Source organism: Podarcis vaucheri, assembly GCF_965113315.1.
Source record: "Podarcis vaucheri genome assembly, chromosome: 8".
Taxonomy (NCBI): domain Eukaryota; kingdom Metazoa; phylum Chordata; class Lepidosauria; order Squamata; family Lacertidae; genus Podarcis; species Podarcis vaucheri.
In genome coordinates this window covers 57,040,990-57,112,328 of record NC_138766.1, presented here as the reverse complement: position 1 = coordinate 57,112,328, position 71,339 = coordinate 57,040,990, and the positions used below count along the sequence as shown (strand labels likewise).

General features: G+C 43.4%; 2 protein-coding genes across 6 annotated transcripts; one reads left to right on the top strand and one right to left on the bottom strand.

Annotated features, from left to right (window-relative positions):
* The first annotated feature begins 13,511 nt into the window (after nt 1-13,511).
* NSMAF (neutral sphingomyelinase activation associated factor) lies at nt 13,512-56,731 on the top strand. Of its 4 annotated transcripts, none has more exons than XM_082233775.1 (31): nt 13,512-13,659; nt 22,984-23,073; nt 23,175-23,253; nt 23,346-23,413; nt 23,515-23,551; nt 24,686-24,736; nt 26,429-26,500; nt 27,628-27,675; nt 27,769-27,821; nt 28,505-28,634; nt 30,274-30,345; nt 30,934-31,042; nt 32,186-32,362; nt 33,628-33,707; nt 34,318-34,408; nt 34,496-34,559; nt 34,754-34,805; nt 35,959-36,079; nt 36,805-36,936; nt 37,272-37,314; nt 45,718-45,881; nt 46,516-46,615; nt 47,431-47,495; nt 48,850-48,917; nt 50,214-50,281; nt 50,530-50,653; nt 51,660-51,740; nt 52,761-52,911; nt 53,926-54,028; nt 54,908-55,017; nt 56,381-56,731. In XM_082233775.1, exons 1-31 carry the CDS (start codon nt 13,604-13,606, stop codon nt 56,473-56,475), a joined length of 2,754 nt encoding a protein of 917 aa, XP_082089901.1. In that variant the 5' UTR covers nt 13,512-13,603; the 3' UTR covers nt 56,476-56,731. The 4 variants fall into 4 exon arrangements, with proteins under 4 accessions (XP_082089901.1, XP_082089900.1, XP_082089899.1 ...); XM_082233774.1 differs by having other exon boundaries at nt 46,507-46,615; XM_082233773.1 differs by lacking the exon at nt 13,512-13,659 and adding an exon at nt 13,756-14,141.
* Nucleotides 56,732-57,447: 716 nt separating this feature from the next.
* SDCBP (syndecan binding protein) lies at nt 57,448-70,774 on the bottom strand. Of its 2 annotated transcripts, none has more exons than XM_082234001.1 (9): nt 70,617-70,774; nt 65,131-65,196; nt 64,190-64,268; nt 63,147-63,256; nt 62,008-62,166; nt 60,949-61,124; nt 59,586-59,757; nt 58,622-58,713; nt 57,448-58,107 (listed from the first exon to the last, which is right to left on the bottom strand). In XM_082234001.1, exons 2-9 carry the CDS (start codon nt 65,179-65,181, stop codon nt 58,053-58,055), a joined length of 894 nt encoding a protein of 297 aa, XP_082090127.1. In that variant the 5' UTR covers nt 65,182-65,196; nt 70,617-70,774; the 3' UTR covers nt 57,448-58,052. The 2 variants fall into 2 exon arrangements, with proteins under 2 accessions (XP_082090127.1, XP_082090128.1); XM_082234002.1 differs by lacking the exon at nt 70,617-70,774 and adding an exon at nt 69,915-69,997.
* Between the last annotated feature and the right edge of the window lie 565 nt (nt 70,775-71,339).

The window sequence follows — 71,339 nt, the reverse complement described above, 5'->3', positions numbered from 1 at the left end:
GGAGGAGCCAAGCAGCTGTGATTTTTGCTCTGAGCACTTCCATGCTTGCTTGTTCATGCTTAGCCATGGTTTGACTTGCATGTGAACAGAGCCCCTGAGCCGGAACTTGGGTCTAGCTCAGTATTGTGTACATTGAGTGGCTGTGGCTCTCTTTAGAAAGGGTTCTTTCCTGGCCCTATCTGAAAATGTTGGGGGTTGAACCCTGGAAATTTAGAATGTAAAGCAGGTGCTCTACCACTCACCTATGGCATCTATAACTACTTAAAGCATGAAATCAAAGTTTTGTTTGGTAAATTCCAGTAAAGATATGGAGTCCAGTCATCTCTAGCTGCAGTAGACCTCTTCAGTTTCCCTGGTTCCAACTCCAAAAATATCAAAAAGTAAGCCACAAAGCTATGTAATATTCCTTTCTGAGCAAAAATTATCACTGGAATTTATCTAAATTATCTGGTTTTTCAACCTGGCAAATAATCCATCTTGTGGCTATAACATCTAACACAGTTTGCTGCACTGCACAAATGTCTGGGCTTGTATGGTTTGGAGGACTTATTGAGGACAGCTGGATGCAGTGTAAAGAATGCCCAAATAATAATTATCTCCTACAGGTTGGGGGGGTGTTATTATTTTCATTTATGAATTTCTTCCTAAGAAGCACCTTGAAGTGATTTCAAAATACTATAAAACGGTTAAAACAACTGCAGGCATAACCCCCCCCCCCCAGCAATAGAAATTCTGAGGTATCTATTTAAAAAAAACAAAAAACTCCACTCAGAAGGCTTGGTGAAAGAGGACAATCTTCATTAGATGCCAAAATGACAACAAAGATGGCACCAGCTTGATATGTAACGTGAGTGAGTTCCAAAGGGACATGGATTACTTGCCACCTGGAGGCCTTTAGCAGTTCTCTTCCATACTGAACTGCACAACATGGGCCAGTTATGGCATTTCTTGATTTAAGTTTAGAGACTCTTAACAAAGCAGAATGTGGAGATTTAATTGTCTCACTGCACAGAGAAATCTTCTGGAAACTCTGAAAACCAGGGTTCAAATCAAATCAAAGTGGACAATTCTCTAGAACCACCTGCCATTTTCATAGTATTCCAGTTCATTTGCTCTCCCAGTTTCTTGAGTATTATCCTGTTAAGTAAAAGAAGATAATGCCTGCTGTTTTCAGATAGCTGTTACTTCTCTTGAACGTTTCATATCATATTGGGTTCCTTCCCCACCCCCTTCCAATTCAAGCCACACTTCTTCTCAGAAATTATCAGAGAATTGGCCCTTGTTTCATCTTGCTCAGCATCTATTAATAGAACTTCTTTTGATCATTAAGAAAAAGAGCATTTTATGTCCTTTTTATTGCCTCATAATATTGATGAATTCGACCCACATTGTGATTCATCGCTTCAGTTGGTTTGATGTACTATAAGATGGTTTTAACAGGCCTGTTGACTAGAAGGTGCCTTGGGTTTTTTTGTTTTATTTTTATATTCTTTATTAAAAATAAAAAGAATTATAAGACAGAAGAAGACAGTAAAGAATATAAAGATTCCCCCCCCCTTAACAATAGAGATCCCTTGGTTTTTTAAGCTTTTAAAGCTTTCCTGTGGACAGTCTCTGGCTGAGAAAGATAAGAAGTAGTTATCCCAAATATGTAATTGTCTCTCTAATATTAAGGACCTCTCTTTCCACCTTAATTTCCAAACAGGCTCTTTTTCCACAGCCCGCCTTAACTCTCCTGGGCCTCCCTCCCTCCCAAACATCAAGACTGCTGGTAGCTGCATAGATCACAAGTTATAGAGATCTTTATTTGTTAATCTGCCAATTTATAGCACTCTAGTCTGCAGGATTGGGACAGGTCAAAACAATACATTAAAATATAACAGACTGAATGCTCATAAATGTCAAACGGGACCGAAATCTAAACTACAGTTCTCCAATAACACTTGAATCCTGTCTACTCAACAATGTTTCTGGCATGTGGTCAGGTTGAGCTGATTTGAGAAACACATTCCAAAAGAATAGCCATGTTTAGTTTCTTAAAGAAGAAAAAGGTGCCCTTTGATACCATGAAGATAAAGAAATGCATTTGGGGTGAGCTTTCAGACACAAACACAAGAATAGCCACAATCAAAATTTACCCTCTGAATACAATTTCTTCTTTACAAAATTAGAAGGCCATGAGATTGTGTTATATACATTTGTGTGTTAGGTTAGCAAGATAGTGCATGGCAAAGGTTTGAGGATTCAATAGCACCCTAGACACATCCATGCAAGATGCAGGCCAGAGGTGCCATAAGAAAAAAAGGACAAGAGTTGTTTCAGCAGCAGTCAACCTCAGACAGAGTCTTTGATAGGATCTGTAGCTGTAACTTAGCTAGCTAGCTATGCCTTTAGTGACAGCAGCTTCCTCAGCCTGTTTTAGCAATTGGCTCTGAAAGACATGGAGAGACTGGTTTTTACTGGTGTTCTGCACTAGCAGCCTTGCACCCAACCTTGCTTGAGAATTCTAAGAAGCCAAGAAATCAGTGCAGTTTTGAAATCAGCAATGAAAATCAGTGCATATTTGAAAGATTCAGTTCTCCATCTTGATTCAGAATAGCATTCACTGTTACGATGGCAGGGAGGAGGAAGAGGATTCCAGCAAAGGGTGTAACCAGGACTGGGACACATTGGGGCGAGGAGATGGGGGAGGAAATACTCACAGGGTGATGGAGGATGGCATGGGGATGGAGTTCAGTGCACAGGAACCAGAGCAGCAGGACCCATCACCAGAGGACACCACAGACTCCAAGGCATAGGGAGCAGCAGGAGAAGCACTCTAGGAGGCTGAGACAAGCAGGGGCCCACAGCCCAGCTCTCTAGCTGGCCAGGTGGGGCTCATTAGCTCTGGGAGGAGGTATGTGATTCCTCAGCTGGAATTGGCTAGGAACAGGTGAGGGTCAGATGTCTCATCAAGCCCAGGTGCTGCAATCAGCATGCAGAGTACAGAAGGGGCACAGAGCTGAGGTGCTGTATCTGCTCAACTGCCTATGTTGATGAACCTTAACTCAGATGCCCCTGCACCTCTATGGGACTCTTCTTTAGGTTTGACTCTGGACTGTATCTTGACTGGGGGACTTCAGACTTAGCTACTTGGATTGACCCTGGACTGCATTTCCTGGCCTTTGCTTGTGTGGATTGACACTCAGACTTTGAACTTTGGACTTGCTGCCAGGTAGGCCAGGGGTTCAGGACATCCATTTACTTCCAAACATAGATGAAGAACTTCTCCTTGGTCTTCGGAAACATCATGTAAAATTTGGTTGTGATATCTTAAGCGGTGCAAATGTGATGTCTTAAGTCCAAATGCAGAGCAGACAAATAACTTCGTAAAATAGATAGTACAGTAGATTGTTCTGCTTCATATCTGTATTATTAAAGCAAACTTGCATAGTGGGTATATCTTTGTTTATAAGAGGCAGCGAACCTCACTTCCTGGTGGACAGTAATGCTAAGCCTTCATGGGTGAGAGACCTGATTCTATGGCTACAATCCTATCCACACTTACTTGGTAGTATTCCCATTGACCTCAATGGAGCTTACTACGATGTAAACATGTATGAGATTGGACTGTTGGGTTCTTCCCCACCCGTACAATAACTATTGGAAACTTCAATTAAATCCAGATGATTACCTTTGCAGGGGAATAACATCACTTGGTCAGAGAAGACTTCACCAAATGTCATTGATACATGTCGAGTCCCACCCCCCCAAACCTGAGAATGGCTTTGCTAAGCAGCTTTTATCTCTTCATCCCATTTCTAGGTTATATAATTTAGAAGGCATTGCAAAGAAATGAAATGTAGCAATGTCCCTAGAGATCAATTATAGGATGCTACAGATGTCTGCATTCCACTGCTCTGACTTCAAAAATACTAATGATTATGAGAAGAGGGAGTAGAAATTGTGTGTAAAACATTTTACCAGCATTGCACCATTGCTATACCAGCTTTTTGTATAGGACGGACACTTTGCTTTCAGCCAGGGGATCATGGGACCATAGGAAAGTTGTGCCTACCTGGAAAAGCATCATGGCAAGGAAAAGGTCAACCTGGCCCCAAGCAGAGAACAAACAGCCGCAGGAAGCTCCATTCTCCCCATCCTAGCAAGAACAGCTCTGGCTCCCCCTGCCAGGGGTAGACTTTGGTCTTCCATATTTCAGCTGTGCCCAGTTTGAGGCCTTCTGTTCTGCTCAATTCACAATGAATACTTATGAATATGTCATAGTTACGGTACCCTGCAACACCCCCTATGCTCGGTACCCCTTGTGACGGGACTGGTTGTGCTGTCCTAAATCTGCCTCTGGCCCTGAGACCACAGAAGCAATGGGAAGATAACCCTAGCCTGTGGCAATGGCCAGAGGAACTAGGGCTCTTACGGCATTTGTTTGTTGTTGTTGTTGATATGGTTGTAATTTGTTGTATTCTGCCTTGGAGATAATTTGATCAAAAGGCAGGGCATGCATTTATAAAATAAACTCAATACATATAATCTGTTCTTCTCTATCACACCAGGGCCTTTTTTCCTACCACTGATTTCATCACAGAGGTGGGGAGGATTATTTTCCTGGAGACTGCAGCTGGGGAGGGAAGGGTAAAACATTCCACCCCCTTGTGCTGTGGTCCTGATAAAAATCTCCTCCCTACACTTACTGTTTCCGAAGGGGTAGTCATCTTAGTCTGCTGCAGAAAATGCAACATGGACTCTAGTGAGTGGTAGCTCGAAGACTAACCAATTTTATTGTGGCATAGGTTTTCATGGACTAAAGTTCACCACTTCATCAATAAGCAGAAACACCTGATATGGTTCATAGTGATACATTAAGCAACAACATACCCACAACAATGCTACAATTAATACACTAACACAGCTTCTCCCAAACTGTGGTCCATGATCTTCATTCAGGGGATCCATGGTGTGTCAGTGGATTTGTGGTTGAAGATGGGAGATGGCAGGTCCATTGCATTAAATACTCATGTTGATTTTAATTGTATTTTACTGCTTTTTTAATTCCCTATATTGCATTTTATTGTATTACAATTTGATAATTAAATCTAGCAAAGCACATTACAATTGCTATAACAGGAAGTCATTAAGTAGTCCTTTTCTGGTTAGCAATTTTCAGGTGGCCTGGAGCGAGGGTGGGAGCGAGAACCAGTGCACTAGTAAAATTAGCACCAAGACCACTTGATAGGGGGGTTTTTAATGGCCAAATACATATCGGTTATTTTGGACCAGGGATCAGCTCTGGATATTACATGTGAAACCTTAGCAAACAGTGTGCCTGTGAGCATCAGCAGTATGTTATTGCTTCATCACTGAGTAACCACTGAGTAACAGAGACAGTTTTGTGCCCTGGCAACTCTCCTTATAAATTAAACACTACAGACATGTAAACATTATGCACCACTCTTGCCAGACTCGGTTTCTTGACAGAGCTCCAAGTTTCAAGAGAGCAGCATTTCTCTAAAAGTTGAGATAGCTTAGCAAAAGAAAAAAGACGCTTTAGAGGTGTGTGTGTGTGTGTGTGTGTTTCTCTAAAAGGGAAACACGCACAATCTCTAAAGCTTCATTTTTCCTTTTTGCTAAGCCATCTCAACTAAAGCTTGCCAGCAGAGTTAGCCCAGCTTGGGTTCCGTTTCAGTCACTTTCCCAAACCCCATTACTGCTGAGTTGTGGATTATCCTTTTCTTACAAACTTGAGCCACCTTTGCATGAAGGTGAAACTTATAAATTATCAAAAGAACCACAAACAGTGCATAAATTAGGGACAATGTAAATTGAGAGGTTAAGGTGCATAACAGCTGGTCATTGTGCACATTCACCAGGCCTTATGAACAACGTGCATGAAATCTGTCCAAGAAATTGTGTATATCACCTGATCTGTATACATGCTCTCCAACAGCTCTTGGTGAATGTGCATGTGTCAACTGAATTTTGTAGGTTATGCAACCATTATGAATAATCCTCAATAGGCTTTGGGTAATCTCAAGAAAGCCTTGGGGGGGGGTTGCATATGTCAACTGCATTTTGTACATTCTCCAAGCATCTTATCTAGTCAGTATGCACAGTCTCCAGGAAACATGCCCTTGTTTTCTACCTCTAGTCCAGAAGTGTGCAATCTGCACCACTTGGATTGCTTCTAACCTACTGCTTGACCTTGCCTGGGGCACAACAAACCCTCCCACTGATCAGCTGGGCAGTGAGAAGAATGGGGGAGGCTCCAGTACACCTGAAGCAGTCGAGCTTCATATTTCACCATAGTGAACAAGAGAGAGAGAAAAAACAAGTGCATGTTCTGGAGTGGAGCAGAGCTGGGGAACGTGATCCTCCAGTTGTTGTTGGGCTACAACTTCTAATATCCCTCCCCATTGACCATGCTGGCTGAGGCTGATGCCACAAGTTCTCTATCCCTGTTCTGGAAGTTGCACTTTTGAATTGGAGTGAGGTTTTCAATACCATTGCCTTCCCAAAGAAAGAAAAACTGGCCAAGCTAGTTGTTAGAAGAAGAAACAACCCAATCGTTTTCTCTCCCACTGGAACAGCACCAGCTTTGAGTCTTCTTGCTCCCATTCTCTGATGTAGTGCCACTTTGGAGCATTTGTGGAAAAATGAAACAGTAGCTTCGATCTGCTCAAGTGTTCACTACAGCACAAAAAAGGAGTCCAGAATATATGGGGGTGGAGGGAGAGCTGTCAAAGCTCAGGAGTGCAAGCAGTTTCCTGAAGAAAACCAAAATATACACAGAGCCACCACTGAAAAGGCCCTTTCTTGGGTACCTGCAGTTTCTCTCTCATCCAATGCAGGGATCATTAGGGAGGGCCTCATTTGCTGATCTAAGGTTTTTCACACTTTATTGGCTGCCCCTTTGGGGGATGATTTCACAAGTTTTTACTTAGACATTACTGAGGAAAAGCAAGAGGAAGAAGGAGGAATTCATGTTTTTGTCACACTCTGTTCCGCCTTGTAATTCCCATGATTTATTTAACAAGATTTATATAACACTTAATTTAGAAAGCCTCTAAATAGTTACATAATGTAATATATAATCATAAAAATACCAGCCATATCAACATACTTAAAAAATATGTAGGCATAACAAAATTATTAAAATACTGATGAAACCAACTGTTTTAAAAACAAATATAGAGATAATTTTTTTTAATGTATCTTTCATTTTTCAACAACAAATCTTATTGCTAGATTCTTAGTTATCTCCCATTTGGAATGTCAAAATGCTCACAAATACTTGTGGAAAGATGCTATGGTGTTTGAAATTCCTGCCTAGTACAAATGAATATGCAATAACATTATCAGCGTATTGTGATTGTCTTTCATGTTCAGTTTAGTGCAGACCATTCTAACCAGACTGACTCATATTGGGGAAAACATGTGCATTTTGTCAAGTTTTTCACAAAACTGTTTGAGAGTTGAAGTTGGAACAGAAAGTTATGGGCTAATAAAAACCAGCTTTCTTATCCCATTCACTTGTCCAGTCCTTTTCAAAGGAAAACCACCCATGCAGATAGAAGGTAGTTTAATATTCAGTTGGTGGAGCTCATGTTTCCAGGTTCTTCCAAATAAATACTTCTTACTCCTGAATAAAGGAGCTTGATATTTAATCTGGATGCAGGAATGTTCATGCTAATGTAAAAGTTCCATCACAAGAGGATTTAAACACTTCCTAGCAAAATGGGGGGTGGGGGGCATAGCTGTCAACTTTTCCCTTTTCTTGCGAGGAATCCTATTCGGAATAAGGGGATTTCCCTTTTAAAAAGGGAAACGTTGACAGCTATGGTGGGGGAAAATAACTGCATGGTTTCATTTCAACTTAGACCAGACTCAATTTAGCCTATGATCGATTCACCCTCCTTATAGCCACGTAAGCATTGAGATAATTACAGTCAGTTATCAATCATTATCATGCAAAGAATAGAGCTACCATACACGAAGTCAAGCCCATTAAGGAGTGTGTCTTAATATTAGGCATGACATACCTTCAGAAAAAGTTTCCAGATATCCTCATTGTGTAATTGTGTTGTCCAATTCTACCAAGTCAAATAAGACATTAATGATTTCTGATGGCTTCATAAAGCATGGTAAAAGCACAGCTCCTGTGTTACGCTGCTTCCCTGGAGAACGAGGGGCGGGGGTGGGGCTAAAATGATCCCCAAACTGCCTATTTTCTTCCTTCCTTTCCCAGTTTTTTGATTGGACCTTCTTGCTTCCTATGGCAAGGCAGTAAAGGAAAGGGAATAAACATATTATAGGAAGCAGCAAGGTAGGAGGGGAAAAGAGCTTGTTTTGAGCAAATAGAACCTTGCTCATAATCTACTGGGACTCCAAAAACAACGATACTAAAAGACCTTTCTTTCCTTTTGTACAAAATATTTCCTCCCCTTTTTTTTCTTTTCTTTTCTTTGACAATACTGGAATCTTCCCATGAGATTTTTCATATTAAACAAATCTTGCTTTCCCGATAAACACTTAGCTTTAGATTTTCTTCTTCTTCTTCTTTTCATTAACATGATCAGACAGTTCTCTAGAGATTGATGCTGAATTAACATCATCATCGCAGAAGCTGAGAGGGGAAAGCAGTTTAAGAATAAACTGGCCATAGACAACCTAAAGTCACACTGAAGCATGATCAAATAAAACAATAAAGGATGCCAGATTGTTGATGTTTCTATTGCCTGCTCTTGATGGGATTGCACTTGATAGGTATGTAAAAAGGTAAAGGGACCCCTGACTGTTAGGTCCAGTCGCGAATGACTCTGGGGTTGCGGTGCTCATCTCGCTCAATAGGGCGAGGGAGCCGGCGTTTGTCTGCAGACAGTTTCTGGGTCATGTGGCCAGCATGACTAAGCCACTTCTGGTGAACCAGAGCAGCGCACGGAAACGCCATTTACCTTCCCGCCTATTTATCTACTTGCACTTTGACGCGCTTTCAAACTGCTAGGTTGGCAGGAGCAGGGACAGAGCAACGGGAGTTCACCCCATCTCGGGGATTCGAACCGCCAACCTTCTGATCGGCAAGCCCTAGGCTCTGTGGTTTAGACCACAGCGCCACCTGTGTCCGTTGATAGGTATGTAGTTTATGGGTATTTCTGGATCCAATACTGTTGCTTGAGGCTCAGGTGGCCTTCCATTAGATTCAGCTGGATAGGGATAGCCTAACTTCTGTTGTCTATGCTCTGGTAACCTGTAAATGAGATTACTGCAACATGTTATATGTTTTGAAAGCTTCAGCTGGCGCAAAATTTGGCAACCAGGTTGCTCACTGGGCAAGATGGTTTGAGCATATTACACCGATCCTGGTCTGACTGCACTGGCTGCCAATTAGTGTCCAGGCCCAATTCAAATTCCTGGTTTTGACCGATAAAGCCTTAAATTGCTCAGGACCACAATGCCTCAAGGACCACCTCTCCCTTTATGAAGCAACCCAGACTCTGAGATTGTCATCTGAGGCCCTTCTTCATGTGTCTTCTTCACAAGAGGTCCAGAGGGTGGCAACATGAGAACGGGCCTTTTCTGCACTGGCTCCTTGCTTGTCAAATGCTCTCCCCAGGGGGGCTTCAGAGGCAGATCTATGGAAGCATGGCCAGTTCACCTGCACTGGGCACCAAGCCAAGAGGGCCCTGCAGGGCCACTGGAACAATGGCCTAGAACAAAAGGTGAGGGGAAAATAAATTTTGGTGTTGCACAGGGTGCTTCTGAAATTTTAAAGCCCAAAATCCGCCACCAGAGGCTTGCCTGGTGCCACCATTATATATCTTTAGACAGAAATGTTGTTAAATGGGATTGAGGGGAAATGGCAGCACAAGAATTGTGCTCTGTCTTCAGTTTTGCCAGAGAAGCCTAGCAGGACACTGGAAATGGCTGTTGCTTAGAGTCTTCACAGAATTTTGTACGAGGGAGTTAAAAAGAAACGAGGCTGGAAACAAGATGAGGCTTCACCAGATTAACAATACAAAAACTGAGCAAATAGGTTTTTTAAGCATGTCGATATCAAGGGGTTGGTGGAGGTTTTGTAATTTGTTCATTCATTTCCGATTAGGACTTGCCTGCTGTATTTTGATGAATTTTTAAGTATATTCTTCCATTGCCAAAATCTAGCCCCAAAGAACACGAAACACAAACATTAACATTACCAGTTTACATTATGGCATAGCATGTTCAAATGTTGTATTAAGATGTATATTGTGTTAGTTTAGTGCCATCAAGTGTCCAGAAATGAGAAAAGGCTCTGAATATTTCTTTGTAAAACACCATGCCTGTGGAGGCATTGATCTCTCAGCCTCCTTCCAACAGAAGCTGCAAGCTTGCCCTTATTCCCATGGACATCCCTGGTGACCCTGACGCCACATTGATTCTGGTCCTGCTATGACGCTAACTCATCCTCAGCTACTTTACCAGCCAATATCAGCATGTGTGCAAATAAATATTTTTCCACTGATGTAGTTTAACCAGCGTGTGGCTATGGAAACTTGTGTGCTTGTTTGTATGCCTCCACAAAACTGTACTGATCATGGGGAACAGGTGTAGCTCAGTGTCACTGCATGCAGATTGGCACATTGCAAAGGTTGCAAGGTTTTTAGCTGCGGCAATCAGTATAAGGTCCACTATTCAGGACCCTAAAGTGTGTTTTATATAATCGACTTTTTATTTCTGTTCTTTGTATATTGCATTGCTGTTTTGTTGCTATGGCTGATGGCTGACACAAATACTGTAAAGATTCATTCACTGCATGCAGGAGGTCACAGATTCAGTTCCCTGCACATACAGGCAGGACTGGGACAGAACTCTGCCCGAAATCCTGGAGAGACACACCCAAGTCAGCGTAATCAATAATGACCTACAGTAGATGAGGGATCTTCAACCTTTTCCAACCCAAACATGCATTTGGGAACCCATTTCTTCATTTTTTACCTTATCGTTGCATGGTGGAAGTGCTCCTGCTGCGACCCAAAGCTATTTATGCCTTTCAAGTGTTTTGGTTCCAATGGCTGCATCCAGTCAAAATGTAGCTCAGATGTTTGGGTGTCTTCAGCATGTACTACTTCACAACAATTCATTGTTTCCTCCATTGAAATGTTAGATAGCTAACATTATAAGGATAGCATATATATCTAGAAAAATCAGTATGTTATAGTGTGCTGTGCAGTTGCCATCTTAAGCATGGTTACTCAAAAACAAATTTTACCAACTCCCTTGTGATTGTGTTCAGGATTGTGGTCTTAGGCTGCAGTCCTGGGCAGACTTACCTGGGAGTAAATCTCATGGAATTTGCTTCCCAGTGAATGTATATGTGCACATGTGATTGCACTGTTAGTATAGCAAAACAAACCAAAACATCACTTTAAAATGGTTACAGTCTGGATTTGTCTTGTGGTCTTGTTCCAACGAGACATTTGGTTTTCACCAATGCTTCCCTTTTGAAAGTGATTCCATGCAGAACCACACATGGAAATCTTCTTCAAAGATTGGTCATTCACATAACTTTTTAATCAGCAGAGTCTTGTGGCGTCTTCAGGGCCGTCTTTAGCATATAGGCTGCCGGGGTGCAAAGATCTGCCCAGCGCCCCCAAATTTAGTTTTACCCCCCAAATAAACTTTTATTATGCTTATGCCACTATTATCATTTGATAAATAGTGCTCGTGCCTGCACAGCTCCAAAAGGAGGGGGTTTGTTTGTTTGTTTGTTTAAAACCAGCTTTTCTAAAGAAGACATAGAACACATTGGGAGTTGGTATAAAGACTCCACTTTACGGTTGTAGGGAGGTGCCTGAAAGATGGGACAAGCGGGCATTGTGCGCATGCGTGGGAGAGCCATCTCAGGCAGCCTTTCAGTGGCAGGCAGTCAGAGCGAGATCAGTCACGTCAAAGGTGCCTCTGACCCCGCTGCCACATAGCAGCTCAATACAATACGCTTAGGCTGCTTCAGCAGTGGGCACCTGTCACCCCCCAAAATTTGGCACCCGGGTGCCCCACACCCCTTGCACCCCCAGGTAAAGATGGCCCTGGGCATCTTAGACTAAAAATAAATTATGGCATCTTCTTACATTCATAAGATTGTTTAACATGTGATTCCTCCATCACCAAAGGTTAAAAAGGGAACTGAACTAAAGCCAACAGCAACCCATGATCTCATGGTAATGGATTATGACTGTAAAGAAAAACAAGTAATCTCTGTTTGCAAGGAGACATTTGTCTTCAATTAGCCACTAAGCTAACCAATTTTAATTGCTTAAGAGAACTTGTTTCTGCGGCAGTCAATCCTTAATGAAGTGCTTTTATTGAACTAACTTTCTAATTAACTAACTTCAAGATGAAGTACCTGCTCTGTGTTTAAGGACGTTATGTGTTGTAACCATACATGACCACAAGGAGGAGCTCTAAATCTGGGTTTTTCGTGTGTATTCAACATGCTAACATGTTTTCTTGTAACAGAAGTTATTCTACATTAAAAGCAAACCAACAAACCGTTGTTGGTTCAAAAGTATGGGTAGTTTAATTATGGTCCATGACTGCATGCAACCCACATACCATACTATAGAATAACAACTTTCCTTCTACCAGAGTAAATGATTTATGCTCTAGAACAGCGTTTTATGAGTTGTTGATGAAGAAACTAGAGGTCACATTTTCCTTCAGGCTGGTTTGTAGCCAGAGCTCTGGAAAAGACACCTGTCTGTGAACACACGCCTAGCACACAGGGCACCTGTGGCTCTCCGGATGTTGTTGGGCCCCAACCATTGGAAATGCAGTCGCACCACAGACTTGTGTATGGGCAAAATAAAAAAAAATTCCTTCCAGTAGCACCTTAAAGACCATGCACACGAAAGCTCATACCAAGAACTAACTTAGTTGGTCTTTAAGGTGCTACTGGAAGGAATTTTTTTTATTTTGACTATGGCAGACCAACACGGCTACCTATCTACTACTTGTGTATGGGCAGTATGACATCAGCCATTTTATTTTCAAGTCCTTTACGAACACCCGCTAGCCTGGAATTTCGGCTTTTCACAGCTGCAGCACATTGGGTCAGCAGCCTCCTTGCGCCATCCACTGCGACCCCGATACTCAGCCAGTGCCATTTCAGCACCTCATCAACCTGTATGCGAAACAGGTGTTCTTTTTTGCCCCGACGGGCCTCCCTTTGCGCTCGCAGGGTCACTCCCTGCCTCTCCCCAATTGCTCTGGAGAGCGCAGCGCTTGGGCCAGGGCGGAGGGGGAAGACGAGGGCGCAGCAGCGACAGCGTAACGCCGAGACACCTCCGGCCTCTCCCCACCGGAGGGCTCTGGGTTTCCGAGGGCCAAGAGGAAGCGCAACGCTGTGGCTGCCTTGAAATCCCCGCGCGCGGCCCAGGAGGCGGAGAGGCCCGCTACGGCCGAGAGAGGGCAGGCGACGCTTGGCAGCAGCCCAGCCCGAGCCGAGCGCCTGGGACGGCGGCCTCTGCAGTATAAATGGCCGGCGCTGGCGCTGCGCGGGCCCCTGGCGGTGAGCGCGCGGCGTGCGCGCTACAAAGGAGCTGCCCAGCGGAAGCGGCGCCGACTCGCCTCCATGGCCTTCATTCGGAAGCGGCGGCAGGAGCAGCAGCAGCTCTACTCCAAGGAGAGGTGCGTGAAGCGCCCCGGCGGGGCGAGCTTCCTCCCCCGGCCCGTTGTCAGGGAGCGGGGCCGCCCTTCGCAAGCCTGGAAGGGGGAAGCTCGGGGGGCGGCTCGGGCGTAATGCGCGCACCGGTCGGCTGCTCAGAAGCGCCTCGGAGTCCCAGTAAAGCTCAAGCCGGGCTGGCGAGGGTAGGACGCCTGCGACAAAAGAGCTACCTCGGTCCTTGCCCCGCGGTTAGGCCTCGCCCTCCCGGCCGCTCAGATGGGGGGCGACCAAGATGCGAGGGGGCGGCGAGGAGGGCTGCCTCCTTTGGGGCGAGCGAAAGCGGCCCGCTTGGCCAGAGCTGCGAGGGGCGCGTCGCGCCCGCTGGTCCTGCATCGCTGCGAAGGCGGCCCTGCGACGCGGAAGTCGAGCGGGGCTGCTTTTCTTGGGGCACCGCAGTGCCTGCTCACTGCCGGCTCGGCTCCGAGAGCTGCAAAGGATGCGCAAGGTGCGGCGAAAGCAAGGGGGGGGGGAGCGTTTGCAAGGGCATCGGATGGCGCGGCGTCTTTGGAATAGGCTTCCCTTCTCGCGCGCAAACCCCGGCCGCGTAAAATTCCGCCCACTCGCCTTCGCTTTTTTTCTGCTTACGAAAAAAGAGCAACTTTCTCACTTTCCATTTTTTTTGGACGGGTGTTCCAGGCGGTGCTATGAGTAGAAAGTGACAGGCCAATAAACTTTCGGTTGTATTTACTGGTGTAGCTTTTGAGTGTTTGTATTGCTCCAGGTGTGATCAATTTGTTCCCCGGCTTTAGTTTGTGCGGGACCTGACTTCCGTAACCGGGACTGTCATGCAAGGAATGTGAAGCATTTGAGCATGTGCAGAATGCATTTCCCCTCGTCACTGAGTAGCTGCTGCAACTTGTGTTATAAACTTAGGATCACGGCTCACAGGCAGGCATTTTGGGGGTGAGGGGCATGAGAGGATCGGATACATTTCCATAGCTGAAATATACAGTAGATTGAAACATTAGGCTTAGGACATTTAGTTGTATTGGATATTACCTTTTTCATAAGTGTGAAAATATTTGAGCCAATGCTTATCGGCTATTCTAGGACCTGACTGCACATACTGGCCAAAACATTGGCACTGATTGTACCCTCTCAACATTTCATGGATGAATAGAGGAAACAATTATTCCCATAGCCGAGAACTTGGGTAGGGCTTTGGTACCGTCTGGTAAGGTCAGGGAGATGGGTCCATAGTGTGCCCTAGTTGGAGAATGGAGAGTTAGATCCAGGCACAGGCCAGGCACAACTGGGCATTTAGGGTTCATGTTGTTGTTGTTTAGTCGTGTCCGACTCTTCGTGACCCCATAGACCAGAGCACACCAGGCACTCCTGTCTTCTTAGGGTTCATACATAGTGTCATTTAACGGGGATGGTAAACTTTCTGTACCTCCATTAATTCTCCATTCACCTCCAGATCACTGCCTTCCTGCACTTCCCGCACCCTCAGTCTGAGTTTTCTCATACCTGAGATACTATGACAAAAAAAAAAAAAAGAATCTTAGAATTGTAGAGCTGGAAGGGACCCCAAGGGTCATCACGTCCAACCCCCTGCAATGCAAGAATCCTGCCCACAGCCGTCCCTGGGTGGGCTTGAAGCACCAGCCTTCTAGTTAACAGCCAGGCACACCCCCTTCAACCCAGGAGGATAGGGCATTTTCTCTTGGATTTAAACCGTATTTTAGAATGATCTTATGTTTATCGTGTTAATATTTATATGCTATATTAATATTTAAAGTTTAGACTCTTGTGTTAATGTTTGTGAACCACCCACAGGGCATGGCTAATGGGCAATCAGTAGATAGCTAAATAAATGTCGGCTGACATGGTGGTGGGACCCTAAACAGGAGCACTCCATACTGCAACTCTTTGTTGCAGGTCCCGCTTGCATAATTGGCAGCATATGGTATAATGATAGAGGTTTGCAGCTGTTTGGAAGTTTAATGGGACTTCGAAATCTGCACGCAGTTGCAGTCTTAACTGTGTGTCTTTTTCACTATGCAACATTGTTCTGTTCCCAGCGCCTGGTATGTGATTCTGCCTGCAAGTACGTAAGTCCCACTAACTTCCATGGGCCTTATAAACATGCTTTGGTTATTTAAGATGCAAGGCTTCCAGAGCAGATAGTGTAATTCCAAGTCAGGCTTAATCTATGATATTTTTCTAAAGAAAATAATAATAAAAAAATGGTACAATGGAATAATTTATTCCCTTACCGCACTTTCTTCTTCTCCACTTTCTTTTTAAAAAGCAAGCTTAGTATGTTTCATACTTCTGTACAAACTTCAGGTTACCCCCAAAGTACGAACATATATCTTAGCTCCTTAACTGCAAACACATCCTCCATATTTGTATCTTGCATCATGCCTTACTGTATTTTCAATATGACTTTTTGGTTCCTGAAATTCATTTTGATTGTGCAGATAAAATATAGACTTCTACAAGGTATGTAGCTAGTGTGTGAAAATAGTCAAGATCTAAGGATCCTCAGGCGTGCACCTCCAGACGATGGAGACCCCAGGTGCCATCCTGGCGCCCAGGCATATTCACTTGGTTGCAAATGGCCGATAGGTGCAAAATACATCTGGCGCCTGGCGAATTTCAAACATTCCTTCTATGGTTCAGTGCTTAAGGTAAGAAGCACTGTGTGATGCAGTGGGCTATCAAGGATGGGATTTAGAAAGCCCCTTCTGTCCCAGGTGAAATTGGAACCATTGGAGCAAGTCCTGAGAAGGGCCATTCCTGAGAGACTCTTGTCTGAAACTCTGCAAAGCTACTGCTTAAAGTAAATGCTTAGGTAGATAAATCAATTGTCTGACTCTGTAATCAGCTTCCTAGGACCACATTTACTTCTTACTGACTACTTGAATAGACTGCTGCCTAAACTCTCTTCCATGAATCTATGCAGACTAAAAGGAAAATCTGTACTCTGGCTGAAGCCTGCATTTTCGTGTTTTGTTTGTGGGTAATCCCATAGTTGTACTAAAGGGGGATTTTTTCACTGCAGATTGCAGTTTGTAGCTTGGGCCTCACTGTTTGTGGTTTCCCCACCTACGCGGGGGAATGCCTTTGTGTGAAGACTCCAATACACCCTGCAATTCCTTTCTGAGCAATCATGCTGGAGGAGGCGACGGCACTGGTCACATGCAAATGTTTCACAGATGAAGTTTCTGATGCAAAAGCATCTCTGCATTCTTAGCGTTAACACAGAGGTCACCAGCTGCTCAACCTTAGAAGAAATATCACATGGGTATGAGACAGTGGAAATGGTTGAGGAAGAAAAGGATAGGTAGGCTGAAGCTAGAACATTATGAAAAGTAAGTTAGCTGTCTGCTTTGGGGGTGGGCTATCCTTTTATATGTGTTTAATTTTCTGCACCCAACTCCATAAGAAAACACTCTATGGGGTGGGGTGGGATTAAGGGTTAGTAGATCTCTTCTGGAAAGAGCCATAAGTTATTGACAGTTGTGGGTTTTTTAAATGAAAGTTTTTAGGACTGAAGAAAATTTCTTTCTCTTGAAATCTTACATATCTTAGAGTATAGAAAGTAAAATGCTCTGAGTAGAGTTTAATTGCATTTTCTGCAATGTATTTCAAGTGTTTGTTACATTTACGATCTTACAACAGCTCCCTGCATTACTATCTTCCTATTGCAAGGGTTGTGGGTTGCCTAAGGTCACCAAGTGCCTAAGATGGATTGGGCATTGGCACTGTCCGGCCAGCTGTATATCTTTCATACATATGCGACCTGCAGCAGCCTGTTGCATTGGGGCTAACCAGTTGTGCCCTTTTCCAGAAAGCTCCCTTCTATTCCCTACCATCCATCGTTTTTCATTTCCTCCCCTTTAATATGACCACTGAACATGCTTAACCCTCTTTATCATGTGTGTGTGTGTGTGTGTGTGTGTGTGTGTGTGTCCCTCCTTAGAAAAACCACTCCAACATATTTTTGTACTTCTTCAAACCTAGGGGTTCCCCAAACCACGGCATGTACCCTACTATTGTGTGGATGATGCCCACTCAGCGAATTAGTCCGCTCTCAGTACGTCCATAACCTAACCTATAATATCTAGTGAAGAACTTTCAAATCATAATCATCAAATAGAGAGCATGAGGCCATGCAGCAACATTTCAGACCTGTGTAAGAATCGTGCCCTTGGAAGTAATGGAGTCTGTGTAGCCACAAATGCCTAGAGGGCTGTCCTTTTAATTCTTACTTGGCAAGCTAAATCCGATATTTGAGATTTTCAGACGCCTTATATACACACTGTTAAAATGTATTTGTTTAGGTGGTTTTCTGTATTGCTTTATGCCCCAAAGAAGTCTGAATGTGGTTTACAGTATTATAAAACATGCCAAAAAAATACAACAACAAAAATTCCACATTTTGAAGCAGCATGGAACAATCAGATAAGATGCTCTTAAAACATAAAGATATACTAAAACAAAACAACAACAACAACAACAATAATTAATAATAACTGCCAGCAGACTTAAAGAAAGAAAGCAGAGACTACTATCCCTGCCCGTCCAATATGCAAGCCTGCCTTTTGTAAGTAGCAGTAGCAATCTCACTTCTGCTGTTGTTTTATATCCAGTTTAAACTCACAATAAAAGGTGGGGCAAAATTACACACTTCCCATCCCTGGTGCTCACTTGCATTCCCTAGAGAGCACTTACAGTCATTCTTCCCCCTGATAGTATCCTCAAAAACAACAGCAATCAAAGGTAGTGGAGGTGCTATAGCCCTTGGTGGAACCCAAAAGAGTTGACTTCATATTAATAAATATACAGCTTGTAGGTAAAGGTGCCTTGAGTTGCTTGCAGTGAGAGCATTTAATAAGCAATAGTAATAAGTATCACCTAGAAATGTGTTGGTATACAGTTTTTCGCATGTGAGCATGCACATACAGGTTCTACCCATGAAAGCTTATACCATAATAAGTCTATTAGTCTAGAATACTTTTTTTGTATTTGCTGTTTGCGGCTGTACACAGGGTTTTTTTTTAAATGATAATAGACTACCACACTTTCCCCTCTAAATCTCTTACATTATCACTAACGATAGATTATCGCTGCCAGATGGTGTAATTTGTGTTCTGTTTCCTGACAGATTAATCATAATATTTCAAGATCTGGTTGCTGGCGGAGTAAAGTTTTTATATTTGAGCAGGATGGACATTTGGCAACAGACTGCTTAAAAGAAACAACACCCAGTGTTCAGCACAAAGTGGTCAGCTGCTGAAACCCCATGAAACCCCTGATCTAGCTGCTTCCTTAATACTTCAAGTGCCAATGTATGGCAATTAAAGGATGACTTGCCAATTGCTGTGTCAGTTCAACATAGCAATGTTTTGAATCAGGATGTGGATTCATGCATCTATAACAGGCATCCCCAACCTGCGGCCCTCCAGACGTTTAGGCCTACAACTCCCATGATCCCTAGCTAACAGGACCAGTGGTCAGGGATGATGGGAACTGTAGTCTCAAAACATCTGAAGGGCCGAAGGTTTGGGGATGCCTGATCTATAATCTCAAATCCTTGTGAAAGTTGTGCTCCAGTCCAATGTGCAGATTTGTTTTTTTACTGTTCCTTTCATGGTATGGAAACAGTGGGTGGAAGACAAGTTTGCTATGTTTTACCTCTCTACTATCAGGGTCATCATGCTTTTGAATACTGCCTAGTTTGCAAACTTCCCACAAGCATCTGGTTGGCCACTGTGAGAACAGGATCCTGGACTAAATGGGCCATTGGCCTGATAACAGCAGGTTGTTCTGTCCTTGCATCCTTGAATGTTCATTCAGCTAATGATAGAGAGAGTCAGAACTTCTTGGAGGCCCAAGTATTGCTGCAGGTAGCCTTATCTCAGTCCACCCTAAAGGGTTTCTTGCTTTGGATGATTGGTAGTTTAACTGGAAAAGCAAATTTTAAAATGACCTGGAAATTCTGTAAGTGCAGTGAATAGTATCCTGAAAAACATACTTTGTTAAGAGATTTGCTTTATTAAATCCATCAAATGGAGTTCTTCGTTTTGTATATTTATGTAACTGATAATATTATGCAGTCATTGTTTCCCTTATGCTTATGGTTTGAATGAAAAACGATTGTGCTGTGCTCAGATAAACTTGTACTGGTCCGTGCTGCTGCTTTGCTTCCTGTTTAGAAATCTCAACGGCTTATTCTTTCACGTTGAGTGTTGCAGCTGTAGTGCCACTTGTTCCTTAAAAGGCAAAGCACAATGTGAGTGTGTGTGCATGCATTCACCAGCCTTGTAAACAGGCCCACAAAACTTAATAGGGTCACATCTATATCACACATTTAAAGTACATGGCTTCCACTGTTTTCCTGAAAAAATATATATTGGGAACCATAATTTACCCCTCACAGAACTACAGTTCCCAACACCCAGCACTATAGTTAGTTCCCTGGATTCTTTGAGGGAAGCTCTGTCCTTTATATATATGGCATGGATATTTCCTGCTTGCTGGGGTCTGGCAGAAGAGAGATGGAGAGCTCCATCCCTCCTCCAGCAGCCTGCTACATTTCCCTGCTGGGTGCAGAGGAGGGACAAAGTGTTTTGTCCCTTCTTTGCCTATCCATTCACTTGGGCTGCATGAGTTTGCTTATTGCCTATAGCTATTGGGTATGTGCGTTAAATACAAGGCTGGTGTACATGCACACTTCATCATCCATACCTAATGCCATGAACAGAAGTTCAGAAATCTATTGTCAAGACATATGACAAATTGGTAGTATAGAAAGTAAAATTTCTATCATAAATAAATAATGTGGCTAAACTAAATCAAGGGAGTTCATCATATTTGTTTTACCTTTCTGATGCACTTCATCTTCCATAGCATTTTCACCTGGTTCTATAACTCATGTCTTTAAGAAGCCAGAACTGGAATGCAATCTTGAGAATGGCCCTAAGTGCAGGTACCATATATTGGCTCATACTGAACAGCTTTAAAAATAGAGAATTGGATTTGTCCAATTTTCAGATCTGAAATAATACTTCGTGTTAAATTAGGCCTTAGAAAGGAAGGAGACTTGATGGATGAAGATAATTTCATAATTCACTGAAGCTTTAGAGTCTGCATATTGATTAAACATTTAAATTAAAGCCAAGAGCCCAATCCACAGCCTAGCTTTTATTGAAGTATACCTCGTTTAATTGAGTTTACCTGCAGGCTAAGTAGCACGGTTGGAAATTGGTTCCACTAAAATCCATGCATGTTTTCCATTGGTGTATATCTTGCTTTTAGTTGAAGTAGTTTGGTACAGCTTGGACTTTTGAAACTCAATATGATCAGCATGGGGAGGAGAGGGAGTTGGGAGGAGGTCTGGTGTTAGACCAGACTTGGCCAACATTTGCTTACTTCCTTACCTTTCACCTTTCTGATTCTACAAGCCTTAAGACTAATTCATGTAATCTCATCTATCACATGTTTACTGCCACTTTCGTAATAGTTCTGTTATTTGAAATTGGTGTTAATGGGCCTGTCATTATAATTCATCTTCTTGCAACGGAATGATATGTCTGTTGATGGAAGCAAATTTAATGAACGATGATCACCGGGTGGCAAGATGATAATTCAACTGGTAGTAAGACTTGGTCATTTTAGTGTTTTAGGAACATAGTGCTGAATAATTCCTCAAGTAATTTGATAGGGTGTTTGTTCCCAAGAATCTCAAGAGAGGATAAGCATCTCACCACACAGATAAATGGAGGAACCACTTAGTGATTCTCTGCAAGCTACTCTTCGTTACGATGCAATGATTTATTCAGTACCTTGCATTATTATTGTCTATTCATCTTGTGATTAGAAGTGAGAGAAACTTCAGTCATATTATAAACCCATGTTGTTCAATTTCTGCTTTCTCTTGCTCAAATTATCCAAAGCTGAGCTTTGCAGTGTTTATGGGACACCATCTGACCTCTGAGAAGAAAGACAAGAGCAAAGGATTCAGACAATTCTCACAGCTCTGCAGCATCTCCTGAGTCAGATGGAATGGAGAGAGGGAGAGAGAGATGTGTCTGCTCCCAATTTCTTCATATAGATCTTGAATAGCATAGGAGACAGAATGAACCTTTGCAGGGGCTTGGACTAGATGACCTTTGGGGTCTCTTCCAACTCTGCAGTTCTATGATTCTGGATCCAGAGAAGACCTCTTCAAAGGAAGATGCACCTCTGCCTCTTTCAAGGCAGTGGGAATTACTTCCCTCACATGACTGCATTAGTTATACCCTGTGCCCATCCAGTCAAGCCCTTTGTACTAGATATTACCAGCCATAATGGGAAGGGATCAAAAGGACAATAGACTTTCCCCACCTATAGTAAAAATAAAAAAATTCCTTCCAGTAACACCTTAAAGACCAACTAAGTTAGTTCTTGGTATGAGCTTTCGTGTGCATGCACACTTTCTTCAGATACGAAGAAGTGAAGAAGCTATCTGAAGAAGTGTGCATGCACACGAAAGCTCATACCAAGAACTAACTTAGTTGGTCTTTAAGGTGCTACTGGAAGGAATTTTTTTATTTTTACTATGGCAGACCAACACGGCTACCTATCTGTAACTTTTCCCCACCTATGAAGATCATAGACAGTGGTTAACTACAAGCTTTTCTTTTTTTACAGACTTGCCTGGCTTAATTTTGTATATGTGACTGAAGGATGGCCCTGCTCCTGTTTTTTGGGAGCTGCTCTGTTCTCTAGATTAGACTTTGCCAATCTGGTGGCCTCCAGATGTTCAAAACTGTAACTCCCACCAGCTCCTTCTGAAATGTGGTAGCTGGCTGGGGCTGATGGCAATTATGGCAAAAAGATATCAGGAGAGCGCAAGGCTGCTAATGGTGATTTGAGGGTCTGAAGTATATTTCGTCAGGTCTTTGTGAGTGGCCAGAGGTTGGCATCCCCCATTGGCAGAGGACTTCACAGTTATGGAGTCCATTGCCCCAGGGGTAACACTGTGTGTGTGTGTGTGTGTGTGTGTGTGTGTGTGTGTGTGTTAACAAATGCATACGAAACAGATATGCCATTAAAATATAGATTAGCTCTTTCTCTAAAAACATTTTTCTTCATGTTTGCATGAAAGCTGTGGACAAAGTAAATATTTTCTGAATAATTGGGGTGGGGAACCTGTGCAAAATGGCCAGTGGCGAGGGATCTTAGAAACTGTAGTTCAACAACACCTGGAAGGTCACAGGTTCCTCACTCCTTTAGTAAAGCGTAAAGTGCTGTGATAGTCAAAAAAATAATAATTTTGCTTTTATTGTTTGCAGGTTTTCCTTGCTACTCCTTAATCTGGAGGAATACTACTTCGAACAGCATACAGCTAATTACATTTTTAACAAGGATGGCAGAGAAAGAAGGTACAATAGTACTTCCATAAAACTGAGAAGACTGGAGAAGTTATGGTGTTACATCTGCTTAGAATTCTGCAATAACTTTTAAATGTTTTTTCAACTCTTAGGAAAATCAGGGGGTCATTAAAAATCTGCTCAAAATCAGTGATATTTGAACCTGATGAAATAAGCCACCCCATTATTAAAGTAAGTACATTAGTAAGTGATGACAATGGATTGTGGTCTGCTTCAGTTTCAAAACAAAATAATTTAATGTATATTTATGTAAATTCATATAGATTCCATTGAGAGACTGCATTAAAATAGAAGCACCAGAGGATAGTGATACAAACGATTTCTATGCAGGGTATGTGATTTTTTTGAAAGCGTTTATAGATAATTTTTCCTTTTCTTTTTAGCTTGTGGTTTTAATTGATGTGGTGATTGGTTTTCACATCTGTGTTTTAGGGCACTCCCTGGACAGATTTCTATTTTATCCAATCAGGTAAGTTCCTCATTTTCCAGAATTTAGTAAAGGGTTAGGTGCAACAGAATCCTAAACTCATTTACTTTAGGATTCTGTTGCACCTAAACTCATTTAGTTGAAAATCAGCCTAACCAGGGACTTGCTTGTTGTGTGGCTTTAAAAATACATATACATAGTATATTGCAATCACAGTCCATCATGTTAATTTGTGGGGAAACCTACCCGTAGCAATGTTTTTAATGATAGGGTGTTAGCTGTTAGGTAACATTGACATACAAATGAGTTTATTCTGCTGCTGAATAAACCTGACAGAAAATATATTTGAACAGAGATATCAGATAAATTGTGGTTGTGAATAATGGGAGGGCACACATTAGAGCTACAGGTAAGGTGACTTATCCAAAAAAAATGCAGTTCATGTAACCATTAAAAGTCTTCTAATACTATGATAACTGAAAAACAAAAATGGTGGGTGGGAGGAGATTGAGCAGGAGTGGCAGGATGTAGGGGGTGGACATGGAAGTCTTCTGCATGCAAAGCAGTTGCTCCACCCCTGAGCTATGAGCCTTCAAGAGGAAAATAACCAACTGGCTAACACCTGTTGAGATGGTCTCTCGACAAGGAAAGGTATGGTTTAAAAGTTTTGTTTAAATTTATTTCAATTTTAACTTCTGAATTAGATGGGTTTTAGAAATGGCTTTAAGAAGATAGGTGATGGGAGGTGCATTTCAAGTAATAGGAAGAGAAAAATTCAAGGAGGAATAATTATAATATAATAATCAATACAATACAATACAATACAATACAATACAATACAATACAATACAATACAATACAATACAATACAATACATTTATACCCCGCCCATCTGGCTGGGTTGCCCCAGCCACTCTGGGTGGCTTCCAACACGTATAAAAACATAATAAAACAATCGGGTTTGGTAAGGGGGGGGGGAGGGATGAGATGTTGAAACATGGATGTAATTTTACATTACGAAAGAGAAAGATGAAAGAACATTTAAGGACAGAAAACAGTAGCATTTGGGGAACAGCGAAGAAAGACAAATACGAAAATTTATTCTAAATATAGTTTTTAAAAAATTCAAAAAACTGTTGCCCAAAAGCACTCTCAATAAAATATCCTCTTTCTTAGGCTTTTCTTACGAAAGAGCAAAATGTCATTGCACCCTTTAAAATGGAAAGAGTGAGTATATATTTACCCTGCTCCTTGCATGCAAATATCTTAACGTCATAAAGCCTGTTGTTCCTGAAGGAACAGTAGCAGTAAGTTATTTGAGGAAGTTCACTAAAAGAAAGCAAAGACTTGTGTTTGAGCGAGAGAGAACGCAGATATGTAGCATTAGATGGCACTTGCCTTTGTGAATTTTTATATATTAATTTATTAATTACAATATGAAATTTAAACAGATGCTGGTGCCTATTAAAAAAAAAATGTTCTTGGGGAAATAGATGAATGGTGTTTGTAAAGGCATTTGTTTTGTTCACCAAATACTGCAAGCATGAGAAAGAGTTTGAAGAAACTAGGGGGCTGGTAAAACAGCTAATATAGATCCTATATTGCTGTTCAGGGAAATAAAAATATTACACTGAAATATAGAAGGTGACTTGGGTGCCTGCTTTATCTGAATTGAAATCATAGAATTATAGACTTGGAAGAGACCTAAGGGTCATCTAGTCCAACCCCTCCAATGCAGGAATCTTAACTAAAGTATCCATGAGAGATGCCCACCCAACCTCTCCTTAAAAACCTTCAAATATGTTAGAACCAGTTTTAAGGGCAGTTCATGTTACCCACAAGGTGATATTTGTAACTTCCCCATTCTGTCTGTTATTGCATGAAGTGCAAAAAGCTGATATATGAGTCCCTTGTACATCTTCTCATCCGGAAACTTCCATTCTCTGACATTTGAATGGTATAGTCAGCTTCATGTCAGGTTACTTGCAAAGGGGTATTTATGCGTATGACATCATACGCAACCTCGTGAAAACTCTTGCTTTGCAGTTCATATCCTAATGTGAACGGCCTGGAAATCCTCAGAAGAGGGCAGCCCTTAACTCGCAAATGCAGTGGGTAGCATCACTGCTGTGCAAGTGTAACAAGTTCACAGACTGGAGGACAAGCATGCTTTTCTAAAAAGAATATACAGACTCAGACCATTGGTCCATTTAGCTCAGTATTGTCTATGCAGAGATGGCCAAGCTGGTGCCTTCTAGACATAATGGGCTCAAACTCCCATTGTTCCCACTGACAAGGCCTGTGGTCAGGGGTGATGGAAATTGTAGTCCAGCAGCCTCTGGAGTGCACCGAGGTGGTTATCCCTGCTCTATCTAGAGTGTCAGCATCTCTCTGACATTTCAGGCAGGAGTCTTTGCAGATTCCTGGGACCTTTTTCATAAAGAGCACGTGCTGGACCACTGAGCTGTACAGTGGTGCCCCGCAAGACGAATGCCTCGCAAGACGAAAAACCCGCTAGACGAAAGGGTTTTCTGTTTTTGAGGTGCTTCGCAAGACGAATTTCCCTATGGGCTTGCTTCGCAAGACGAAAACGTCTTGCGAGTCTTGTGATTTTTTTCGCTCCCCCCCCTTTTTCTAAGCCGCTAATAACCTTTTAGCCGCTAAGCCTTTAATAGCCGCTAAGCCTTTAATAGCCGCTAAACCGCTAATAGCGCTAATCCGCTAAGCTGCTAATAGAGTTGCTTTGCAAGACGAAAAAACTGCTAGACAAAGAGACTCGCGGAACGGATTATTTTCGTCTTGCAAGGCACCACTGTAGTCCTTGCCTATTTTAACAGTTGTTTTTCTTTAAAAGTGTGGCAAGTGGGTGTGCCCCCTGGGTTTCAGTGTAATTTTTAATGGTTCACTTTTCTTTGTTAGGGTAAAACTGAATACCTATTTCAACTGGACGTTGCTGGGAAAGTTGACGATGTTTTGCATACCCTTCACCAGGTGAGAATGCAGTTTGACATGATGGCAAATGGCAATTGTGCATTATTTTGGTACCTACAAAGGAGCATAAAATCCCCTTTGTAGTAAAAAAATATTGAGCAGATAGCTCATACAGGTGCAAATAGTTCCTCCTCAGACAAGTTTGTTCTTGTCCATAACCGAATCTTGAACTACAAGCTTTCCTGGTCCAGGAAATGGCCGTAGCTGTCATGCCAATATCAGTTGGTATGTGGCACTTCTCGCCACTGAGGCTACCTAGGCCTCCACTGACAGAGCTAGATCCAGAAGTTATCTACAGACTTCAAACCTCCAAGGAAGGGGGGTCCCCATCCAGAATAGGCACTTGGCCAATTTCTTGGAAATGGGGACCACTCACCCTCAGTACCTCATTCTTACCAGGATTCAATCTCAGAGTGTTTTCCTCGTCCATCTCACCACTGCATCCAAGATGCAGCCAAGCACTGGCCCATGGACTAGACCAGGGGTGTCCAACAGGTCAATCGCGATCTGCTGATAGATCTCTGGGAGGTTTTGGTAGATCGCAGTAGATCGCTGACTCCCTTTCCTTAGCGGTGGTAAAATAGAATCCGGCCATGCCCTGTCCTCTATTGTTGCATGATCTCCAGAACAGAAGACGGAGTTTTCTTAGGCTGATTGTTTCCTTAGCAATCTTTCGGTGAGCAGCTTTTCCCCTTTCTCACTAATAAAGCTCTGCAACTTTGCCCTGAACCCCTAAAAAACCAGGACTTTCCTCCCTAAAAAAAGCTGAACAACTTTGACCTGAACTGTGAGTAGATTGCAGTCTCTTAGGAGTTGGGCGTCCCTGGACTAGACAATGTCTCCTGATTCAGATGTTAAAGAGAAATAAAGCTGAGTGTCACAAGCTTACTGATGCTGCCTTGCCCTCAAACCTAGAATGATCGCTCCCAGAGGATTCATATAGGTATTAAATAGTGACTCTTGTGGTTGTGGGGGCAGCTGTTCCACAGACAAATGCCTGGAGGTGGAAATGAATCTGGTGCAGAATGCTTTTCTACAGGCCTGGACCTATCCCTGGGGACTTCAGGTGCATTAGATATATCTAAAGAAACTCGTTTTTTAATCTTCTTGCTTTTATTTTTAAACAGCTGTACAGGGCATCTCACCTGGACAAACTGGGGGACCAGGCTGCTATGGTAAATATATACTATGGATGTTGTATTAGTGGAAACTAATGTCTTAGGTTCATGTCCAAAACTTAATATATTATTTCCTTTTTTTCAAATTAGATAACTGCTATATTGCAGTCACGTTTGGCCAGGACACCATTTGATAAGAACAGGTATGTTTCTTAATATAAATAATTCACATCATAAAAATTCCTTCCTTTTGAATTTCATTTCCTGTAGGATGATTTAAGGCAAATAGTGTACTAGCAGCAGGAGTCATCTGCTTCCTTTAATGCTGCCCTAACCAGTTATACCCTAGGCCAGGCTTCCTCAACCTCAGCCCTCCAGATGTTTTGAGACTACAATTCCCATCATCCCTGACTCCTGGTCCTGCTAGCTAGGGATCATGGGAGTTGTAGGCCAAAAACATCTGGAGGGCCGAGTTTGAGGAAGCCTGCCCTAGGAGTTCCTCTGTTCCCCTTCCCTCTTTCAATATTTTTTAAGTTCTACAAATTTCTTATGAATGCTGGAGTAAAATAATTCAGTTATTGATACCAGAGAAAATGTCCAAATATGCCTAAATGTGAAAAATGTGGGGCATCCTTGTTGCTTTGTTTTATTCTGAAAGGAGAAAAAAAAATCTATAAATTCTGCAATGCATTATGTGCCGAGGAGTCTTCAGGTTATTGCAGATTATAAAGGTGAGGTAAAGAGAATTATTATTTGTTAATAGAAATTAAAAAATTGAAGTGAACTTTGTCTTTTAAAAAACACATTAAAAGGTGTGAAATAACCAAGCTAACCTTTAGCAGGTGCCTGCATTGAACAAAATAATTGTAGTTTGTTCCTCTTCTAGATTTCAAAATGTTTCTGAAACGTTGCATATGGAATGCAAAGCTGAAATGGTCACTCCGTTGGTGACTAATCCAGGACTTGTATGCATCACTGATGCAAACTTGTATTTCCAGCCTCTTAATGGCTACCCTGTAAGTAACCTGCACTAAAAATTTCCATCCTCCTGTTCTTTGGACCATGAGCAAATAACTGTCTAATGTGTCTCAAAGTGTTTATGTGAGGTTTTCCTATGAGCCACGCAAGTGAGCATCAGGGGCAACCTTGATGGATCTCTAGCTTGAGTCCTCAGAAGTTTCCAACTTCTCAGTTCTGTTTCTCCATAATTCAAAATTCACATGCCAGGGTTAAGTTTCTCCAATGAAAGCTGTCACTGTGCCCATTTTGAATTTCCAGCTGGGGAATCATACCAGGCATTATATTTCAGGCAGAACGAGGGTGGGGACCCTCTGAGCCTCCAGATATTGTTGAACTATGCCTCGCATGCATGATCATTGGCCATGCTGGCTGGCATCTGGAGTCTCAAAGGTTCTCCACTATGGAGGCAAATAGTGCTCTGCCACTCACTGGTGGCTTACTGAAGTTCATCCCTCCCTGTCTCTCCTCCACCCTTTGAATCTTTTTGCAGTGTGCACAGGTGGGGAATCCTAAACCCCTGGCTTCTATTTGAGCTGTGAGTTGGGTTACTACTGGTTGAAATTAGGATATAGATTTCAGGATCCACTTTGAAATGTCGCATTTTCAGATGCTTCACTAGTGAACATTACCTGCAACTTTTTATTTGTCTGTCGTTGATGTTCACTGATTCAACCAGAATGTTAAAGAAGTTGAGACTGTTAGCAAACTATAAAATACTACAATTCCTCATAAATGAGGCACACTGTGCTGTCTTGTTTCTTCATTTTCAAATCAGTATGTGTAGTGAGCTCTTCTCTTATTCCATTGGGTGTTTCATAAATTACAGTCAGATTTGGAGTCTGTGTAAAATGGTGGAAATGGATTCTTAATCCTTAGTCACAAGTTTGATTTCCCCAGCCAACAAACAGCTTATCCATCAAACTATTTCAAGTTGGCCTTTCTTGGAATGCATAGAGGTAACCTAGGTAATTAATTACAAATGCAACTCCTTTGCAACTAATAGGCTTTGATTTTGATTTGATTTTTAAATTCAACTATTTATTTTTTGCATGTAAAATCGGCTCTGGATAACAATGGAATATAGAGGGAAATTCCCAATCCTGTAAAATGGAGAAGGTTTACCTAACCCCGGGGGTCAGAAGTAGCCCTCAAGGCCTCTCTGCCAGGCCTCTGGGACTTCCCAGACAACACCCACCGCCTTTCTTCCCGGGCCACACCCCTTACCAGTTCTGCTTTGCAGCCTCCTTGGGTGTTTTTGCCTGTTTCAAATGAGTCCTTAAATAGTATTTTCTTGCTTGAACTGGCTAGCTCAATTGGTTAGAGCATGGTGCTGATAACACCAAGGTCTCAGGTTCAATCCCTATATGGGACAGCTGCGTATTCTTACATTACATAGATGATCCTCAGGGTGCCTTCCAGCTCTATGATTCTATAATTAAGGACCTAGATTACACAGTACAAAGCCCAAATTCACATTTGTTGCTCTGCCTAGTTTTGCCTCAGGCCCCACCCACCAATGGCATGTGGCCCCCAGAAGCTTGAGTGGTGGACAGGCAGCCCCGCCACTGCTATAAGCAATGCATGTGGAAAATTGGGAGTATTATATATATTTTTGTTCTGTGCATTTCGTTACAGAAGCCGGTGGTTCAGGTGATGCTGCATAGTGTCAGACGTATCTATAAAAGAAGGCACGGCCTATTGCCGTTGGTAAGATTAAATTTTACTCTTGTCCCTTGGTCGCACAAATGTGCTTCGTTGTTTAAACTTGCCTCTTGACATTCCAAGAAGAACACTGTTTGTGCCATCCCTCAAACTGAGGCTCCAGTTTGACATTCATGTTGGCTTATCTGTGTCAGCCGTATGAGTGGGGAATAAAGGTACCTGGTTACAGTGCAGTTGCTCAGTAGTTTATGGCATAGCAAGTCCTATCATGGATTAAAGCACGCCGTATCATGTTGCAACATTCATATCTGTCTTGCACATTTCTATAAAACCTATGATAGCTCTTGTGAACAAATGTGTTGGGCAGAGAAAATTTGACAGAAAAAATTGAAAGTAGCAACAATTGTCCTTCTAGTAAAAGCATAGTAGGTTTAAAACTACGTTATATGCTGTACCTTTCATTGGTGTATAGAGAATAGCTTGTATTCCTCTGACAAACAGCTTCTAATATTATGAGGACAACAACAAAAATACCAGAGGCTTTGTTTTACCTGAACTATACTATGCTAGTATCCTGAATTATAAAGCTGCCTGATGAACTTTTTCACTTCTGTCTCTCTCCAATTTTGAAAGGGTCTCGAAGTATTTTGCACTGAGAACAATTTGTGTTCGGACATCTATTTGAAGTTCTACAACACTCAGGACAGAGACAATGCCTATTTCTTCATGGCAACATATTTAGGTATAAATAACTGTTCTCTTTGGAAAATTGGGATGTGTGAGATAAAGTTTGTCTCCCGTTTTGTTGTTGTTGTTTTTCTTTGTTTTGGTATAGATTTAAACTTGAGGGAAAATTAAGTGTGTATTATTTTGGAATGAATGTGAAGTTGCAATGAAATCAGTGCTAACATGTTGAATTAGAAGTTGTTTTTGGCTTTGTGGAGATCTAGAACTGAAAATTCTGAGACCACCTTAAAGCAGTAATGTGTAGGATAAGTAGTAGAAAGCAATTGGACATTTGCAACTGGTCAAATGCTGCCTTACGTTGCAGTGTAAGTGACAGTAATGTGGGTTTCATAGAGAATTTTGCATTTGATTTTTTTAAATGCAGGTTAGGGTAGTATGCATCAGAAAAAATTCCAATGCAAACCGATTTTCCCCTAGTGCATATTACCTAAGAGAATGATCAAAATTAGCATGTTTATTTTACTTGTATTTAGTAAACAAAGCTAAAAACTTTGATAATGTGAAGCCTGCCTAATATTTATTTGCAGTTGTCATGCGTTGTTATCCATGAACGTATGAAAGTGGAATAACTCCCTTACTCATCACCGACAAACATGTTCCTACATACAGAACTCCTCACTTGTATTGTCCTGCAAGAGTGCTGCCCCGGGCTTCTGTTCCCTGTTGTAGCCTTTTATCCCTCTCTCTTCTGTCCTTAAGTATTGCCATCTCAGCCTATCTGTGTCTGCTTTCTTTAGCTCCCCTTAAATGCTACTTTGTGAAGCCCTTGCAAAAAAAAAAATATTAAGGGAGTGGAATCGCTGTCCGACAATATATTGTTCTCACTGTCATGGTTCCTTTCTTCCCTGCCCCCATTTCATAACTGGGCGCACATGCTATAGAAAGACCAGGAAAGACTTGCTAGTGAATTTGAGGGAGATTGTTTAATCTACTCATCTTGGTGGTCAGTGAACAGTTTGTCAGGCCGGTGGTCTGCCTTGCTTCATGAGTGATGACTGAAAGCCCTAGATGCCTTGAAGGATAAGTGTAGAGAAAACTAATAGTGCACCCGCTATGCCCGTTAGGTATACAATGCTTCCAGAAGAGTCGTTTCAAGTGGCCTTTATCTCTCCTCTGCTCTCTGTTGTCTGGTGTCTAGAGAATCATGTTACAGAGCACACAGCAGAGAGTTACATGTTACAATGGCAACGAGGGCATATTTCCAACTACCAGTATCTCCTTCACCTCAACAATCTGGCTGATCGGAGCTGCAATGACCTCTCCCAGTATCCCGTGTTTCCATGGATCATAGCTGATTATTCTAGTTCAGAATTGGGTAAGAACCTGTGTAAAAGAACAAGAGCAAGGAATTGCTAGTTTCTTTTTCAAGAGTGAATGTAGTAGGATGGTGCAGAGCATGCTTCTTGTGAATTCTGATTCTTGCGTTGCCAGAGGCTGCTTCTTATTCCAGCCTCTTCGTTGCATTGCATTCATATGTCCATGGTGTCAGTGGTGCATAGCACTCAGTTAAGTGGTTGCTCGGCATTCAGTGGTTTAGTGTACTTCATATAAGGAATATGCAGGTTGTGTCATGAAAATTTGAAACTAAATCAGCGAAAAGGTGAGGGTCAAATGCTAATGATCATAGTACATGGAGCTAAACAGAATTTGAGTAATCCAATAAACATTGCTGCATAGCCTCTGTTCATTCGGTGAGGCTTGCACAAAATCCAGTGGAGTTTGAGATCATTATCAACAGTTTGGGGATACCTGTGTGTATAACTTTCAAAGCATGTATGTTAAGCTAGATCTACCTTTGCCTCAATTTGCTTATCTCAGGAAGAGTACAACAATTGCCAAACCATTTTGGAGAACTGTTAACTTGATTAATATAAATGCTATTTTGAGATATTGAAGGAAGCATAACTGAGTTTACAATTTCACAGACAGGCTACCATTCAGAACTAAAATGGCTCCAAAAGTAAAATGGGTATCTGACTTCTCTGCCTTCCTCATTTGGTAAACTTGAGGCAAACCCAGATGTACGCATGCATAGCCAAACCACTGAGGGCAAGTTTAGCAAAAAGCAGAAGTGTGGGGATCTCCTTTGTTCACTAAATGGAGTATGCTGCGGATGAAAGTGGAATCTGCCCTCTTTCTCCTGCCCTCCTCCCTTTATCTTCAGGTACTCTGCTGCTTCAGTCTTTCCTCTCTCTAGACTGGCTCTGATTCCAGGAGTCCATCAACTTGGTGGGGTGGAGAGTCTTCGAAAGCAGAGAAAGCGGGAGAGAGGGATATTTTTGCTCCCATTCCACTGCACTCCATTTTGTGGTAAAAGTGGATCCTTATTCTCGGTTCATAGTCAAACCAGTGAGTGAATGTTAGTGAACACATGTGTGTCTTGTTTTGTCCCAATTCCTGCAAAATGAAACTTGCAGTTGTGATTTTAAAAGATTAAGGGCTAATATGAGAAAGTTGGCAGTTGGGTAAGATTTGCCATGATAGTACTTTTCCAAAGGCACTGGAAAGGAGAAAAAAAAATCACTGGCTGTTCCTGTTTAGTCGTTGCAGAAGATTAATTCTTTTGAACTTTTTTTGTAGACTTGACAAAGCCAGAAACCTTTCGGGACCTCAGTAAGCCAGTAGGTGCACTAAATAAAGAAAGACTGGAAAGACTGTTGGTATGTATTTGTTTTCTGTGATTTTTTACACTTCATATTTTTTAAAAAAACACAGTCGATCTAGTGCATTTCTAAATATGGACAGTTATGTTATAATGGATGAGAAATATTTCATGTTTCAGTAAAGTTCACTGTATTTCCCATTGAACTGCAACTTAGTATATAGAATTCTTTGGCTCTGACCCTTCCCTTCCCTTGTCTACCCAAAGCAGTTAAGCCACCTGTTCCTATCAAACTGCAGGATCTAAAGAGCATTAAGTGTTTGCCCAATGTTGACATGCTTTGACATTTGCACAAAGTGGCAGGATCCAGAGACAGCAGTTCCGGCCTCCAAGGATGCATCGCCCGCTGCTGCTCCCTCAGTGGCAATAACTTCAGCATGTTCTTTGGAGGCTGGATTTGCCAACTCCTCACCTCCCACCCCTGTATCCAGTGTAGAGCTTCACATACACCCCTCATACTTGTTCCCTGGCTGGGGACGGCACCATTTTGTGGCTCACCTCAGGCGCCAAATTGTATTGGGCCGGACCTGATTCCCAGCCTCTTAACAAACCACCAAAGGAAATTGTCACTGAGCAATTTTTCTCCCTCTCTCTTTCTCTGCCGATAGATACGTTATCGGGAAATGCCAGAACCAAAGTTTATGTATGGGAGCCACTACTCGTCACCAGGTTACGTTCTGTTTTATCTTGTCAGAGTTGGTAAGTCACCTGCTAAGGTTCTCCTGAGTTTGTGGTCGTCAAGCTTGACTCATCTGGTGTGATATCTGAGCTGTCTTGCTTCCACAGCACCAGAATACATGCTTTGCTTACAAAATGGAAAGTTCGATCATCCTGACAGAATGTTCAACAGGTTTGTTTCTTGTATTTTAATGGCATTGCTGTGTTTTTGTTGAGTATCTAAGTTAGTACTGGCTCCTAAAAGATTAGCTTATTAGGTGACATTAAATAAATAAATAACCTATTTTGCTACCAAAATCTTGCTCTGAAATAAGACATATCTGAAACTTTTTATTTTTGTTTTATTCTCCTGCTATTCATATCCAGTATTGCAGAAACCTGGAAGAACTGTTTAGATGGAGCAACAGACTTCAAAGAGGTAAAGAGCCTTCAATACTTCCATTTATGTTAACCGTTCTTTCTCTTGCCTACTGAGAGTTTGCAGCATTCCATTTTTAAAAGTACAGAATCCAGAAACAATTTACAATAAATCAGTTCAGAACCTTATCAGAACCATTGGGATGGGGCCACAGCTCAATGGTAGAATGCATGCTTTGAATGCAGAAGGTCGTATGTTTGAATCCCAGCATTTCTTGTTATAAGGATCAGATTATGTGGGACGTCTTCATGACTGATCTGTAGTCAGACAATAATACTGAATTACATGGACACGTGTCCCAAGTTGGCAGAACGCAGCTGCTTAAATTTGAAACCTGGCAGAGCACCTTCATGATCTCAGTGGTGTCTTTTGACATATTATGTGTAGGCTGCTGTTTATGATAAGCCTTCTAGACTACTTTAATCTACTAGATTCTGGTAGGTTCACTGGCAAAACCATACAGGCCACCTGGAATCTATTTTTAGGTCTGAGTGCACTTCCAGGATCTAGGTTAGGTGTCTGCTTATGACCAGGTAAGCCTGGAGCACAAACCAGCAGCAATATAAGGGCATCTTGACATCAATTTTTCCTCCGCAATTTGTAGCAGTACATACCTGTATTGTGGCATTGCATTATACTTTTCCCTGCTGGTCAGTGAACTATAGTGGGAAACTTGTGCAATGTGTCATCAATAAGTGTTCCTAAATATTGCAGAGGAGACGGGAAGAACTTGCCAGGGATGCAGTCTTTGGCAGCATTGTCATATTTTGTCCACAATCTGCAGTTCCAGTCCATGTTTATAAGGCAACCTTTATGCTGAATGGGACCCAATTAGGTTCTGGATAGTGGCCAGTGCTGATGCTTGTTTCCTCTTAAGTGGTGGTCTGTACTTGGCAAGGGAGCTGAGTCATCCAGTTCTGCTTGATGCGTAGGTTTTCTGTTTCGTTTTTCAAATCAAAACGCAGAGCAGCGAACGTAAGTCAAGCTGTGAGATACCTTTTGAAACACTGAAGTCTGTTATGTGACCACATCCAATATGAATATCCCCACCCCCATGTGCTAAGTTTGGAAACACCGATTATAGTTTTTAAGTACCGCAGCAGTAATAATAATAACACCACAATCTTGTTCCACACTTTTTATTTATTTTTAGTTGATTCCTGAGTTCTATGAAAATGATTCCAGTTTCCTACTGAATAGTCTGAAATTGGACTTGGGGAAGACGCAAGGAGGAAAGATTGTGGACAATGTAGAACTTCCCCCTTGGGCATCTGGTAAATAGAATTTTGGAAGCACTTAATAATCTCACTTCTGCGTTGGAGATCCGCTTTCATTCATCTCAAGAGCTTAGGAAATAGTCGGTGTATTAGTACCATTCCCCCTCCCATGTATCCAGAGTAGTTCTTTTCATAATTTAAATACGATGGGTGAAATCCGGTTTGTGCCTTTGCACTCACAGAAGGATCTTTTGATCTAGCTGATGACTTCAGTAACAGAAGAAAAGAGGCAGTTTTTGCCAGTTCCCCTCTCCCACCTGCAACCATCAGGGTGGAAGGTGACATGGAGGGGGGAAGACGATGGGCAAATTGGCCGGAATCCCCTTCCTCCAGGTGTCCACTGGATCAAAAAGAGCAATCAAATGAAACTTTAACACATGGCATGATAAAAGTTTGTAATTTTGTCAGGACAAGTTATTCGTTGTTTACTGTTGTAACAATTGTTTTCTCAAAATTTATCTTCTGTACCATGAAAATAAATAAAAACATTTTAAAAAATCCTTCTGTTACTGCAAAGCCACCAAAAGGATTCCACTAGGTGCATTTAATAAAAAGTTGTTGTATCCTGAAAAATGATTCTTCGAAACATGTCTGAAGTGCTGATTAGTATTATCACCCAACGCTTCTAGTGAGTTCTTTCTTTAAAAAAAAAGCTGAGAGGGAAGAGGGAGTGGGGGTTTTATTCTCACTTAACAAGGAAACATTGGCACCATCTCTTTCAGATGCTGACAATTTTCTACAGAAGAGCCAAGACGCTTTAGAAAGCCAGTATGTGTCAGAACATCTCCATGAATGGATTGACTTAGTGTTTGGCTACAAGCAGAAGGGAAACGAGGCCATTGCAGCTCAGAACGGTGATTCCCCCCCCTACCCCACTTTTATAAAAAGAAAATGCAAATGGCTACTTTAAACTGTTAAACTCTGTGGTGGTAATGTCAGTGTTTTTCATAAAGGAACACGGTGTGCAGAGCATATCAGTTAGGAAATTCTTCTATGTATGCTGTAAATTATAGCCATAATAAAGCCAGATGTGCGAATTTTTGAAAAAATCAATTTAGTTGAAATTTACTATGTATGAGGTGACAGGGTTGTGAGAATGACACAGTGTTGTAGTATTGTTTTGTTGAACCAACAGTCCTGTAATCTGAAACATTTTCACTTTGTGTGTCTGCTCTCTGCTTCTTTTTAGTATTTCATCCATTAACCTATGAAGGAGGAGTAGACTTGAACAGGTAACTGAGTTAACGGTAAAGGACTGGGTGGGAAGATTACCTCCAGTTTTAATTTAAAATATTATGTTCTCTTCCAACATAAAATGTTTTCATACCAGTTTTCTTTGTGATGAGCTTTTTGCATGTATCTTGATAGAATGGGGCTGTTTGTTGCTGGATTCTTTAAAAAGTCAGGCATATGTGCTGGGAGTAGCCAAAACAGCACCATCCATGCATAAAAGGAAGGTATTAGCAGGCTTGGGAAATCTTCAGGGTTTGTAGAAGTTAAGCAAACAAACCAATTCCTGGAAAACCCCACCGAATAGACCAGTGAGGATGCTCACTGGCCACAGAAAGCTGATGGACTGTCAGAGTGTATGTGTGTACAAAATCTAGAAGGGAATATCATGGAAGAAGGCATGGCTAGCTCGCTTGAAGAGGCACTCTGCACTGCAATATTGCATTGCAGGTCCCACTTGTAATTGCAAACAGTTGGTGAGGTGTCCTGTACCACAGTGCTGGTGGCATCTAAACACTGCAGGCACTTCAGAGAGGGAAAAAGAATTTTCTCATAACTTACAAAGAAAAGTTGAAAAGCTGCAAGTTTCCTGCTTCTACAGTAAGAAACACATGGAATCACTTGGACTGCAGCTTTCTTGGCTGGCTAAACCACGGCTTATGAAGCCAGAAATGAGCCCTGGGCCCGCACCCCTTGCCATCCTTGTATCCACTTGCACACTGTCTTCAGCATGGACATGCTGTTTTGTTTCAACCGGAGTGGGTGGCGCTGTGGTCTAAACCCAGGGGTTAGCAACCTTTTTCAGTCCTTGGCCAGTCCACTGTCCCTCAGACCATGTGGTGGGCCGACTATATATATATATTTGGGGGGGGGGGGAATATGAACTAATTCCTATGTCCCACAAATAACCCAGAGATGCATTTTAAATAAAAGGACACATTCTACTCATGTAAAAACAGGCTGATTCCTGGACCGTCCATAGGCCAGATTGAGAAGGTGATTGGGCCGCATCCGGCCCACGGGCCTTAGGTTGCCTACCCCTGGTCAAAACCACTGAGCACAACTGGGTGAGCTCCTGTTGCTCTGCCCCAGCTTCTGGCAACCTAGCAGTTCAAAAGCATACCAGTGCAAGTAGATAAATAGGGAGCACTGTGGTGGGAAGGTAAACAGTGTTTCCGTGTGCTCTTGCACTCATCACGGTCCTCTGTGCCAGTAGCAGTTTAGTCATGCTAGCCACATGGCCCGGAAAGCTGTCTGTGTACAAACGCCGGCTCCCTCAGCCTGAAAAGCAAGATGAGCAAGGCATCCCATAGTCACCTTTGACTGGACTTAATCGTTCAGGGGTCCTTTATCTTTTACCATCTTAACCTCCCAGGAACCTCTATTTTGAACACCCAGGAACTCCACACTGAAGCTAGTGTACATAAGCTGGTAATGCAAAAATGCTTATGAAAATGGGAACATTGTACCCTATCAGCTCATTACAAGCACAATTTCTTTCTCTAAGGCCTTACAATGTACTCATGATAAAGTAGCTTTGCCAGCTGTTTTGAACAATTGTCTTGTGGCTTCCATTTTTGTTCTGTAAGGTCCATAAATTTGATGTGCATGTCAGCGGGAACGATGCTTACTGCATACATGCATGACATATTTGGGGAGTTAATATAAAATCCATTTGCGTACACAAGTAAGAGAAAAAGCAGTTCTGGTTAATGTATGCCTGTCGTTGTCATAACATATAAACTGGAGTTATAGATACTTCCTGTTCTTGATGGATTAATATGGTATAACCAAATTTGATATCCATACTGTCAGGGGTTCAGAAGCAGAGACGCAGAGAAGGGTGGAAACAGAGAGAGAGGGGGAGGAAGCCGAAGGGAGAATGAGTGATGATGACGAACCGAGATCTCCAAGCCTAAGCAGTGAGTCAGAGGACTCCCAAAAGGGAGCCCCAGTGAGCAGAGCAAGGGGGGGATCCGGGGGGACACCCCAGGAGGAAGGGAACAGAGGAGATTCAGAGAGCAGCAGCTGGAAGTCGGGACCCACGCTCAAGACTGAGAGCAGCAGGGAGGAAGGCAGCCAGGCATCGGGTTCCGGAGGCCGTCAGCAGGAGGGAGGGCACGAGTCAGGGGTGGTCACGCCCTCCTCAGAGAGCGAGGCAACGGTCAAGAGGAAAGTAGAGAGTTGGGCGCGCGCGCCAAGTTCAAATGCAGCGGAAGCTGGAGCAGTAAGCAGCCCGGAGAGTGAGCCAGGTCCCAAAGCCCGCCGAAAGGAAGCGGAAGGATCAGGGGGGTCAGCGTCAGAGGAGAGTAGAAGGGAGGAGTCCCAGGGGGGCAGAAGGACCCAGAGACGTAGGGAGAGGCGAAGGAGGTGGAGCAAGGCTAGGGTATTAAGCTGGTGTGCAAGAGGCGGGGACTCAGATGGGTCTTCGCCGACCTAGGGCAGAAGGTGTAGAGCTGCACGCTGCAGTTCGGAAATGAAACCTGTAACTCAATAAAGACTCTTTTAAAGTGGACGCTGTGTGGCGTGGTCCTATGTGAGCTGGGACCTGGTAGCAGCTCTGACAGTAAGACCCATCTCCTCAAAGCTTCAGAAACCTGAAACCTCGCAGCGGGAGCAGAAGCCGCTAGGGGAGGAAGAGGGGTGTCTGTAAGCAAGCTCACAAAGGTTAGCAAGATGACGGAAGAACAGAGGATCTCCGCGCTGCAAGAGGCAGTGACCCAGTTGTCCTCAGAGGTATTGGCTTCCAAGAAACGGGAGGAGGAGACTACAGCCGCCTACAGAGACCTACACGCCAGGTTTGAAATGCTTGTTAAGCAAGGGCAACCGGGACCCAGACCGGAGGGCGTGGGATTGGCACGGAGAGCAGGAGGGCTTGTGGCTCACTTCGATGGGACTTTGCAACAGTACCCTAATTTTAGAGCAGACGTAATGTGCGCACTGCAACTGCTGGCAAAAGACTTTAGAGATGAGGAAGAGAAGGTGGGGTTCATATTGTCCCATTTGCATGGGGATGCCAAAGCCTGGCTGCGCAATTTGTGGAGGGATAAAGATCCGGCGCTTCAGAATGCAGATGCCTTTATCAAAGCGATGGATGCGTGTTTTTTGTCTACTATTGATGTGGATCTTGCCAGACGGGAGATTCATGGACTAAAACAAGGGAGGGCGAGCGTCCGGCAGTATCACGCCCGATTTTTTGCGCTGGTCAGTGCTTTAGAATGGGATCGGGATTCGCCCCCTGTCAGAGACCTCTTCTGGGAGGGTCTAAGTTCTGCGGTTAAGGATGAAATTGCAAGGGGGGAGAGGCCCCGAAGCACGCAGGAGGTGGTCCAAAGGGCACTGACTGTGGGGGTGAGGCTGGAAGAACGTCCATGGTGCAGAGATGAAGGACGTGGAGGGCGCGAAGCAGCGAGAAGTTTCTCTTTCGTTCCGAGGGAAGCAGCGCGTGCGCAATCCACACCTCCGCCAGGAGGGGGAGGGGAACCGATGGAGGTTGGAGGTGCAAGGGCTCAGTCAGCAGCCAGAGCCCTAGCACCGGCAGCAGTGAAAGCGAAGCCTCCTAGAGGGAACAGGAAGTGTTACATCTGCGAGGATCCAGGCCATTTGGCGAAGGAGTGTCCCCGGAGGCTCCACAAGCACACTGCAGCCTCAGCAATGGTGACTGCAGCAACGCAGCAAGGAGAACCACAGCAGGGAAACGACGATGTCTGGCTGGAGACGGAGGCACTGGGGCCCAGCCAGACGCATCTGTGAAGCAGTCCCCAGCGATATTGCAACCCACGGATCCCCTCCCACCCAAACCAGTAGTGCAGCTCACAGCATCTCTCCAGCTACCCGACGGCGTCACTATCGAAGTGCCGCTTTCTGTGGATTCTGGAAGCAACGCAGACTTTATAGCGCAGAGCTTTGTGGAGCAGCACGCTATACAGCTATTGCCTGCCACTCTGCCCCTGCAAGTCGTCACAGTGGATGGCAGAGAGTTGCTAGGGGGGCAGGTGGTGAAGCAGACGCCACCGATGGTGATGCGCCTTGGCAACCACAGGGAAGTCATCAGTTTTAATGTCACCCAACTGTCGGACACGCCCATTGTGTTGGGCATGAGTTGGCTGGACAGGCACAGTCCGACACTGGCTTGGTACCAGAGACAACTGATCTTCGGCTCCTCTTATTGCGCAGAACACTGCATCCTGCCCCGACGGGAGGGAGAGGAGGAGGAATCACAACTGCAGTTGGGAACGTTGCAAGCGGTCCCCCACAAATACGCGAGCTTTTTGGAGGTCTTCTGCGAGAAGGAGGCGGACAAGCTACCCCCTCACCGGCCATATGACTGCAAGATTGACCTCCTACCGGGGGCGACGCTGCCGAAGGGGCGGCTATACTCCATGTCTGAAGATGAAATGCAGGAACTCAAACAGTTCATCGAGCATAATCTGGAGCGTGGCTTCATCAGAGAGTCCAAGGCAGTGGGGGGCAGTCCCGTTTTCTTCGTGAAAAAGAAAGACACGCCCCAAAAAAGACTAGTTGTGGACTACCGCCTTTTGAACCAGATGACCAAACCGTCTGATTACCCCATGCCCAGGATTGACGACCTCCTCGCGACGGTGCGCAAGGGACGCGTGTTCACCAAGTTGGACCTGCGAGGGGCGTACAATCTCATCCGCATGCGGGAGGGCGATGAGTGGAAGACGGCCATGTTCACACCGCTGGGCACCTACGAATACAGAGTTATGCCCTTTGGATTACAAAATGGCTCTCACTGTTTTCAAGCTTTTATGCATCACGTGTTGGAGGGACTCCTCTACAAGACATGCGTCTGCTTCCTGGATGACATCCTGATTTTCTCTGACTCGCAGCAAGCTCACGACCGAGACGTGAGGGAGGTGCTCAGCAGGTTGCAACAACATAGACTGTACGCCAAGCTGGAGAAGTGCCAGTTCGACACGACGGAGGTGGATTTCCTGGGATACAAGTTGTCGGACAAGGGGATAGCCATGGACAGCACCAAGGTTCGTGCGGTATTGGATTGGAAGAGCCCGCGCAACCGGAAGGAGGTCCAGCGGTTTGTCGGCTTCGCCAACTTCTATCGCAAGTTTATCAAGGGGTTCGCGATGCAGACGGCAGCAATTACGGACACGCTCAGCTCCAAAAAAAAGAAATTCATCTGGACGGAGCAGGCGGAACAGTCCTTTCAAGCGCTCAAGCATCTCTTCGCATCGGAGAAGCAACTGCTGCATATCGACCCCAGTAAACCGTTGAGGGTAGAGACAGACGCGTCAGACAGAGCCGTGGGAGCTGTCCTGCTGCAGCGAGACCCGCAGGGGGTGTGGCGGCCGGGAGCGTTCTACTCCAGAAAGCTCAGCAAGTCGGAGCAGAACTACACCATCTGGGACAGGGAGTTGCTGGCCATTCATGCAGCTTTCAAGGCGTGGAGGCACTTCCTAATCGGCGCCAAGCACACGGTGCAGGTCTGCACGGACCACAAGAATCTGGAGCACTGGCGCACGGCTCAGTTCCTGAACCAGAGGCAGATACGTTGGGCGGAGTTCTTTGCTGACTTCAATTTCCGAATAGAGTACGTCCCAGGCGACACCAACATCATGGCGGATGCACTGTCCCGAAAACCGCAATACCTAGAAGAGGTGACGCCAGCGGCGGCCATGCACATCTTCGCACCGACGGCGTGGGCGTGTGCCTCAGCTACAGTAGACCTGGATGCGGTGCGACGTGCATTGCGGGACGACTCATTCGCGCAAGACAAGATGGCGGAACTGCTCGGAGGCACGGCTACCACGGACGAGTTCCAGGTGCGGGACGGCTTGCTCCTACGCAAAGGGGCTGTCTATGTACCAGGAGACGACCTTCGCGCCAAGGTACTGCAACAGTTGCACGACGCACCCACGGCCGGTCACTTTGGCACAGAGAAAACGATGGAATTAGTCGCGAGAGACTTCTGGTGGCCCAGGCTGAGAGGAGAGGTCGCGGACTACGTCGCGAGGTGCGACACCTGCCAGAGGGCCAAGCCGGTACACAGACCACCGGCGGGACTGTTAGAACCGCTGCAAACACCGTTTGAACCGTGGGAGAGGGTGGCCCTGGACTTTGTGACGGATTTACCCAGCTCGAGAGGCAAGACAGCTGTGCTAGTGGTGGTGGACTTGTTCACCAAGATGGCACATTTCATTCCGTGTGCGAAGGTGGCCACGGCGGAACAAACCGCCAAACTGTTCATAGATCACGTGTTCAAAGTGCATGGCCTGCCACGGTCTATCCTGTCCGACCGCGGACGCCAGTTCATCTCGTCTTTCTGGCAGAAGCTGATGGGTTTTCTAAATGTCAAGGTCAATCTGGCATCAGCAAGACACCCGCAGACCAACGGGCAAGCAGAGAGGGTCAATGCCATCATGCAGCAGTACCTGAGATGCTATGCCAATCAACAGCCTGCGACGTGGGTGGATTACCTGCCGCTAGCCGAGTTCGCTTACAACAACACGAAGCACGTGTCCACAGGAGTGACGCCGTTCTTTGCCAACAATGGGAGGAATCCCAGAACCTTCCCGGGACTGGAGAGAGTGGGGGAAGGAGAACCACAGACGGCGGACGCGTTCGCGTCAGAGCTGCAGGCGGTCCACGATCAACTCAGACGGCAGCTGGAGCTAGCTAAGCACGCCTACAAGGTGCAAGCTGACAAGCACAGGCGGGTTGGCGAAGTGATCCAAGTGGGAGACTGGGTCTGGTTGGCAGCCCACGCAGTGCCGACCAGGTCACTTGCCAAGAAGAAGTTGGGGCACAAGCAGATCGGTCCGTACCAAGTCGAAGCGCAGATCAACCCGGTAGCCTTCCGACTGGCGCTGCCGGAGGGTTCCAGAATGCATCCGGTGTTCCACAGGTCGGTGCTCACTCCCTACAAGGCACCTCACAGGTTCCAGGAGCCAGGGACGGCGCCAAGTCCGCTCCGGGAACGGACGGAGACGCGGGAGGTGAAGCACCAGGACCACATCAACGAGGTCACGGAGATTTTGGACTCCAGATGGGGGGAAGAGGGAGTCGAATACCTCTTAGCCAGAGAGGGCACCCGGGCCAGCGCCAATAGCTGGGTACCAGACTACGCTTTGGAGGAACCCCTGCTCAAGGACGAGTTTCATGCCCTCTTCCCACACAAACCCATGCCAGCGAGCTTCTTCGACGACTGGTTGTTCACACCCACACTTTCTTCCAGCACGTTCCATGGATTCGACTCAGAAGGGGAACCCGCACGGAGCACCCGTTCCCCAGAAGGTTCACCGGCAGGTTCGGCATCAGGCAACTCGTATTGGTGGGACGATCGACCAGAGGAGCAATGGCGCAGGAAGTGGCTGGAGAGGCCAGGTCGAGCGACCGACGCAGAGACTGACATGGACGTGTTCGGGGAGGACCTCGGGTTCGAGCACGGCGGTACAGAGATGGAAGAGCAACAAGTCAACGTCGACGACCGCGAGGGGGAAGACTCGGAGGTCTTCAGTTGGCGGCCACCCACGGGGAGCGACCTGTATCCAGCATTCCCTCCCATGATGATGGAGCGCCCAGCACCCACACCTGACAGCGGGGAGGGGGGAAGGGGGGGCTTCGAGGGGGGGATGGATGTCAGGGGTTCAGAAGCAGAGACGCAGAGAAGGGTGGAAACAGAGAGAGAGGGGGAGGAAGCCGAAGGGAGAATGAGTGATGATGACGAACCGAGATCTCCAAGCCTAAGCAGTGAGTCAGAGGACTCCCAAAAGGGAGCCCCAGTGAGCAGAGCAAGGGGGGGATCCGGGGGGACACCCCAGGAGGAAGGGAACAGAGGAGATTCAGAGAGCAGCAGCTGGAAGTCGGGACCCACGCTCAAGACTGAGAGCAGCAGGGAGGAAGGCAGCCAGGCATCGGGTTCCGGAGGCCGTCAGCAGGAGGGAGGGCACGAGTCAGGGGTGGTCACGCCCTCCTCAGAGAGCGAGGCAACGGTCAAGAGGAAAGTAGAGAGTTGGGCGCGCGCGCCAAGTTCAAATGCAGCGGAAGCTGGAGCAGTAAGCAGCCCGGAGAGTGAGCCAGGTCCCAAAGCCCGCCGAAAGGAAGCGGAAGGATCAGGGGGGTCAGCGTCAGAGGAGAGTAGAAGGGAGGAGTCCCAGGGGGGCAGAAGGACCCAGAGACGTAGGGAGAGGCGAAGGAGGTGGAGCAAGGCTAGGGTATTAAGCTGGTGTGCAAGAGGCGGGGACTCAGATGGGTCTTCGCCGACCTAGGGCAGAAGGTGTAGAGCTGCACGCTGCAGTTCGGAAATGAAACCTGTAACTCAATAAAGACTCTTTTAAAGTGGACGCTGTGTGGCGTGGTCCTATGTGAGCTGGGACCTGGTAGCAGCTCTGACACATACGTTTCTCTTCTCTTTTTCCATGAAGTATTATGGACCCAAATGAGCGAGTAGCGCTGTTGACACAAATCCTAGAGTTTGGACAGACTCCAAAACAGTTATTTACAATCCCTCATCCTCGGAGGATTATTCCGAAGTTCAAAAGTTTTCCTCGAGCATCCAGTCACGATTTTTCGATGCCTGAGTCTCCAGGTAAATTTGGTGGGGCTACAGATATTGCTGTTAGAATGATAGAATTGCAGAGTTGGAAGGGGCCCTGATGGTCTATGTACTGTATTTGATAATGCAGCTGACTTTAATTGTGTTTCTTTGTCCAACAAGTTCAATATAAAGATTTAGGTCAGAGGCTCTGAAAAATAGTGGTGTATCAGTTTGCAAAAATCCCTTCCAGCAGTCAGAGTGGGAAAGGGGCTTTTGCATGCTGTTATTATTGCCTAGGAAGTTGCAATTCGGGGGGAAGGGGGTATGTAGAGATAAATTGGCCCTTCCTTGGAAGGAAAAAAACCACAGTTTCTTAATTTGATGCCTCAAGTTTCAGTCTACTTTTTAAGCTTTGGTGCTCTTTTGGCACTTTAACTTAGTGTGGCCTTCCGTTGTTTCAACCATGTCTCACACCACACACTCCACATTGGTTAAACTGGTAGGGTATCATAAAATGCTCTTTAGGAGGCAACATGGAGACAGAAGGGAATGTGAAAGAGGCTGAATAAACTGTAGTTGGCTTACTATATGAAATCTGTAATATATCTCTTCCCTGGTACTGTATTTCGTTGGGGGGGGGATTCATTATTAGTTGACATATTTGCTTGTCTGTTAGTTTCTCCAGGTGAAGAATCTTTTGAAGATCTAACAGAAGAAAGTATAACGCTTGCTTGGAACCACATGACCAGATTAAAGATAGATGGGCAACACAAGATTCACAGAGGGTAAACTTTGTTGCATACAGCATACAGAGGAAGGGTCTAGAATGAGACAGTAGAACCCTTTGAACCTTGTAGAACATGGTGCAGCCTAGTCAATGGGAAGAAAAACGCAATATTTTGAGAGAGGGAGATTTTGCTTTGTTGGAACAGGGGTCAAATATGTGGATGTGCAATGCAAGGATTAGGCTAAATGACATGATTGTCCTTATTGATATCAGTTGGTTTTTTTTATTTACTGCATATTTTTATCCTGACTTCTTATAAAATATTCAGAGCAGCAAATAAATATACAGAAACTAAAGTGCTTAAATAATTAAATATTAAAAAACGATACTCAGTTACAAGATTGAAAATAATACAAAAGCAGCAGCTGTCAAATATTGATTTCAAAAGGCAATGCCTATTTGGAAAGAGAAGCCTTGTGGGCATCTTAAGAGCATTAGACCCAGGCAGCTTAAGACTTTAAAAGCCCAAACCCAGCATATTAGATGAGCCTGGAAACAAATGCATAGCCAGCACAGATACCAAACATAGTTATGGCCGACATACCAGCATTAGCCAGCCACCATCAGGAAGCACATATGACTTACTAGTTTGACATCAGAATATTCTACCTGCCTCGGTAGGGGTGTCTTGGGCAACAGATTGCTGGAATTTTGTGATTTATGCCATTCCAGAACTGTGTAAAAGTATATCAACATTTTCGGATGCAAACAGCACACTTGACCATTGAATTTGGTGGGACTTAATACTTAGTAGACCTGATTAGGTTTACACTGCCAGATATTAATTACAGTTCCTTGCTATGTTTTGAACAGGGCAATCACTGGAATTGCTGTGCCTTACAGTTCCAACCAGTCTTCTATTTTCACTACATCTCAAGGTGAGTCGTGTTGTTTGGCTGGCTGCTGTCAAGCCTCAGTAATATGAACATTATTCAGTGACACTGTGTAGCCCCTTTCCAATGGTCAGCATAGAATTCCTCTTTGAATAGACTCAGCAGAGACCTATGATCTGTAAAAGCAGTATTTGTGGGTTTCCCCCACACTATATTCCTAGAAGCCTTGGGTCAGAGTTGTAGGTTGTGTGCAGACAAAGCACAGGGTATGTATGGTATGCGTTCAGAAGCTGGCTTTCTTTTCTTTTCTTTAAATCAGCTTTTGATGTTTTTCTTTAAAAAGTATCCCACATCATGTTTCTATCTCTGATTACTGTGACAGAGTTCACAGTTCACATCAATGCTTACTGACATTTCATATGCTAGGGAAGCTCTACAAAGCAACTTTTTAAAAGGTTGGCAATTGAATTTTAGTATCCCACGTTGTTTATTGCCTCTCCCCATGACAGGAGAAAAAAAATACAACATTAATTATGCAGAACAGGATGATCTATGCAAGTTTTCATGCACATATACTAATAGCAAAATCAATCTCTGAGTTCTGATATTTATGGAGCTAAAAAGAAAGTGTCCTTTCTGTTCTGAGGAGAACTGGGCAGGAAGGGACACTATTATCAGCACATCCCTTCCAGAGCAGCTTCTCCTTGCTCTTGGCAGCCCCTCCACCTGCAGAGGTTCTTTGAAAGCGCAGACAGCTGGCCTGATCTGTGGCTCAGAGTCACAGGAGAGAGAGAGAGAGAGAGAGAGAGAGAGAGAGAGAGAGAGACGTGGGGGACAATCCAGAGGACAGAAATTTTTTTTGCCCCTGTGGGGAGGGGACTTGTGTTTATACTCAGGCTGGGCAAAATATCCTACCCATTGCAGCACCATTCAGCCCCACGAAAGTGGAGTTCAATGGTGATTCTCAGGGAGAGGTGCAAATGCAATAACTTTTTGGTGGAAGATGGGCTTACCATTGAAGACAGGGTGGCCAAAGTTTGTTTTTCTAGGTTTTCTCTAATAGGGGGGGAAAGTTTAGCTGCTGTTTCTAGTGGCTGTTTGGCTGCCCGCAGCACTCTGCTGCTGTCCTTTTGGTAACTGGGGACAGATTGCCTCAGGGGAACCATGATGCATTCCTTGTGCAAAGGAAATAAAAGCATAGTGCAAAGATTAATTTTGCATGTGTCAGCAGTTCCATGTGTAGTCTCAGTGTGTGTGGCCTCACACATGGCTCAGTCTGGCTCTGCATATACTCCAGCAGTTTGCTGATGGGATCTTTGTATCTTGTTGATTTGATAAAACAATTTGGAAATCACTGATATGGTGCTGCTTTCCATTCTTCTCTCAAAATCTGCATTAGATTCAACCCTGAAGATGTTTTCTGCCGAATCAAAAATGCTGCAGCGGAGTATATCCTTTTCAAACATGGTGAGTGCTTCCAGGCTTGTATAATGGTAATCTTGCAGCTGATCTTGCGGAATGTCTCTATAATTTACTACGTATCCCCCCCCCCCCCGGGTATCTACTGTAGCTTACCAGTTTAATTCTAGCAGGTATGCTATAATTGGACTTTTTTGCTGCTCAAATGTCTAGAGAGCTACTTCCAACTCTTAACAGATAATGTGTAGTAAACCTATAACTCGCAAGTGAACATCGCACAGCCATATGTGCTTCTCACCTTGTGTTGTCCCCCAGTTGATGATGGAGCAGATCTAGGCAGGAGGAAAAAACTGAGTAGAGCAAGCGACCTCCCACAAATCATTGCTCCTGCCTACAGCAGGGCACATGATTGGAATAGAACCCAACCCTGTTAACCCCTCATCAACCTACAGAAATTTACCACAGTTGCAGTCAATCTTGCAGCTTTCTCTGTCCATTTGCAGGTTCCTTCCATGCTCTGACAGCAACTCATAACAACCAGATAATGTTAAGACTCCCGACTCTCATCAGCCCCAGGCAGCATGACAAGAGATCTGGAAAGATAAGGAGTTGGGAGTCCAACAAGATTCAGGTCATAGGCTCTCGTAGCATCTTCTGGATGCTTTGTGTTGTGTACTCTGTTGTTGAACACTGAAGCTGTACCATTTGATACGGAAGCGTTGGGAAGGCAATAGTGGCAGGGTGCGGTGTTGGGGGATGGGGAGTGACTGGCAAATACTTCATTCAGATATACCAGCTGGAGTTGCTGTAGAGTCTCTGAGAGCAGAAGCTGGAGTGTGTGTGTGTGTTTCTGGGGAAAGGAGGCACCTCCCTCTTTTCTCCACCCTGGATGAATCAGTGGATGGGCAATCTCTGTTAATGACCATTATCTTTTTAACCTGGAGACAGAAGAGCATCACTCAGGAGTCCAATATAGTGGGGGTAGGAAAGGGAGAGGCTTGTAAGAATATGTGTGCTGTACCTCTGTGTGCAGCCCCGGACCCACCAACATGCATGTGCAACAGAGCTTAAAATGCTTTCCATCCCTTCTGTAGCTCCATTACCTTAGAGCTTCATCTCTGCACACAAACAAATTGTGTTATAAGCTTCTAGTAATAGATATTTGTTCAAATGTGTTTATTTTCTCTTCTTTTTGGCAATAGCAAAATTGGTTTGTGCCGCTGCACAATCAGATCTTGAGCTCCTAGGATGCAGATGGTGCTTGCGATGAGACGGGCTCGTAATGTACTAATGTGTTCTTGCAAGTCTATCATTAAATTGAACATTGTCATCTTTTTGTCATAGGCTCTGTCATCTTGTTTAATCCTACCGGGCGATACTACTGTCGTATGTTCTTCATGGGACAACAATATGTATGTAATGTTACCTTGTACCGAATTGTATATAATACCAGTTGGTAGCTTTTATATTAAAGAGCTAAAAATGAATATATTTCACCTGCTAACTGCCTTACTGGGGAGGTAAGGCCTTTTTATATTGGAAGCACTTTTTCGAAGTTGGAAATGTGGACTGATTAAAATAATAAATGAACTGAATAAAAATTTGTGCTCTGAAATATAACTATTTAAAATATTTATATCTATTTTATTATTTCTGTTAGCTATTTCTATTCAATAGCTTTTGCAAGGAGGCAGGATACATTAATGGGACACGATGATGCTGTCAGCAAGATCTGTTGGCACAATGATCGTTTATATTCTGCATCTTGGGATTCAACTGTAAAAGTACGTAGAGTTCTCCACTTGATATGAATTTGTTGTGATGAAAGCTTTTAATCATTTGAGCAAGGATTGCCATTGTATCCTAGATTTGTCAGAAACGGCTCTGGTTGTCCATGTAAGTCACCTGTTTGTGGTGGCAGGACTGACTGTTCCAACTGTTAGGAAGTAGTGAGAGAAGCATGGGGTAAGAAATACAGTAGGATCACCATTGTAGGGTAATTAACAAACGAATTGCCTGAATCCCTAGATTCAAAGCATTGGCCTAAACATTTTAAAATAATCTCTATGTGATGGTTATTTCCTGTAGTGCCTGTTGGGTAGTTCATCCACGAATTTCCCCCATTTTTTCCATGCTGCTGTTGCTGAGAATTTAAAACAGGACTGGGCAGCCTCCAGATGCTGCTGTTATAGAATCATAGACAAAGAGACCCAAGGTCTCTAGTCATCTGGTCCAACCCCCTGCTATGCAGGAATCTCAGCTAAAGCATCCATGACAGATGGCCATCCAACCTCTGCTGAAAAACCTCCAAGGAAAGAAAGTCCACAACCTCCCACCATGGAACAGCTCTTATTGTCAGAAAGTTCCCACTGATGTTTGGTTGGAATCTCCTTTCTTGTAACTTGAAGCCATTGGTTTGAGTCCTACCCTCCAGAGCAGGAGAGAACAAGCTTGCTCCATCTTCCGTGTGACAGCCGCTTAGGAGATTTGATAGCCATATTCAAATATCTATCAGTCTCCTCTTACCCAGGCCAAACATATGCAACTCCCCCAACTGTAAGGCTTGGTTTGCATCACACCGTTGACTCATGTTGTTGGCTTAATCTGCCATTATCCTTGACAACTGGCAGTGCTGGCTGATGTCGATGGAAGTTGGGAGTCCAGCAACATCTGGAAAGCCACAAGCTCTCCATCCCCAAAATTACAAATTAGCTCTTACTTTTAGGTTACTTAAATTGTCATATCTGGCCAAAGGAGAAGCTTACGTCAGTTCAAATATTTGTGTTCTAGGTGTGGCAGTGCATTCCTGCAGACTTACTGGGCACCAAGAAGCGGTTTGAATTGCTTGCTGAATTGGAACATGATGTTAGTGTGAGTATTAAGATATTTGTGTGCACATATATTTTGTGTCAATTAAAACTTCAGCAAAACAAATTTTGGGGGTGGGGCGAGAGGGAAGTCTGTGTGAAGGCTTATTTTAAAGATGTATTGCCATTGCCTGAAAGGTCAGAATTGGTAACAGCAATCTGCAAATATAATGTGATGTTTTCTTCATATTCCAGTGATTATTTAGACATAGGTTTGAGAAACCACGGGAAGTAGGAAGAGGGGCACACACATGTGCACATGCATACACACATATATGAGAAACCTTTTTCCTGTTTTTAAATGAAAACTTGATTTTAGTTTTCCACATGTGGAAAATGCGCTGTGTTTGATTATCTTTACATACTACCATCTATATATCTGCTGCTTTACGTAGAATGAGACAACAGGTTCTTATGGGTTTACAATCTCGGTCTCAAAAAGCAATATGAAAGCCACTCCTCTTGATGATTTCAGCATAGGTATGTTGGCAGTGTCTGTATATTTGGACTTGTTTAATACATAAAGCAAGTGTATCTAGATTAGATTAACCCAGCAATGTATCTTCATGAAGAAAAACTAATGTATAATTTTTTTAATCGTTTACATGTTGAGCTTAAATTCTGAAAATGCAGTTATCTGCATCTTAACAAATTATGCCTGTATTCCTGGAATATAGATCTGTAACACTAGGAGAATTCAGTAATAGTTCCCTGAAGCATTGCCAAAAAGGACCATGTAGAAGATTTGTTTATTTGACTTGTTAGCATCTCACTACAAGAATCTTTAAGCAGCTTACAAAAAATTAAGAATCAAAGGATTAAAAACAAAAAAATACATTACAATAAAGCCATTACATTGACTGTTTATAAGACCATAGGATCCAGGCCACTGCGCATATTGCCTTGAATGTTTAAGTGCTCTAGTCTTGACTGGCTGCCTTTCAGATGCTTGCTTACTTGCCTTTCTTGCTTCATGGTGCTTGTTACTTCTTTAATCACCTCATACATATTCCTAATTACCTAGGTAAATACAATCAACTTGAATGCTGCATATACCCTGCTGGCATCAGGAACAAAAGAAGGATCCATTAGTATCTGGGATGTTACTACTGCTTCTATCTTGCATCAACTTCCATGCCATTCAGGGACTGTCTCTGATGCTGCTTTTAGTCCCGGTATGTTATGTGTTAATGTCTTCTAAAATATATACATTGTGAAGAGAAAAATACTTCAGTCTGCTGTGAGATAATTCAGATATTCGTATTGAATTACTATATCCAGTGTGACCATATGCATGTTTATTCAGAAGCAAGCTCCAGTGTGTTCGGTTGGGCTTACTCCTACGTAAAGTGTGTGTAGGATTGCAACCAACTTGCTCCCCTCTGATTAGGGCTTTGTAATTTTAGTGTGTATCCACCCTCACTCTACAGTCATACAAAAGACCAGAAATGAAGTAACCCATGAAAATTGGGAGTAGCTTGCCTACCAAAACATCCTCATGTTAAATTATTTGTATTGCGTTGTTGGCTTGAAACAAAAAAGCCATCCACATAATTTTGTTTGCTTAAAGAAACCTTTCTGCCAAGTCATGTAGAGATGTTTTGGTAAAGCAAGCCACCAGCTAAGTTGGATTTATAAGCATCCATCCAGTTGCCTATGGTAGTTTAAAAATAAGAATAAAACACTGCTAGTTTAGATTATTTTAAGAGGAATTGTGCTGATGCCTAGGAGATGGTTGGTTGTTTACTCAAGCAAGTAATTGATAAAGCTGCCTATTTTAATGAAAGGGTATTCATACATAACATTGAGCAAGTAGAGTGTTAGTGAAACTGTAAACACAATACTGGAACTGTACACTCAGTTATTACCATGTAATGTTCAAGTGTAGAGTCTGTTTTATTGTGTACAACCATTGAGCTGTACAAATCAATGTACACTCATATAAACAGTTGTTCATGTGTCAAGACAACTTGTATCTGTGTTCAGTGTACTATGTGAACAAGCCTCCTGTTGCATCATGTGAGTTGAGTTTTGGCATTGCAGCCTATATGGTGCCATGCAATGGGATTTGCTCACTAGTAGCTATCCATAGAACATAATGGGGCCTGTTTTAAATATGCATGGGAATGGACTGCATGTATTTTGTGGGGTTGGCTTAAATAATCCAGAGCAGTTACCTTGTTTCACAGATAGCCGGCACCTACTAAGCACAGGAGAAGATGGCTACTTTAAAGTGACAGATGTGCAAACTGGAATGATCATCTCTTCCATGCGCTCGGAGGAACCCCAAAGGTAAGTTTTGGAATGCACTTCTGTTTCATATAGGGATTTGCAGTAGAATCATGGATAGCCATCAACATGCATGCCCTCCAGATTCTGTGCGACTTTCATCAGTCTTGGGCAGCATGGTCAATAGACAAGGATGGTAGGAGTTGTAATCCAGCACATCTAGCGGGCATTAAGTTGGCTGCTCCTGTGTTAGATCAAGTTACTCCAAAGAGCTCCATCACTTTATGCGATGGTGTGTGTGCACATGCATGCATGGATACTTACATAAGAATGAATTTTGTGTGTAGCATATGCTCAAAGGGTTTAATGTATATGTCCAGTATGGTTTCCGATTGGATGGGAAACCATGTGTTGAGATTCCTAAATTGCAAGGGGTTAACTAGATGACCCCCGAGGTTACTTCCACCTCTACAATTCTGATTCTGACAGTGGTGCTCACAGCAAACTGCAGAACGGGCAAATAGTATTTTCTTAAAGACCAATCAAGGAAATCAAAATTAAGTAGTCTATTCATCTCAAAGGGATAGGCTAAAAGTATTCACATTTAGAATCTTTCAAGTACTCAAAATCTGACTTGCATTCTTGAGTAACCAAGTGTATTTATAATGGGTTTAACCTTCTTATACATGGGTACCTAAAGCAAATTATGTACAAATAGTAATACAGTTTACCCTTCATCTAACGGGCACAGGGTGGGTTACAAAAATGTAATTTGAAAACTGATTCTTTTGGTTATGAGATACAGAATTTTATCAGTGTCTTTATAAAAATGTCTTCCTGAACTTGGGCACACAGCAGCTGCTTGGCTAAAAACGAGGGTGAGGGTTGGTGTTAAGTAGCATTGTCTGACTCACTTGTGATCTAACAACTTGCTTTTTGCAGATGTTTCAAATGGGATGGCAACACCGTCTTATCAGGAAGTCAATCAGGAGAATTGTTGGTTTGGGATATTGTAGGAGGGAAGATAATAGAAAGAATTGCAGCACATACTGGTATGTGAAATTCTCAACTTTTAAAAATCTGCAAGCATACTTTGAAATCTTTTAAGTAGTGGGTTAATATGTTGATCCTGGCTAGGATGTGTTTGAATGTATAATACCCTGGGGCTCTGTTTTATACCTTAGAACTTAATGTGAAGTACAGTGGTACCCCGCAAGACGAATGCCTCGCAAGACGGAAAACCCGCAAGACGAAAGGGTTTTCTGTTTTGGAGGCGCTTCGCAAGACGAATTTCCCTATGGGCTTGCATCGCAAGACGAAAGCCCATAGGGAAATGCTGGCGGTCGGGACCAAAGACTTTCGCCCACAGCCAGCCTTCAGAAGAGGACCTCTTCTGAAGGCCGGCGGGGGGCAAAAGTCTTTGCTCCCCCCCGCCTGCCCTGGGCGATCTTAAAATGCTAGCGGGCAGGAGCGAAGCGTTCGCTGCCGACCCCCAGCATTTTAAAATCTCCAAGGGACAGCAGAGAAGTCTCTGTCCGGGGAGATTTTAAAATGCTGGGGGTCGGCAGCGAACGCTTCGCTCCCGACCCCCAGCATTTTAAAATCTCCCCCTGTCCCGGGAAGATTTTAAAATGCTGGGGGTCAGCAGCGCTTCGCTCCCGACCCCCAGCATTTTAAAACGCTGTTCCGAAGGGGGGGGCGGGAACACCTGCCCCAGCCGCCCCACTTCGGAACGCTGTTCCGAAGCGGGGCGGGGGGCGGGAACACCTTCTGAAGGCGGGCAGGGGGCGAAAGTCTTTGTCCCCCCTGCCTGCCTTCCCAGGGGCTTTTAAATCGCCCCGGACAGCAGAGAAGTCCTCCGCTGTCCCAGGGTTTTTTAAAATGCTGGGGTGGGAAGAAAAGCCCTTGTACCCCCCCCCCCCCAGCCTTCAGAAGAGGTCCGGGGACAGACTGTCCCCGGACCTGGTCTGAAGGCGGTTTCCCTAGGAACGCATTAATTGATTTTCAATGCATTCCTATGGGAAACAGTGCATCGCAAGACGAAGAGACTTGCGGAACGAATTAATTTCGTCTTGCGAGGCACCACTGTATTAAAGAACTGAGCTTGCTCATATTTTCCATTGCAACAGCTTGAGAAACAAAGGGCCAGAATTCATCAGAATATGGATGTATAGCTGTGGCCCTAGAATCTGAAATGGCACCTGAAAGTTGGTTGCAGTGATGTGCGACTTGATGCTCTCTGGATCACGGCCTATGAGTATAATATATGTGCATAGCTGCAATAGTGTGGAGTGCAGTTCTAGATGATTATGGCCAAATCTAGCAATGCATTGACCAAAAAGACCAAGATTTAAAGATGAGGATAATAAATGGTAAGTGAAACAAGTATCTGATATACACCTGTCTCTTTCCTAGGTGCTGTAACATGTATGTGGATGAATGAACGATGCAGCAGCATAATCACAGGAGGGGAAGACAGACAAATCATGTTCTGGAAACAGCAATACTAAGAAGTGCCTTCTCACTCAAACACATATGGATATTTTAAAGTGAACTTTTTAAAGGACTTTCTTTGCAAGTAGCAATGCCTGCTGAAGTTCAAAGAGCTGAGATTGGGTCTAGCTCCACTGTCTAGTTGAAAACTGCAAATATTACAATGCTGAACTACAGTATGCACTTGTATTTCCTTATGAATGTTATTATTGCCTGTAATGCTTGTCAAATAAAGACTTATTTTTCAGTAACCAAAGCGGTTCTAACTTGCAACCAACTCTATGATTCTATGATAATCTACTTAACATTATTTGTCTATATTTTTCCACAAAATGGAGATAAACCTCAGCCCTTAGCCAAAATACAAGTGTATCCTATCTCTTTACTTGTATCCTTGCTGCTACATACAGCATGAACCACTGCCATTTCAGATGCTGGACTACAACTATCATTCCTGGCCTTTGACCATGTAGATGTGGACTGCTGGCTGGTCCAACGGCATCTGCAAGCCCTGCTCTAATGCTCCTTTTAAAGCATCGGGATTCAGTTATGTAGAGAAGTACTTTTTAATAGGAACATAGCAGCATTCTTACCTGTAAAAATGGGGGTTAAGGCCTTTGTGTTTATAGAATCCCACCTTCTAAAACTCCTCACCAGCAGACTGAAATGGCTGTGTAATAGGGACCAGCAATGTAAACTACTTCAACCACTGTAGAAAGCTTTAAAGTCTTAAGCAGCAGCCTTCAAAGAAAATGTCAGTTGCCAAATAGCTGTACACAAACTAATAAAATTCAGAAAGGCAAGAAAGTAAGGTAACACACTCTCAAAAGTAAAATGAATTATGTTACTGTACATACTGTTCCAAGCTAGGATCCACACCTCAAGACAGCTCACCCCCCTTTCCACTACTAATTAAATTATTGGCTTTTGAAGGGGAAGGGGGGAAGAAATTTAGGGACCTTCATCAGTATAGTTAGAAAAGGAAAACCTTGTTTTTCAGACTTTATTTCCGTTTAACATGGTTAAGGCAACATAATTTAAGCACATTAGAACAACTTGTAAAAGAGCAGCAGTAAGACAAAACCTAAATGCTCACCTGTGCTATTTAAAATGTCTATGGAATGATACGTTATGCTCAGTTTAACTGGCATGCTTTGTAAACACTAAAATCAGCAGTTAACAAGCACTACAAGTCATAAATGTAAATATCCTTCCTAGCAGAAGGTAGTAGAAAAACTAATTCGTCTGAAAAAGTACAAAGGGCAGCAATGTGCTTGGATCACAGATAGCAAAAGACACAAGATACATTAGTTTTCATTCCAATGGCTTATATAAAGTGTTGAATTAAACAGTATAACTCTATGAAAAAGAGTTATACTGGTTTTTGTGAGACAAGTATAAGGCTACAAAATTCATAGTTTGAGCAAGGTAATATGTTGGATTGTGACATTCCCAGCCATAATAATGTAAATACTCAAGGCAGTATATCTGCTTTGGGCTTAAAGAAAGGCTCATGTGCAGAACATAAAAGTTGCAGACTAAGTAGCCCATGTTTAGCGTGGTTCTCATTACAGATGCACCCAAAAACAGATTTCTAGACTTCAGGGATGGTGTGATCCATCAGGTTTTTCATAATGCTTGAAGCCATCCTGAAAATAATAATGAATCTTTAACAATGTGTAAAAAGCAGATTAATTCCAAAGCTGCAAAAATATCACAGCAAGGAGTGCAACATTTGAGTCATTTGTTACAAGGCACAAGACCATATGCTGTAAACTCAAAAGCTGAGGGCAAGTTTACTGCAGCAGCTTCTCAACCCATTTCTGGGCAGCAAAAGAAAAAATTAAGTTCTACATTCCTTCACTCCTACAATTACTTTTAGTGCCAATAACACTTTAAAATCAATAATGGTATGAAGCATTGATAAGCTTCATTCTAAGCTGAAATTTGCATTTTCGTTTTGAAATTTCAGGAAGCAGCTTGACAAGAATAGTTAAAAGATTTTCAGACTATCTGCCATTGTTAGCCACATTTGTATAAGAGTTTAACACCACATGCATATTACATTTGTTGATATTTATTCTGAAGATCCTACAATCAAAGCATGCCTATTCTTTTAAGAGATTGTTAGTCTATTTAAATGGAGAAGTATTTTACACGTACCTCTTGATTATGTGTTCAAAAATTTGAGAAGGCATGATAGTGATGGTCACCACGTTTCCAGCTGATATAAGTATGTCTGCAATTTGGGCATCCTATGAAGCAAGATAGAAAGTCATGAATTCTGACTTGAAACTTGGCACTTACGGATGTTATTGTGGATGTAGCTTCCACAATAGTTAATTGTTATTAGCTGTCTTAAGCACTATTGAGGTGATAAATTCTATACACATATACAGGTAGAGCTGGTCTGGGGAATGTGTGACTCTCTTGATGTTGCTAAACTACAACTCCCAATACCCCTGACCACTAGCTATACCATCTGGGGCTGATGGGAGTCCTACATCATCTGGAGGGCCATAGGTTCCCCATTCCCTGAGGTAGCAGATAGTGTAAAACAGCCCCTTTCATAAAAAGATGGACTATATTCTGAAATGTAGTTTGCTAAATTAAAAGTCTAAGCTCTCACTTAATCACCTATAGCAGACCCACAGCTTATCCCACTGCTGCCATCATTGCCTTCATACTACATGCTACTGGTTCTTCCAAGCAGCAGAACAACTAGTAAGACAAAAATTATGTGTTAATGTCATTAACAGGGAAGTGAATGTATAATTCTGTTTAATTTCCTTTCACTAGCCTGAGGAACCAGCAACCTTTTTGAAAGAAGAGAGCCTGATCTATGCAGGTCTAGCAGCAAGAATACTTTGTAGGGCAAAAGGATCAGGATGTTTTAGCTGCTGTTGAATCTCTCTTCCCCAGAGAACCATGGAAGGTGGTTGAAGGTGCAATGACCCCTGACACACACTCCCAGGAACCACAGGATTGCAGGTCCTGTTTTCTATCAATCAAATAAATTTATATGGATAAGCTTTTGCATGTGTCTTCTGCCTATTTAGAACAATATCACTTCCACTTTTCAAAATGCATTACTTGCTGAGTGAGTGTTATCTTGCATGTTACTCACCTTCAGGCCAATTACATTCTGACCATTTATTTCACAGAGGTTGTGTTCTGTCAGAAGTCCATTTCTAGCAGCAGAACTGTCCTTTGCTATTGAAGTTATCTTTCCATTTTTGAATATAAAGCCAACATGCCCAGTACTATCCTTGTGCATGGTAATAGTTCGCTCAAAAGGCCTGTAAGAAAAACGTTTACAGTTTATTGTTTGGAGTATTTACTTAATGTCCTACATCACTAACCTGTATCCAAAGGTATTAGGCTGTGTACACTTCCCAATTTTACAATTCTATGATTCTATGACACGGCAGTTTAAAGTAGATTCAATACATCCCATGTGTACATGCGTGTCATCCATGTGACACTCTCATCATCCAAGCAACAATCCAATCTGGATTCTCCCTATCTGTAGTTAATATACACAGTGGTAACTTGGCTCTCTGAAGACAGGAGTGCCTGGCGTGCTCTGGTCCATGGGGTCACGAACAGTCGGACACGACTAAACTACTAAACAACAACTTGGTTCTCGAATGGCTTAGTTCTCGGACAAATCGGCTCCCAAACGCCGCAAACGGGAGTAAGTGTTCCGGTTTGCGAACATTTTTCAGAAGCTGAACATCCGACGCGGCTTCCACTTGAATGCAGGAATCGTAAGTCGCACCTTGGTTTGCGAACGGTTTCAGGAGTTGAATGGACTCCTGGAACGGATTAAGTTCGAGAACCAAGGTACCACTGTAATCCAATGTATAATCCAGACATACTGAAGCACATTGTGCAGTTGGGCTTTTTTGTGTGTGGTGTGTGTGTGTGTGTGTGTGTGTGTGTGTGCTGTTCTGCTGGGTGCTATCTATCGCCACACGTCCTACTTCTGTTAGCAAGGCACTACTTGGTAGGCTGCTGGCAGAGCCAGGTATGACCCATGATTTTTTAAAAAAACAATAGTTTTATCAGGTGTTTTGTGCATGTCTGGTATTTTGGAAATAAAATTGGCCGAATGCACAGGGAACCAAATATCTGAACACATGCCCACAATGGACTTGAGTTTTCTGGAACTCAGAGAGGGAGGGTAAATATTAATTTCGGGGAGGAGACAACACATAGTGCAAATCCCATCAAGCACCAGTCACTTGTGTGGACTGGAAAGCACTTGGGCAGATGAATGTGTACATGGAAAAATCAGATATGTGTGACCTATGGGCATATTAACACACCTTTGTGTGCACAGCCTTAGGCCCTGACCTTAAGCTAGTCACACTAGGAAACTGAGGTTTGGGGGGCGGACCCGACACATTCAACTTCTAGGCACTCCTTAACAACTATGAAACTCCAAAGATGTCTAAGAAGGTGTGTAACATTTCTGGAGGGTTTACCTGTCACGGATGATCATTGAAATTCTCTCTCCAGGTGCCTGCTTCAGAATTTTGTGGGCTTTATCAGAGCTCCAACCTGCACAGTTTTCGCTGTTAATTTGCAGAACCTGGTCCCCAAACCGCAGGCCAACTAGTGATGATGGAGAGTTGGCCTGAACCAACTGGACAAAAATACCCTAAACACAAAGATATGTCCACATATGAAAGTAAATTAACATCCAGTATCTTTCCAATGCATTTAGAGAAAACATGCAAGAGCAGCACAGTGAAAAACGGAACACACGCATCACATACACATTTGGCAACAGCTACCATTAAAAAGGGGGTGGGTGGGCAGTTGTGGTTTAAATTAACATGCACATACATTCATTTTATTCTAGAAATATAATTAATAATTAATAAACAAGATAGCCAGCCAATATTAGACTCTCTTAAGAAAGTTGAGTAAACTGCAAAGTTGACTGTCTTTGGAAGGGCTCAGTTTAAGAATGCCAATGATTTTTGGCATGCTTCCTGAGGCTGATGGGAGTTGAAGTTTAGCAACATGTTGACAGCCACATGCAGGCAGCTTTCCACACCTGCCATATACTTTCAGCACAGCATTATGAGTAGGAATCATTCATCTGGCAAGCTAAAATCTTATGTAGATGGTATTTGTGCACGGCTTCAGTCGATGGGGCTCATTAGGTGAATCTTACCCTGTATGTTTTGCTTAAAATCTGTTTTCCTACATGCTCATGTTGAGAAGTGATCCAAATTGATAAATATCCACACTGTATTTTGATTATTTTAAATACTTTGATGTTTTTAAATGAAAAGTTTTTATTATATTTTTATTTGCACATCTTACAATATTTTATAAGATTAACAGTTTTAACATGACCAAATAAAGAAATAAAAATAAACAGAACATTTAGTGAAACATGCAGATTCAGCCATAAAATTAACACCTGGATTAGCAATTATATAGCAACTTGACTGTGTTCAGCTTTACATAGCTGAGATTAATGGGTCACTTTAAAAAAATAATCATTTAAAAATCAGATTTATCATACATACATTGTCCACTGATTTAAGACGAAGTCCAATTTTTCCATCCTGATCTTTACACAGTATTACTTCACGGATTCCTTGCTTAATTTCCGCTCTGCGAACTCCAACATCATTTCCAGTTACTGGAGCCACCATGTAATTCACTGCAGAAGGGCTTGCAACAAGCTGAGAATTAGAAGACCTTAAAATAAGTAGACCTTACAAACTGGCAGAATCAAGTCTCATTTACAGTCATACCTCGGGATAAATGTGCTTCAGGTTGAGCGTTTTCAGGTTACGCTCCGCGGCGACCCAGAAGTAACGGAGCGCGTTACTTCCGGGTTTTGCAGCTCGCGCATGCGCAGATGCTCAAAATGACATCAAGCGCAGGTGGGGAAGTGGCGAATCGCGACCCGCGCAGCCGTGGGTTGCGTTTGCTTCAGGATGCGAACGGGGCTCCAGAACAGATCCCGTTCGCATCCAGAGGTACCACTGTATAGGCCTTTTTAAAAATGGGACAAACCCATGACTGACTTCAGGACAACAATTTTGAGCTTTGTAAAAATTATATTATTTTAGAATCCTTAGGATCACAGGTATTGATGGGAGCAGAATCCAACAAACTGGGTTTCCAAGGCAGACTCATTTGATGCACACCAATCTGTAGACTGGGGGTTTATTTCCAAGTTGTTGGATTCCTTCAGCCCTGAAGCAAACTGGAAATAATTCATTGCAACTAAAAGCAAACAAAGTATCTCCCATCTCCCCACTTTCCTCAAAGCTCTGAGTGATTACTCAGTCAGCTTGGTTTAGTTTCTCAGAAAAGCTTGGTAAATCTGGTGTGGGGGGGGGGGGTTTAAAAAAAATGTTGCAACAGTGCTTCTTGGAAGGTTTGAAGCCTTATGACTTATGAATATGACTTATATTAAGGCCACAATTTGACTCAGGACTTGAATCACCCCAATTTGTATCATCATTTGGGGTACAGAGAGGATGCACACCCCTAATATTTTAGCTCTTGCTTTTATAATGTTCTAAATATGGAGAAGATTGAAATTTTAAAGAACCCCAAAGAAGCAGCATGCATCTTTTCTTGTCTTTTCTTTAAGCAAAACACAAAACACAAGGAAACCCAAATTAGTCCTACTTATATGGTTGATACTTACCCCCTGAGAATTTACAGCAGGCACCATTGCCATGTTTCTTTGTATCTCTTCTTCATTTAGGCTAAGACCCATATACTGGGCAAGTTCAGGATACAGTTTGGGATACAAGTCTATAGAAAGTAAACAAAAATAATGTTAAACTATTACTATTATTTAGAGCCTGTTGAGATGATTCTCAATTTCACAGGTGAGAAGTCAAGTATCAGACTGGAGCAATCCTATCCTCCCTTAGAACATGCTGACAGTTACCACTGCACTTGGAGCTACTGGATTTACATATTGAAAGCTTATTAGGATCACTGACCAGCAACTCTCAGATTAGAAAATCCACATAAGGATTTTACAAGGTAGCCCAAGGACTGCCTTTAAAGGAAAAACTTTTTCAAAAAAGTTAATAGCTGCTTCAAGCGGCCACAAAGCACAGCTGATGCCAGGTATGTTGAAAATAGGGTTTCATATGCCACTGGGAGCAGTGACATACCTTCCCTCCCAGGAACAACATATGCAAAAAAAACACCCCTGCCCTGTCATCGTATCCCAATGCTCCCGGGGGCAATTGAGGCTCCCATTGTGAATATGTGCAGCAGCAGCTAGACTTTCTAGCCACTTGGAAAGGGTATTATAGGTAAGAAGAAGACAACATTCATTAAAAGGCAGTCCTCAGGCTGCTTCATAAGTACTTTTAAACAATATTGTGCAGGGTTCCCCCCTCCAAAAAATAATAATTGCACACATTTAATGCAGGAGGAGGATGGAACAGAAATCCTTATGAACACATGCAAAAGTAATTCAAATAGATTTAGACTGACAAGCACCCTACAAGCACCCAACTCCATTTAATTCTCTTTAAAGCAATTATCTTTATACAGCCTATCCTTATCATTTCCAGAGATCAATAAAAACTTCCCACTTCAAACCAGTGAAATAAATAGTTTAGCTAGAACTTGTGTTATGTCTATTGACTTTTTTTAAGGTTGTATTTTTTGTGCTATACATATTTAGCTTTTGCTACCTCATATTTTCTTAGCACTAAAGTAACTTACTTCCATGTTGAAGGGTGGGTGCTGAGGCTTCAGATAAAATTGCTGGATTGGCTGGGTTTGAAGCAAAAGATGTCTGTGCCTGCACAGGAAGATAAAGTAAAAACTTTTTAAAGTTTATAAACAGACATAGTTCTATAATACAAGAGGCATGTGGGTTGCATAGCCAAAAACTTTTAATTATGCCTTTAGGTTACATAAATATTTAGTTACAAACCAATATGTTCCAGTTGTTAAGAGTAACAAGTTACATTACAATGTTTGCTTGCTCACAAAAAATATGTGAATTTCAAAATGGGGAACTTATTTTCAAAACAATTTTCTAACCTGTTTAGGAGTAACTTTGTTTGAGGAGTGGGACTTAATGCCGAGGAAACAAATGCCTTATTCTATAATAGCTACTTTTATCAAAACACATATTGAATGTGTACTACAAATACTTTTATTCTTTATCCTTTGCTTTACTTTTGAGTTTCCTTAATACAAATTTGGAAATTTATCTGATAAATAAAAACAGATCAGGCTCTAAAGAACTATACTAAAGAATTAGTTCCATACACCTAAGAGGCTTTGGATTTGTGACCCATTCAAATAGTGCATGGTAAAGTTACTTTTCAAGGCAATTTGTGACAGTGTTTGGACCCGCAGCAAAAATAATTCAAGTATTACATCAGAAAGGTTCACAGGATGCCTGCATATCCATCCATCCATACACACACACATACTTGGAGAGGCCTAAACTGTCGGAGCTCACACTTAGTATAATTATTATAACAGCAGAAACTATGCACATAATTAAAAGATAATCTTTATACAAGAATATATTTTTATGTGCTGGTCTACAAGATACAGAAAGATGTTTTTCAGAAATAGAATTTTCAAATGGTTACTGTTTTGACCTTCAGCAAACACTGGTTTCCCCCATAAAATATACTTTGACATACCTGAATTACTTTGTCCACCTTGAGATCCTCCAGGGAAGGATACAGCGACATTTTCACAGAATTAGCCTGAAAGAAATAAAACAAAAAGTCTTAAAATGAACGAGGAAGTAGCACAGAATTGCCTAGCATACCTTTATGTTTTTAATCCCTCAGAAACTAACTTTTTTCAAATCATATCTGTGCACCATGCAAATTACAGCACAATTCCATGCAAACTTACTCAAAAGCAAGTTCAGCAATATAAAACAGGTCTTGCTACCAGGTAAACATCAATATGACTGCACTGTTACCTATGCTTTACAGCACAAGGAACTTGCATGGCACACAAGACAGTCTTGATGGACACAGGGGAAAGAATAGCCTTTCCATTCCTTGCAATACCCTCTTATGCTGTCTCTATGCATACCAATATGCTTTCACACTGACAAAAGTACAGTGGTACCTCTGGTTACGAACGGATCCATTCTGGAGGCCCGTTCACAACCTGAAAGGAACGCCACCCGCGTCTGTGCGTGCGCATGTCGCGATTCGCCGCTTCTACGTGTGATGTCATTTTGCGCGTCTGCGCGTGCAGTGAAAACCAGAAGTAACCCTTTCCGGTACTTCCAGGTCGCCACGGGACACAACCTGAAAACGCTCAACCTGAAGCAACATGTAGGTATGACTATATGGAGAAAGTAAGGCTCTATTGTAACCACTGAGATTCCTTCACATGCGTGTTTTGCACCTACACTTGAGTAAATTGAGCCTCAGTTTTTTTAATATATAGTTGGTTATCCTATCCTAGAATGAATATCACACTAGAAACATGCACTTTCCATTACAATATCTAATGCAAATATGCAGCTCTTCAGCAGTCCAACAGAAATCAGATGTTCTGAGTGCTAGTCACCATTTGTAGGCACAAATGTATCTTGCAGAAATCTTATCAGTTGATGAAAGAGTACTGAAAGAGCACTGGGGAGGCTGAAATTTGTTTTAAAACACTATATTCCACTAGAAGGGAATATTTGATTGCATACTGGAATCCTCACTTTCTGAATAGTAGCCAAGGTTGTCAATTTGAGCTACAAATGAATCCATCTTTTTACTGGGTTAATTTTACAGATTTCCTCCTCTCCATCTTTTCATCCAATACAAACTGACTGCACTGGGAATCAAAGGGACAGTATACAGTGGTGCCTCGGGATGCGAACGGGATCTGTTCCGGAGCCCCAATCACATCCTGAATGCAACGTAAGACGCGACTGCGCGTCTGCGTGGCTCGAGTTTTGCCGCTTCCGCGCATGACGTCGTTTTGAGCGTCTGCACATGCGGCGAAACCAGGAAGTAATGTGCTCCGTTACTTCCGGGTTGCCGCAGAGCACAACTCGAACACGCTCAATCCGAAGCACGTTCAACCCAAGGTATGACTATAATAGATGTGAACTAATAATTCCAAAACCTTTGATCCAACTCTACAATTCTATGATTCTATTATTCTCTCTTTCTACTTTTCTACATAAGTTTTACAACCATTTATTAGGAAGTATTATTCCTCCCCTTTCCCTATTAGGTTGGAGCAAAAAGAGAGTTGCCCTCAACATGTCCCCGGATATGGACAAATATTGGCTTGGTTTACTTGGTTCAATTAACCTTACTAACAACTTATGTTTGAAAAGAAACACAAAAAATTCACACTAAAAGCCAAGCTTCTAAAATATTTCAGGATTTGCATGTAACCTAGGAGATAATTAGCCAGTACCTAAATGCTTGGATTATGTGCGCGCTCACCCCGCCTGCCCCCGCAAGAGACCTTGGAAGTTGTTTAAAAACACAATATTAGAAGCTCAATATTAGAAGCTGTAAATCAGGAAATGTACCACAAGGACCAAGAGGATGCCAGTATGCTTAGAGACAAGAAGGTTTCCTTCAAAAATTTAAGTATCGTCCAAATTAAGAGAACAAAAAGGAACACAAACTTTGACCAAAAAAGTGAAAGCAAACAAAAGGTTCTTAAAATATATTAGTAGCAGGAGAGTCTAGGGAGGTGGTGTGCTACAGAAGGATAGTAAGATTGCAGAGAAGCTGAATGAACTCTCTGCATCTGTTTTCACAATGCAAGATATATGACAGATCCCAGTGCCTGAACTAACTTTTACTGAAGGCAAGTCTGAGGAACTGAGGCAGATAATGGTGACGAGAGATGAAGTTCTCACCCTTACTGGCACAATAAAAAGTGACAAATTGCTGGGTCTGGATGGCATCCAACCAAGAGTTCTCAAATAACTCAACTGTGAAATTGCTGATCTTCTAACAAATGTATGCAATTTATTCCTCAGATGAGCCTCCATTCCTGAGGACTGTAGTCAATGTAACACTTTTTTAAAAAACAGATTGGGCAGGGAGAGAGGATCCTAGAAATTAAAAGCTAGTTAGCTTAACGTCTGTCCCCCCCCCAAAAAAAAAAACTGGTGTAAAATACTGTTAAAGATAAAATAACCAAGCATGCAGAAGAACAAACCTGAAACAAAGCCAGCATAGCTTCTGCAAGGGTGAGTCCTATCTAACATATAACAATTCTTTGAGAGCATCAACAAGCATGTAGATAGAGGTGATCTGGTTGATGTTGTGTACTTGTACTTTCAAAAAGCTTTTGACAAGTTACCTCACCAAATATTCCTGGGTAACCTTAACAGTTGTTTAATAAAAGGAGAGGTCATCTTGTGGATCAATAATTGGTTAAGTAGCAGGAACCAGAAAGTAGGAATAAATGGAGAAGTGTAGAAAGTAGGAGTCCTTCAAGGGTTAGTATTGGGACGTATGCTTTTTAACTTATTCATAAACAATCTAGAGTAAGGAATGAGCAACACAGTGGCCACGTTTGCTGATACCACTGAATTGTTCAGGGTTGTTAAAAGAAAAAGACATTGTGAAGATCTCAAAAAAGAATCTCTCCAAACTGAATGAATGGGCAGTAAAATAGCAAATTCAATTCAATGTAAACAAGTGTAAAGTGTCAGGGCAAAACCCCTTAAATTTCACATATATGCTCATGGGGTCTGAACTTGCGACTGATTAGGAACAAGACCTTGAGGTCACAATAGATAGCCTGATGAAGATGGCAACCCAATGCGCAGAGGCCATGAAAAAAGCAAATTCCATGCTAGGGATCATTAGGAAAGAAACTGAAATTAAAACTGCCAATATCATGGTGCCATTATACAAATCTATGGTGTGACAACATTTGGAATACTGTGGACAGTTCTGGTCGCCTAACCTCAATCAATCAATTAATCAGTAAAACAGTAGAGTTGGAAAAGGTTCAGAAAAGAGCAACCAAAATGATCAAGGCGTGGAGTGACTCCCCTATGATAAACGGTTGCAGCATATGGGACTTTTTAGAGAAAGGTTGAGCAGAAATGACATGAAGGAGATGTTTATAAAAAATTATACATGGTATGGAGAAAGTGAAAGCAGAAAATGTTTCCTCTTTCTCTCATATCACAAGAGTGCATGCATATTCAGCATAGATAAATTACCGTATTTTTTGCACCATAACACTCACTTTTTCCCTCCTAAAAAGTAAGGGGAAATGTCTGTGCGTGTTATGGAGGGAATGCCTACGGGTGGCATGCCTACGGATTTTCCTCCTCTAAAAACTATGTGCGTGTTATGGTTGGGTGCGTGTTATAGAGCGAAAAATACGGTACTTCTTCATGCAACACAGTTAAACTATGGAACTCACTCCCACAAGAGACAGTGACGCCCATCAACTTGGATGATTTAAGATTACCAATGATTACTAGCCATGATAGCCATGCTCTGCCTCCAAAGTCAGAGGCAGTGATGTTTCTGCTACAGGATGGGAGAATGCTCTTGTGCCCAGGGTCCTGCTTGCAGGTTTCCCACAGGCATTTGGTTGGCTGCTGTGAGAGAAGGATGCTGGATTTTGCGTATTTTAAAAAATGACTGAACAAATACAGCCAAAGTGTCAATTTATATCGAGAGAGAGAAAATGGGGTTATGGGCAGGAGAAAAGTCTGCCAAAATATGAAGTACAACTTCATTCAAAAAGACTGTATGTGTATTTCATCTAAGTATACATTTGGAACAGAAAGCACAGATCCTCTAAAGCTGCAATCCTGAACACTCATACTAAACAGTTAGCCTAACTGAAAACACACTTTCACATATAGGACTGTGTTAGATAGAATTCAAAAAGAAAACAATTCCCATTCATTTTTCCAGAGGGTAGTTGTGTTGGCCTGCTGCAGTAAACCCAACAAGGAGTCTCGTGGCAATCAAATGTATTATGGCCTAAGCTTTTGTGGACTACAGTACATCCCATCAGAATGCAACATCCACGAAATTCAACATATCTGTGGCTCATGAAAGCTTGTGTCACAATAAATCTGTTAAGTTTTCAAAATGTCTCAAGACTTTGTTTTGTTGTTGTCGTCGTGTAGGGTACACACACGCAGATGAAGAACAAAGTAGGTATTATAAAAAATTCTTTCCAGTAGCACCTTAAAGACCAACTAAGTTAGTTCTTGGTATGACTTAGTTGGTCTTTAAGGTGCTACTGGAAGGAATTTTTTATTTTGACTATGGCAGACCAACACGGCTACCTATCTGTAAAGTAGGTATTAAATACTGTAACGCAAAATAAAGGCTCGATGGATCTCTGTAGGGTTTGCTGTGAATATCAAAACAGATCCCGACTTTCAGAGGATGTAAATCACATGAGTGGAAAGAGCCCTGCGCCACTCACAGAAATAGGACTACATACTTCCTTCTCCCACCTTTAAAGTAAACAGTCTACGTAACGAAACCGAATGGACCCGAGTCTTGCTTCCTCCGCCGACCTCAACTTCGCTCCCTGAGCCAAAAGACAACCCTCCCCGTCCCCGCGCTAAACCCCCTGCCCTTTATTGGCCCGACTCCTCCCCTCCAATCTCAACCTTGTTCCCCGCCCCTCGAGGGAGACGGAGGTCCGCGTGGGCCGCCCGCCCTCCTTCCCTCCCACGGCAACGCCGACCAAAAGCCCGGGAGCCCCGCCAAGCTGCTGCTCCCCCTTCGCCCTCGCGAGACTCAGGGGAAAGGGGCTCGCTTCCGACGAGGCTTCCCGCCCCGCCACCCCCGCCGTTACGTGGGGGGGGGAGGCGCGAAACACCCGCGCAGAAACCAGGGGCGTCGCCTCCCGAAGCCCGTTTTCTGACCCGAGGCGCGCCTCTGAGCATACGGAGAGCGCGCTCCCCATGACCCGCCCCGCTCAGCCGGAGCCAGAGGAGAGGCGGCTGTTTCTGTCTCAAACGGGCCTGGCCGAAGCCCCCGCGCCGCTTTACCGAGGGAGAGAGACGCTGCTGCCCCCTCAGCGCCTCTCAGGGCCGCCCCCGGCCTAGCCGCCAAGGGAGAACAGAGGGCCCGGCCCAGCCTGCTTCAGGCCTCTCGCCCGCCCGCCCCGCGTCCTCCCCCGACGGTGTCCTAAAAGATGAGAGGCTCACCGAACGAGTCGAGGGCGACGGCTTCGATTCCCGGACCGTTAAGCGCAAGGCTGGCTGTGAGGCGGAGGCTCTTGCTTCGGGTCCTGGCGTTTCCTCTATGAGGAGGAGGCGGCGTCGGGCGAAACACAAGCCAGCTGGCGGAGAGTCCTGCGCGCATGCGCCACCAGCGGCGGGAGGGGGGCGGACGGGCTGGTGGTTGTTTTAGGCAGGCTTGTTTGATCAGGCCTGCTGGACTCAGGGGGGCACCCCCCCCCAAGCACAAGTCAGCTATCTCGAAGCACGGGACTCGCTTTGTGTATGTGTGTTAAGGCAAGGCTGGCCCAAGACATTTTGGCACAATTGCAGCTCCATCCCCACCAGGGAAGAAGGGCTGAGGAATCAGGAACAAAGCAGGAAAGAATGTTGACATTAGGATCTGCTGTCCCCTGTGGATACTGCTGCCTGAGGCAGTCACCTCAGCTTGTCCCATGGGTGGGCTGGCCCTGTGTGAATGTCTAGCTGCCAATGGAGTGCTGAACTGGGGCTCAGCTCTTTCATACACACAGTTTGTCACTTCAGCAGATGAATGTGCCCCATGTAGAGATGGACTTGCTTTATAGATCATAAAGGTGTACATGAACACATAAAGAAAGGGGGGACCTTATAGCAACATTGGTCTTTGAATCACATGAATATATTTTGAACAGCATTTATCTTTGGCAAGTTCACTCACTAGAAAAATAG

What these genes read in the sequence shown, in the direction of transcription:
- SDCBP (XM_082234001.1), bottom strand. Translation starts at nt 65,181, where the DNA reads ATGTCGCTGTATCCTTCCCTGGAGGATCTCAAGGTGGACAAAGTAATT. An exon ending in AGGTGGACAAAGTAATTCAG is followed by an intron (nt 64,269 to 65,130) that starts GTATGTCAAAGT and finishes CTTCCTGTGCAG; the next exon opens with GCACAGACATCTTTTGCTTC. An exon ending in TCAATGATCATCCGTGACAG is followed by an intron (nt 59,758 to 60,948) that starts GTAAACCCTCCA and finishes TTTTTCTTACAG; the next exon opens with GCCTTTTGAGCGAACTATTA.
- NSMAF (XM_082233772.1), top strand. Translation starts at nt 13,771, where the DNA reads ATGCGCGCACCGGTCGGCTGCTCAGAAGCGCCTCGGAGTCCCAGTAAA. An exon ending in CACCCTTTAAAATGGAAAGA is followed by an intron (nt 24,737 to 26,428) that starts GTGAGTATATAT and finishes TTTCTTTGTTAG; the next exon opens with GGTAAAACTGAATACCTATT. An exon ending in ACTTCCCCCTTGGGCATCTG is followed by an intron (nt 36,080 to 36,804) that starts GTAAATAGAATT and finishes CATCTCTTTCAG; the next exon opens with ATGCTGACAATTTTCTACAG.